General features: G+C 44.0%; 1 protein-coding gene across 1 annotated transcript; it reads left to right on the top strand.

The window, feature by feature from the left end:
* Positions 1 to 41,532: 41,532 nt before the first annotated feature.
* On the top strand, positions 41,533 to 67,088 carry LOC136545040 (nuclear cap-binding protein subunit 1). The gene is made up of 19 exons (XM_066537092.1): positions 41,533 to 41,702; positions 42,836 to 42,895; positions 43,914 to 43,970; positions 46,561 to 46,632; positions 46,717 to 46,779; positions 58,543 to 58,719; positions 59,306 to 59,431; positions 59,643 to 59,709; positions 59,945 to 60,141; positions 61,359 to 61,429; positions 62,314 to 62,398; positions 63,145 to 63,213; positions 63,874 to 63,992; positions 64,258 to 64,396; positions 64,612 to 65,112; positions 65,384 to 65,683; positions 65,840 to 66,021; positions 66,395 to 66,506; positions 66,784 to 67,088. Exons 1-19 carry the CDS (start codon positions 41,616 to 41,618, stop codon positions 66,901 to 66,903), a joined length of 2,604 nt encoding a protein of 867 aa, XP_066393189.1. The 5' UTR covers positions 41,533 to 41,615; the 3' UTR covers positions 66,904 to 67,088.
* The last annotated feature ends 5,001 nt before the right edge of the window (positions 67,089 to 72,089 follow it).

Here is a 72,089-nt window from a genome sequence, read left to right as displayed (position 1 = left end):
AGCCACTTCACCAACAGTACGCTGCGAGTCCTGAGGCCTGATACTTGGTGGCACGATGGAGGGCTAAGAAGAAGTCGACGAAGAAGCGAGAGAAGACGAAGGACTAAAAATTTGATAAAAGAAATCGCCGATGAGAACCAGAAAAAAGGAGAACAGAAGCAAAAGGATGAAGCCAAAATCTACTCACCTGGCCACCTTCTTCCTCGCAAAGCCAAAAGAAGACCTCATAGGGGGGACCACGGTGGCAAAAACATCCCCGCCACTTGGCGACAAGAGCGGTATAGCCAATACCGGAGCCCCGAAAGGAGCCAGGGCTAGAGCCACGGAAGAACTCGGCACCGGAGCTACGGAAGAACTCGATACCAAAGCTACCTAGGAAACCAACATCGGAGCTTTAGAAGAAGCCAGCATAGGAGCCTTAGAAGGACCCATACCCGATGTTCGGTTACTTCAAAAAAGATCAAGACTAAAAGTCAAGACAAGGAGAAGAAATTCAATGGCAAGGGAATATGAAAACAACTCACCGCCGTATGATAAGGGGTACTTCATCATCCTCTTCCCCCTCGGTCTCGACCAAGGCCACCAAGGCACCCACTGAAAAAAAAGAATAAAAGCACTCGGTTCAAGACAAAAACAAGAAAACAAAGGGACAAAGAGTATAAATATGCTCACCTAAGAGCATGCTAGCTACAACTGGAGTACCTGGAGGAGTACTTGGCTTGCGAGACTTCTTGGAAGCAGGCAGGCTAGATGAAGACCCATCCATTTGCCCCCTCTTCGAGACACTACGAGGACCGCATGGGACTAGACGAGGAACATATTCTTCATATACATCAACAAATCCAGAAGAAACTCCAGGAAGCGCTGTGGAGATTGGGGACTTACTGGTTGCGGAAGCCCCGACGAGTTCCCTCCCAGTGTTCGCCACGACAGGGGAACAACAAGAGAAGGAATCGGGTCAACAAAGTTGCGCCCAAATTCCTACGAAAAAGAATAAAACAACAAGACAAGGAAAAGTTAAACAAAGAAAGATACAGCAAGAATACGTAAAGTACCCGAACAAGGAGAAAACAACTTATAGCTGTAGGAGGGTTGTTGGCAGAGAACTCGGAGACGGTAGGTGAGACAACGCTTGCTCCTTTCAGCATCTTCTAAAGACGCTCGAGTACCTCCTCATTGGTCAGCTCAAGAGCTAGGACCATGCGTGAAGGATCCTCAGCCCTAGAGTACTCGAAGCCAAGGTGCTCTTGCTCCTTCAAAGGCTGAACTCAGCGACGAAGAAAACTTGAAACAATGCTGAAGCCAGTTAAACCTTGCTGTTTCAGCATACTAATCCTATCAAGGAATGGCTAGATTGCCTGAACCTCAGTAGATGACACAGGATTCTTATCCCAGCGGTCATTAACCATAGGACCAGATCCAGAGTGGACAGCAAGAGAAGGGATCAGATTGACGGCATAAAACCAGTCGGTATGCTAATCTCTTATAGAATCAACCAGTTCATAGTCAAAGAACTTGCTCTTAAGACCCTAGCAAAATTGAATCCCACAACCACCAAGAACGCTGGTTTCTTCGTGGCGGGGTTGGGGTTTCAGACGAAAGAAGTAACGAAATAGAGAAAGAGAAGGGGGAATTCTAAGGAAAGCTTCACAAAGATGAACAAAGACAGAAAGATGAAGGACTGCATTAGGAGCAAGATGGTTCAAGCAAATCCCAAAATAGCTGAGAAACTGATGAAGAAAAGCAGAGGCAGGAAGGCAAAGTCCAGCATGAATGAAAGAGACAAAAAGGATGATCTCACCAGTACCTAGAGTAGGGACCTGATGCTTGCCTAGAACTCTCCATTCAGCAATGGCCTTGCTCTAGATCAAGACGTCGCTGACAAGCTCATGGAGCTGCTCCTTGGTGGTTGTCGGAGTCGGCCAAGACTTATGGGCGGCTCTCATGGCAACAAACTCTTGATTTTCAATCACGGAGAGTGAAGACTCCTTGTCCACGAAGGAAGATTGGGACTTGCTTGCGGTTTTCTTCTTACCCATATACTAACGAAGGAAAAAAGAGACTAGGGGAAGAGAAAGCTTAGACAGTGGCGCTAAAGATGGCGGCGGCAATGGCGATGCTGGATGACTGAGAGCTAGGGTTTGAAGGCAAGAGAAAGGCAGTAAAGAAAAAGAAGATGAAGGGTCTTTAAATAGATTTTATAGTGTTAAAAACGGCCCACCAGGCTCGTTAAAGCACCGTGTGAAAACGCAACAGTCCATTTACCGACATAGCTAAAATGATGGAGGGCATAAATCCACACAACAGTACAATTCAACGGGCGGATTTCAAACTTATCCATCCAGCACTACTGCAGAGCTATCAGATAATCGCAAGAACAGCCTGTCAACAAAGAAGAAAAGAAAGGCAACTTCACAAGGAATATAAGAACTCGGTTCTTATGAAAAGAACTCAGGAATATCATGAGCAACTAGAACTACAGCAGAAAAGTAAATAACAACTTAGAAGACAAAGATTCTTTCCATTACAAGCGACTTCAAAAATAGAAGATTACAAATCTTACAAGACTCAACGTACTTGGTACCATGAAAAGCAAAGTAGCAGAGAAGAACACAGACATGGCTGGGCTTTGGAATGACTACATGTCCCAAATTGCTACTCGGAAGGACAAACCGCCATCGGCTACACTGTTTTCTTCAAAGGACGGACGCAATGCATCCAACGCGAAAATCAGCAGCATGGCAGGACAACATGGAGTAGAGAAGGCCAGCAGGCATCTGTCTACCCAAGACCAATGTGATGCTAGATATGGTGTTGATCTACACCGGATAGTCTTAAGACAGGCGACGAGGATCAATCCAGAACTGCCAGATGAAGGAACGAAGTCCACATCACAAGACTTCCTCCAACTACCACCACGTACATCCTAGTACATTCTTGCCGCATGATTAGCCTACCTCTAATCCCTATCACAAGACTTCCTCTAACTATGACAAGACACACAGGAACGACGAAACATACCCGGGGGCTACTCTACTTCACAAACTACCATGTTAGTGATCCCAAAGGTTTCAACAGAATGTTCAATGGATGAAAGCAAGCACTCTGGGAGGGTATTTATAGATCAAAGGAGCGATGCACATGGACTAGGAGTACCAACAAAATAAGGCTAACAAAGGACATAGTGAAAAGACATGACTCAATAATGGAAGACTTAGGCGAGAGGGAACAGTACTCGAAGACAGGTATATTCGGAAGAATATACCGACATAGTACAACCTGTGAACAAAAGGCATTCAAACTCAACCACCACCATACAACTACATCTGACAACAGCAAACTACCAGAGAATATGCCAAAACCCATCTTTCGAGTTCTTCCTGAATAAAACAACCCGGATATATGCTCGGGGGCTACAAAAGGAGAGACGGCGTTAGGGCCACAAGACAAAAAGAACCCGGACACAACATCAGAGCTCTTTTCAACAAGGAAGTCGGAGAGCCTTTCAATGAAGAACCAGGAAGATTTCAAGAAAAGACCCTCAAGCTCCTTGTGCCAGACAGCAAGAGGCTAGGGGCTACATCCAAATGGGAGTACTTTTTTCTCCAAAAAAGTACACACCACGCAAAGATCTTACAAAATGCTACATGGTTTTGCTCAAGAAAGCACTCGGACGACGCTTGTTCCTGCTCAATGAGACTTGAAGGAATAAGACGAGGCTTCTAGAACTCAACCATGAAGTGCTCGGGGGCTTGTCGGTATAGAACCCATAGGATACCCCGCAAGGAAGGAAGAAGACCTAGTCTAATTAGGATTCTTCTCCTATAATCTTAGTAGTAGTATTACTCTGTAATCCTACTAGGAACTCTCATTGAAAATCGACTAGGATTCTGGCCTCCTGACTATATAAAGGAGGGTAGGGCACCTTGGATAGGGAGTTCAACAGAATAATTATACAACACAACACTTCATAATCAATTCAACGCAAAGGCTAGCACCGACTAGACGTAGGGTTATTACTCGATCTGCGATCGAGGGCCTGAACTAGGATAAATCGACTCTCTCTTGCGTTAACCATCGAGTTCTACATATGCTGAAGCCTGAACATACTGCCCTAGGTACCCCCGTGGCAGGCTATCGGTGGTCGAACATCGACATTATAGCACTTTGAACTCTGGTATTGTAATAAATAATTTCCAAAAACTCTTATTGTATGAAATGGACTAAGTAATATAAGCTCGTACTCATTATTGGATTCTAGAGGTAAAATATGGATTGATTGTGAGTTCTCCCGTGGGGTGTGCTCAACGGAACTATCCAATGTAGCTAACTTTTAGGGTGCTTAGTGTCCGGTGGAAGATGAGCGCCACCAAAAGCGTGTTATTTTGAGCGGTTCTGCCACAGGCACATTTGAGCAAGGGTGAAGTGTTTGTGCTTGAAAAGGAGGTGAAACAGGGGCGTTAGACCCTACTTCATAGAAGCGTCGGACCGGCCTGGATCCGATGGCCAGGCCTCGGACTTGGTCCGACGGCTCTAGAACCTCTCAGTGTAGAATTGACTGGCATCAGACCGAGGCTTGTGAGGGTGTCGGACCGACCATGCACACTATTTATTTAGTGCCACATGTGTAAGTTAGTGTAGACGTGACATGTGGAGGTGTCAGACTCGCGCCTGGGTCCGACGGTTGGTGTCGGATCAGGGTCCGACTGATTTTGTGCTCTCTAGACCTTATTGGACCGCGTCGGACCCTCCATATGTGGAGTCCGATGATAGGTCCGATGGTTTGGGTTCGACCATGGTTCTTCAGCGCATGGCAAGCGACCGTTGGCGACAATGATCAGTTTCATTTGAACGTGGTTATGTGGCAGCGCATGGTTGGCCATGGAAGGCGTCGGACCCAGGCGTCAGACGGTCCAACCTCTCGTGTCTGCGGGTCCAACAGTCACTTATGTGACCCAACAGCTCTATTTCATGGGGGCTTCTATTTAAACCCCATGGCTGGCTTTAGCTCACTCTCTGGGCCATTTGCATTAACATAGCAATCTTGTGAGCTTAGCCAAAGCCCTCCCACTCATCTCCTTCATAGATTTATCATCTTTGTGAGATTGGGAGTAAATCCAAGTGCATTGCATGAGTGATTACATCTAGAGGCACTTGGTGATTGTGTTTCATTGTGGGATTGGCTTGTTTCTCTTGGTGGTTGCCGCCACCTAGATAGCTTGGTGCAGTGAGGATCATTGAGCAGAGGAAGGTGCTTATCTCTTGCTCTAATCATGGTGATTATGAGGGTTCTTGACCTTTCCCTGGTGGAGAGCCAAAAGGTACTCTAGTGGATTGCTCGTGGCTTGTGTGATCTTCATCTTGTGTTGGTTGTGCAGCACCCGATTATGGGTTAGGCATGTGATGCCTATTAGCGTATAAACCTCCAAGTGAGTGAATTGTCACAACAAGGACTAGCTTGCCGACAAGAAAACAAGTGGGGTTGCATCGAGTGGCACTAGGTGATCGAGTTGCAAGCTGGTGGTGCTTGTTACTCTTGGAGGTTGCCACCTCCTAGATGGCTTGGTGGCTTGTGACTCTGTTGAAGCACGTGAGAAGATTGTGCGGTGCTTCAAAGGAGGATTTGTGAGGGGGATTGTGCTCACCCCATGGAGATCGCGAAGAGCAACTCTAGTTGAGCATGTTATTGAGCTACCCTCACTTTAGGGTATGTTCTTGCGGTGCCCGATGTGTGGGCTTGACGGGTGATGCTAATTAGCTGCCAAACCACCAAGTAAGCGGTCGACACAACAGGGACTAGCATGTTGGCAAGCATGTGAACCTTAGGATAAAAATCACTATGTCATCCTTGTCTTCTCATTAGTTTGCATCCCCATTACACAACCTTATATTTACTTTCATATATATTGTGCTTGTGTAGTTGCTCTAGTAATTAGTTGACTTATGTAGTTGGCTAGTTACCTTCTTGCTTGTGTAGCATAGAAGTGGCTCCCTTGCATGACTAATTTGGTTTGAATAACCTTGTTAGTCATATTGCTTAGTTTGTGTAGCTAAGTAATTTGTGCTCTATAATTTGGCGTGTGTAGCCTTGTTATTGAGCATTGCTAGTGAGCTTAGGAGCTTTGTGCTTTTGCTTACTAGATTATGTAGGAGCTCTCCCAGTTGCTAGAAGTACTAGTGCATAGGTTTGTGTGACCTTGCTCTAGAATTGATTAGGTGAGCTCTACCTAGCTCGGCACCTTTGTTGCCTAATTAGGATCTTTTATAAGGTGCTAGTGAACTTAGATAGAGGGGTGTAGTCTTAGCTAGACCAATAATTTTAATTCCGTATTTGTTTCGGTTAGCTGGTGCGATTAATTTTTAGAAAGGACTATTCACCCCTCTAGTCTTCTATCTCGACCCTACACGTGGTATCAGAGCAAGGTCTCTCAATTGTGGTCTTCATCGACTCGAGAGGATGGCGACTAGTGGGCTAGATGATTATGAGACACATATTTTTTATAGCACAAACTTTGCACCTTGGAAAAATCACATGCATGATCATTTTCAGTGCAAAGGGACCTAAGTTTTGGTGAATTTTTCATTGGTGGTCTCACTCATGTCTTGGACCATAGAAATCTAACCAAAGCTCAATTAGTTCTCTTTGAACTTGATGCACATGCTTGTTGTTATCTAATGGATGCTTTGAGCTTTGATTTAATAAAAAAGATAAACTATGTGGGAACCGCTCGTGAGATATGGAAATCAATCAAACACACCTTCGGTGATTCCTCCACGTGGGATGATGGCAAGTTCAAGATGGAGGAGCCCAAGGAGGAGGTGCATGAGTGTGTTGAGCTTGACCATGATTTGGTGATTGTGGAAGATTGCTTCATCTCATGGTCAAGTGATGATGATGATCGATCCACTACAAGTTCACTTGACAAGATTGATGATGATGTCCTCAAGTGATGCCAATGATGATGCTACTCCATGCACACTTGATGGTAATGATGATGGATCATGCCCAGATGACATTGCTTCTACAAGCTCTCCATCACCACATTGCTTCATGTCACAAGGTGACACAAAGGTACAAAATGCTAATGTGGTTGATCATGTTGATTCATATGATGAGCTTGTTAGTAGACTTGCTAGCAAGACCATGTCTTTAGAAAATGAGAAAGCTAAAACAATGAAATTGGAAAATGAAAACGTCATTTCTAAAGAACTCATGTGAAGAACATAAGCACTTACTTGATGTTCTTAAATCTTCACATAGGTGAGCTAAAATTGACTCATGAGACACTACTTGCATCTCATGAAGAATTATTAGAACAACATGCTTCTCTCATTAAAATGTTTTCAAAGAAACTTGAAAAGAATGAGAGCTAATCACATGAGTTAAGTGATCAATTGCAACATGTGACTATCTCTTGTGATGTAGGAAAGAAGCATGTATCCACCTCTTGTGATGATTTATTAGAAATGACATGTTCTTCACATATAGATGCTTGTTCTACTTCCTTGTCTTGTGAGACTAACCTTTTGAAGGAGAACAATGAGCTCAAGAATGAAGTGAAGAAATTGAACAATAAGTTAGAGAGGTGCTACAACTCAAAAGTCACCTTTGAGCATATGTTGAAGACTCAAAGAAACTTCAGGTGACAAGAGTGACCTTGGCTTCAAAAGGAAGATGACAAAGGGCGAAAGAAAAAGAGCAAAGAAGATGAAGAAACAACTACAATTGACCAGGACGCAGGGGGGTAGAGTCCTGGTCACTGCCAAGGCCGAGTTCGACCCCCCCTACAACTCCTCCTTTTCTCCACCAAGTTGATCATGTTTTGACTCCAACTTCTTCCCCTTTGCAAATGTGCCAACACCACCAAGTGAACACCACCATGTGTATGTGTGTTAGCATTTCACAAACATTTTTCCAAAGGAGTTAGCCTACTCAACTTGCCACGCCACTCGATCCTAGCAAGTGATGTAAAGTTATATCACTCGATTGGAACTAGATGACCGATATGCAAACAAGTTTGCCCCTCTTGATAGTACAACCATCTATGCTAAACCCGGTCATAAACTTCGCTACACACCTATGACCGGTGAAATAAAATGCCCTCCAAATATACCTTTTGCCTTACGCATTCCATTCCATCTCATCCAATGTCGATGCAGCACATGCACCAACATGATCACAAATGATATGATCCACTTCATATCATCATGTGACCAGTATTAGTTCATTGATCTTGACTTCACTTGCTCTTCACCGTTGCTTGGGTCCATCGGCGCCAAGTCATCACTCAACTTGCTCTTCACACTTACAACCGATCCTATCGAGCCAAGCCTTGTATTGATCTTCTCCACCTTAGTCACATGACTCAATGTCATGTCTCATAAGCAATGAGCTCCTTCATCACATGTGTGAGCCTTGCAACAAATCCAAGCCATCTTCACCGTCATGGCATGAGTTGCTCACACAAGTATACATATGGACTAATTACCTGTGTATCTCACATTAAACATAATTAGTCCACCTAGGTTGTCACTCAATTACCAAAACCAAATAAGGACCTTTCACTAGTCTAGCCTTAGGGAAGTGTACCAAACACACCTTATATGGTCATTAGTGTGTGTCTGCACGCTGATAAGAAAATTTGAAAGCAATGTGGGAAAACATCATGTCAGTCTGGATGGCACGATTTGGGCTGTCTAGTATGCGATGCACCTACATGCTGAAATGGAAATGGGGACATAGAGTTTGGTGGCCCATGTGATGTCATGGATGGTAGAATTTGAGAAGCCTTGTCTGTGCTTGCTAATTGAAATGGAAATAAAAAGTTACCAAGCAGCAGTTCACACTTTTGGGCTACACGTGACCCCTCTCACCCAAGAGCAGTGACTTTGTTTGAAAATATTGAAGAAAAGGAATATTTTCCTGTTGTTTAAAGTCCCGGGTGAAATATGTTTGGCTAAAAGGCTTAGATATGGCTAAAGGCCATCTCTTGCACCTTTCTGACCTATCTAAAGGGCCTCGTCACTGACGTAACATGTGTAAAAATTGTATCCACCGAGCAGTGGTCTAGCCTTAGAAGTGTACCAAACACACCTTATATTGTCATTAGTATGTGTCTACACGATGACAAGGAAATTTGGACGCAACATTGGAAAAACCTCATGTCAGGTGTAGATGGTAGAATTTGGGCTATCTAGTATGCGATGTGCCTACATGTTGAAACGTAAATGGGGACCATAGAGTTGGTGACCCTTGTGACGTCGTGGATGGTAGAATTTGAGAAGTCTTATCTACGCTTGCTAACTAAAATGAAAATGAAAAGTTAACATGCCACAGCAGGTTACACTTTTTGGCTACGCATGACCCTCTTATCCATAACCCATGACTTACTTGGTTTGAAAATATTGAGAAAAGGAATATTTTTTTGTTGTTTTGAATTAAAGTCCTAGGTGAAATATTTTTGGCTAAAGGCTCGGATCTGGTGAAAGGTCCTAATGGCTAGAGGGGGGGATAAATAGCCTATTAAAAATTTCTACAACAACACTTAATAAAACGGTTAGACAATTATAAGGTGAAGTAAGTGTTGCGCTAGCCTACTCAAAAGCCAAGCCACCTATCACAATTCTAGTTTAGATAGTGTCTATTCACACAATAGCTATGACACTACTCTATGTTAGTGTGCTCTCAAAGGCTAACTAAAGAGACACACCAACCAAGCATGCAAGCTCTCACAACTAGCTACACTAAAGAGCTTGACAACTAGTTTGCGGTAATGTAAAGAGAGTGATCAAGAAGATTATACCACCGCGTAGATGAAGGAACCAATCAATCACAAGGATGAGTAACAATGAAGACCAATCACCTCGGAATCAATGATGAACACAATGATTTTTTACTGAGGTTCACTTGCTTGCCGGCAAGCTAGTCCTCGTTGTGGCGATTCACTCACTTGGAGGTTCACGCGCTAATTGGCTTCACACGCCAAACCCTCAATAGAGTGCCGCACAACCAACACAAGATGAGGATCACACAAGCCACGAGCAATCCACTAGAGTATCTTTTGGTGCTTCGCCGGAGAAAGGTTAAGAACCCCTCACAATTACCACAATCAGAGCCGGAGACAATCATCACCCTCTGCTCGACGATCCTCGTTGCTCTAAGCTATTGTCGATGCGGGACCCACAGGATACCCTGCAGGGTAGAAAAAAGATCTAGTCCAACTAGGATTCTTCCCATATAATCGTAGTAGTAGAACTATTAGGTAATCCTAATAGAAAATCTCATTATAAACCGACTAGGACTCTGGCCTCCTGACTATATAAAGGAGGGCAGGGCTCCTGAGAGGGAGAGAATAATTGTACAACACAACACAACATATTACAATTAATCCAACGCAAAGGCTAATGTCGACTGGACATAAGGTTATTACTCGATCTACGATCAAGGGCCTGAACCAGGATAAATCGACTGTCTCTTGCGTTAATCATCGAGTTCAGCATACGCCGAAGCCCGAACATACTGCCCCGGGTACCCCCGTGGCAGGCTATCGGTGGTGAAACATCGACAGCTGGCGCGCCAGGTAGGGGATTTCGGCGACTTTGCTTCCGAGAGCTTGATGGACCTCAACAACATGATGTTCCCAACGGGACCAACTTTCATCTTCGGCTCATGGATCTGCGAGGCAGACAACAACGGCAAGCTTCAAAGCCATCTCCTCGAAGATTTAGATCATCTAAAAGAAGTTCCTATTCCAACAACTACAACGGATCGGCTCACCAGAAGATTCGCGCAGCTCATAGTATCCGAATCAAATCGGATTTCACGACCACTCGTATCCGATTCGAATTCAAGCCCCAAAGCGAAGTTTTATCAGAGTGTTTTCCAGAAACCGAGTTCTTTTTTGGCAAGATTCCAGAACACAACCCAAAACAACTCGGATTACCCCTAGAATTCTCTCAAGAAGTCGAGTTCTTCTCCATTTGGGCTCGACAACATGGCAAGATCCTATCAAGGACAGGTCGAAAGATTTTTCAATCCAAGATTTGGGATACCACTGACAGGAGCTCAGGAGGGCCTCGTGCTAACGATAACATCGCGGGACTGTATCATCCACTGGCCGGATTCCGTTCCTGAAGGTAGCGGAACCCAACTAGTCGGCACGACAACAACAGCTATTTTACCTTACCAAGAAGGAGACTCGATCTACGACACCGAGGCATCCACTAAAGTTATCAGCGACTCCGACAGTATGAAAACTAATGCCAATAACAGAACGACTCATGCGCGAGAAGTGTTCATGGTTCGACGACCGCGATCACCATTAAATCCCCCGGAAGCACCCGATGTTAGATCATCAGATGAATTAGAATCCAACATATCACCCTTTGCCCAGGGCTACGACGGAGAAACAGATAGTCAGAAACAAGCTAGAGAAAGAAAAAACAAGTTGAAGCAAGGGCGCCAACACCGTGCTAGGCAGCGCAGGGAAGCTTGGACCAGATACGAGTCAGAATTGGATGAGTACAACAGAAGAAAATCACAACGAGAAGTCGAAGGGAGACGCACGGTGAATACGCCTTACGATAAGATTCGAGAAGCATTAGAAGAACTCGGAGCAACTTCGCATCCTGGTGAGAAGTATGAACAGCTCCAGGACTTGCTCCGATCGACAATCCCGAGAACACATGAAGAGAAAGCTCGATCAAGACTACCTGCCAGATCAACAACCCACCGGCAAGAAGATCAAAATCAAAGGAAATCCGCCTTCGAAAGACTTGGGCCGGGTGGAAGCCATGACGGAGGAAGTAGGAAGGAACATAATCAAGGCCACCGATTTGAACAACTAAGGAAGACTAGGAGCAGGGTTCCTACCCAGACAACCTCGCAAAATTGTTCCCATCAGAACGACAGTTGGCCAGAGGAAGGCGCCGAATCTGAATTCAAAGAAACCAAGGCTCACGACAGGTTCCCCTGTTTCGCGAACAGGCTCACATTGGTGCGATTACCTCACAAATTCAAACCATCTAATCACTCCAAGTATGATGGCAAGACCGAACCAAAGCAATGGCTCAGAATATATTCACAATCGATTGAACTAGCCGGAGGAGACGACGATATCAAAGCCCTCTTCTTCCCCATGGCACTAGAGGCCATGCCCCTCCAATGGTTCGATAAACTAAATCCAGGATCTATTAGAAATTGGGAGGATTTGCAGAAAGCTTTTTGTGAGAATTTCGCAGGAATCATTACACACCCAATCACTCATGCAGAACTAAAAGGACTTAAGCAAAAGGGAGGTGAAAGTCTCAGAAACTATTATCGGCGATTCGACGAACTACGAGCTCAAGTGCATGACATAACCGAACGAGAAGTAATTGAAGCTTTTTCTCACGGAATCATGGCCAGATGGCAATTTCAAGACTTCTACAAAGAAAATCCGAGAAACAATGAAGAATTCAGACGTACAGTAGAAAAGATGATTACTGCAGAAGAAAAAACACGAGAGAGGTTCCCGGACAGAAGCAACCAAGACAACCCGGACAGGCAAAATCAACGAAATAGCAGACATCAAGAAAGAAAACGTAGACCAGACAATACTGTGGCAATGGCCGACAAATCAAAGAAATTTCCCAAACCAAGAAGATATGATGACATTGAAAACATACGTTGCCCATTGCACCCTGGTGGGAGGCACACTATCGGAAATTGCTATACTTTCAATGATCGATACACAAGAAAAAATAGTAAGGAAAACACTAAAGAGGACAATCAGAAGAGAGAAGAAGACAACCACGAGGACAAAGGATTCCAAAAACCTAGGGGAACGGTAGCAGTGATTTTCTCAGGGGCTCCGGATTGCAGAAGCAAACATCAAGAAAAACTAGCACTGCAGACCATTATGACAGCAGAACCGGCTACACCAAGATACCTCAATTGGTCACAGTATCCTATCCAATTTACCAGAGAAGACCAATGGACTAGCGTGGGAAACGCAGGCCATTATCCATTGGTTCTGGATCCGACTATTGCTGGTATAACCGTCACCAAAGTACTAATCGATGGAGGAGCTAGGGTTAACATCATCTTTTCAGAAACTCTAAGGAAAATGGGGCTACAACTCGCCAGGATGATTACGCCAACAAGCACGCCTTTTTACAGAATAGTACCCAGCAAAGCAGCCATGCCACTCGGACAAATTACTTTACCTGTTACCTTTGGAACTCATTCAAACTACCGAACAGAGTTTATCAAATTTGAAGTCGCCAATTTTGATTCATCATATCATGCAATTCTCGGACGTCCAGCACTAGCCAAATTCATGGCAATACCACATTACCCGTACTTACTACTTAAGATGCCAGGACCCAACGGTATCCTTTCCCTTCGAAGCAATTTAAAGCGCGCTTTTGACTACGACGTTCAGGCGATCCAGATCACAGCTAAAGCGCAAGCCAACAATGGAAGAAAAGAAATAGCCGCAATCGCTGCAGAAATAAGCCAAGAAGAATTAGAAATACCAGCTAAAAAGCCCAGCATCATCGCACCGCCAAAAGAAGCCGACGTCAAGCAAATTGACTTAGGCACAGGCGACACCTCCAAGACAGCAACTATCAGTGCTCACCTCTCGGCAAAATAGGAACTCGCGCTCACCAACTTTCTTCGGGACAACAAAGATATCTTCGCTTGGAAGCCAGCCGACATGCCAGGAGTCCCAAAGGAGTTGGCTGAGCGTAGAATCGATGTTAACAAAAGCTCCAAACCTGTAAAACAACGGCTACGACGATTCTCACCCGACAAGAAGGCAGCAATTAAAAAGGAAATAACAAAACTAATAGCAGCCGGATTCATCAAGGAGATCCTACATCCATATTGGCTAGCAAACCCGGTCCTTGTACAAAAGAAAAACACGGACGAGTGGCGTATGTGCGTCGATTACACAGATCTCAACAAATATTGCCCAAAAGATCCATTCGGGCTACCACGCATTGACCAGATAGTTGACTCGACAGCAGGATCTGCGTTATTATCTTTTCTTAATTGCTATTCAGGATATCACCAGATAGCACTAAAAGAAGAAGACCAGAGCAAGACATCTTTCATCACCCCGTTTGGTGCCTACTGCTACAAGACCATGTCGTTTGGACTAAAGAACGCTGGTGCCACGTACCAAAGAGCTATCCAGACTTGCCTCGGGAATCAAATCGGTGAAAATGTGGAGGCATACGCAGACGATGTGGTGGTAAAAACAAAGAACCCAGACACTCTAATTGAAGATTTAAAGCAAACCTTCGAAAACTTGAAGAAATGGAGATGGAAATTGAACCCAAATAAATGTGTATTTGGAGTTCCCTCAGGACAACTACTCGGATTTTTGGTCAGTCAGCGCGAAATCGAAGCCAGCACCAAGCAAATTTGAGCTATAACAGAAATGGGCCCACCTAGAAGTGTCAAAGATGTTCAGAAACTAACAGGATGCATGGCGGCCCTCAACCGTTTCATATCAAGACTCAGCGAAAAAGGGTTACCTTTCTTTAAACTACTAAAGAAAACAGATAAGTTCGAGTGGACAATGGAGGTCGACGAAGCTTTCAAAAAACTTAAAGAATACCTCACTTCATCACCTATCCTGACACCTCCAAAGAAAGATGAAGATATGATGCTATATATTACGGCAACTCCTACCGTAATCAGCATAGCAATAGTCATAGAAAGAGAAGAACAAGGGCACGTGTATAAAGTGCAGTGTCCAGTATACTACATCAGCGAAGTATTGTCAGAATCCAAAACCCGGTACCCGCATGTACAAAAACTACTCTACGCCCTACTCATTACCTCACGGAAACTTCACCACTATTTCAAAAGCCACAAGATTACCGTAGTGACAGATTTTCCACTCGGAGACATCCTACACAATAAAGACGCCACAGGGCGCATATCCAAATGGGCAGTTGAAATTGGAGCTCTTGACATCAATTTCACCCCACGGAAAGCAATCAAATCTCAAGCCCTCGCCAATTTCGTGGCCGAATGGACAGAGATTCAACAGCCCTTATCAGATACAATCCTCGACCACTAGAAGATGTACTTTGACGGATCACTCAAACTAGGCGGGGCCGGTGCAGGCGTTCTCCTCATTTCTCCAGAAGGAAAACAACTCAAGTACGTCCTTCAGATATTATGGCAAGCTACAAATAACGAAGCAGAATATGAAGCTCTCATCCACGGGCTACGAGTCGCGATTACCCTCGGAATAAAAAGACTACTCGTATACGGCGATTCAGTAGTGGTCATCAACCAAGTCAACAAAGATTGGGACTGCACCAAAGAAAACATGGGTGCTTATTGTGCTGAAATACGGAAACTTGAAAAACACTTCCAAGGATTAGAAATTTTACACGTCCTACGCGATTCCAACATTGCAGCAGATGTCCTTGCCAAGCTCGGATCAGACAGAGCAAAGGTTCCACCCGACGTATTCATAGAAGAGCTATCAGTTCCCTCTATCAAACAACCCGGTGAAACAACACATGAAATTCAGGCTAAAGGCGTTCATATCTTGATAATCAACACTTCATGGACCCAAGTTTTCATTAACTATATCAAAGAAAACAAATTACCAGCAGATAAGGTACAATCCACCCAAGTTGCTCGCAAAAGCAAAAACTATGTTCTAGTAGGAGATAAACTTTACAGAAGAGCAGCATCATCAGGAGTACTCCTAAAATGTGTCTCATTTGAAGAAGGTAAAGAGATCCTAGACGAAATACACTCAGGTTGCTGGGAAAATCATGCCGCTTCAAGAACACTAGTTGGCAAAGCATTTCGCACCGGATTCTACTGGCCAACCGCTTTGAAAGACGCAGAAGAACTTGTCAGAAAATGCAAAAGTTGCCAAATGTTTGCAAGACAAGCCCATGTACCAGCTCATAATCTTATCTGCATCCCACCCGCTTGGCCTTTTTCCTGCTGGGGGCTAGATCAAGTAGGACCCCTGAAAAAAGCAAAAGGCGGCTTCGAGTACATCTTTGTAGCAATCGACAAGTTCACCAAGTGGATCGAATACAAACCACTCGCGAAATACAGCGCAACCAAAGTAGTCGAGTTCATCCAAGACATTACGCACCGCTTCGGCATGCCCAATCGAATCATCACAGATCTAGGCTCCCCCTTCACAGCTACAGAATTCAAGAGCTGGGCATAAGACTGTGATTTCAGTACAGACTATGCGTCTGTTGCACATCCAGAGGCCAACGGACAAGTAGAAAGGGCTAATGGACTCATACTAGCTGGATTAAAGCCAAGATTATACGAAGAACTAGTGGACTATGGGTCCAAATGGATTGAAGAATTACTGAAAGTAGTATGGGGACTACGAACTCAAATAAGCAGAGCAACAGGCTACTCACCTTTCTTCCTAGTTTATGGGTCAGAGGCCATACTACCTGCCGACTTGATCTGGACATCCCCAAAGATAGAGCAATACGATGAAAGAGAAGCGGAACACACAAGAGGATTAGAACTCGACAGCTCAGAAGAAATCAGAATAAACGCTACCCTCCAATCAGCCAGATACCTACAAGGTTTAAGACGGCATTACAACAAGAGCACCCAACCTCGATCACTACAAGTCGGAGACTTAGTACTAAGAAGGATACAAAAGACTGATGGACGACATAAGCTACTCAGTCCATGGGAAGGCTCGTTCATCGTCACAAAAGTCACCAGACCAGGCACATACAAGTTAATGACCGAAGATGGAAAAGAAGTCAGCAATACATGGCACATCAGCCAGCTAAGAAGATTCTACGCATAAAAACAACTCAAGAAGAAATAGATATGCAAGCCACAAGGGACCTACTTTCACAATCAACGAAAGACAATACTCTTCAACAACATATGTATTAGTTTATAGTCATGATCAATAAAAGATGATATTCATCCACAGCATGTCTTGTCATGACTTCCAACGAGTTGTTTTTACGAAACAAAAAGCAAAATGGCTGAAAACATGCCTGAGCATTCCGGCCGAGAGCAAAATAGCTGAAAAAACGCTTGAGCCCGCCGATGAGGGTAGCTAAAAGCTAACACCCGAAACAAAAAGCAAAATGGCTGAAAACATGCCTGAGCATTCCGGCCGAGAGCAAAATAGCTGAAAAAACGCTTGAGCCCGCTGATGAGGGTAGCTAAAAGCTAACACCCGAAACAAAAAGCAAAATGGCTGAAAACATGCCTGAGCATTCCGGCCGAGAGCAAAATAGCTGAAAAAATGCTTGAGCCCGCCGATGAGGGTAGCTAAAAGCTAACACCTGAAACAAAAAGCAAAATGGCTGAAAACATGCCTGAGCATCCCGGCCAAGAGCAAAATAGCTGAAAAAACGCTTGAACTCGCCAATGAGGGTAGCTAAAAGCTAACAAAAAGCAAATTGGATGAGTCGACCAAAATTTCAACTTCAAAAGACCCTCCAGCACTTCATTTCGAAAAGTAAGAGGCTCGGGGGCTACATCCAGATAGGAACACTTTTTCCTCAGGAAAGCACAAGCGCCACTCAAGAAAGCACTCGAATGCCGAGTCATAGCACGGACAAAGCACTCGACGGATCACAAAGGAAAGAAGAAAAGAAAAGTACTCGACAAATCAAGGGGCCTCGTCAGAATAACGCACAGAGTTGTCTTACGGAGCAGAGACGGGAACAAGACAAGGTACTCAGCAAGTCAAGTAACTTCAACCGCACCCAAGCAAAGAATACATCGACAAAGATAAAGAATCTTCATTTAAAAAGAAGTGTAATATTACAAGAGGACGCTCAGTCGAGTCAGGCGTTGTCATCAGAAAGGGAAATATCAATATTTAGACAATCTACAACCCTACTGGCTAGATCTTCAACCTCAGGCTCCATCCTTTCAACGGCGTTAAGATATTCTTGGCTTTCAGCTTCTTCTGCTATCTTGGAGAGAGGCGCTTCTGGAGCAAGGACCTAGACCTAGGCCAGCACATTCTTGGTACATACTTGGGCACACCTCTTCGCGAACTCTTGGAAACGAGTCGGAATCCGGGGAATGAACTGCGCCCAAGATTGCCCGTCATCCGCTGGAGTCCGAAGGACATCGGCCACCGAACGAAAAGATTTCCACAAGGCATTCCAATTCTCGGTAGCCGTCGCCAGCTTCCCGGACAAGCCTTCAATGGTTTTTTGGGCCTGCACAAGATCTCTGTCAGCTCCACGCCTAATCAGCCTAGCAAGGGCGAGTTCTTCCTCAGCATGAGTATTTACCTCCTCAGCTCTATTATGACTAGAACGGACAAGGGCCTTCATTTCATCAATTCTCTCCGAGAGCTTCTGCTTCTCAACTCGGAGAGCTAGACAGAACACCAAAGAACAAGTCAGCAGAAAAAGAAGTCAAAATATAAGAAGAAACAGGCAGAACCCGCGGCACCTTTGCATTCATTCTTCGCAGACTCCACCGCAGCATCTCTCTGTTTCTCCGTCTCCACTACCCGGGCGCGAAGGGCTTTCTCCTCCTTTTGGTGCAATTGACGCTCTGTCTCCAACTCAACCCGGAGAAGGTCAAGATCGGCTTTCAGAGCATCCACCTCCGAAGACAACTTCCTCTCATTTTCAGATGAGAAAAAGAAGCCAGAATGATCACGAGAAAAAGACTGGGCAAAAAGAAGCAAAGAGAAACAAAGCGTAAGGATAGAAGAAAAAACAAGCATGCAAAAGAGGAACGACAGTAAAACCTACCTGGAGCTTTTCACCAAAAGAAGTCGCGAGGGTCGACAAGCTCCCCCAGGCTGTGGTCAGCTCCGATAACCGATGAGTGGCATCGAACTGTTGCACCACATCACCGGAAAAGGAGGGGCCGCCGGAGACAAGAGAAGAGGAAGGAGAGGCCGGCTGGGGCGAAGGAGGAACGACCAAAGCGACCTCCAAGGAAGCCGGAGCCAAACCCTCAGAAGAACCCAGCGCGACGGCCACAGTTACCTCCGGAGCGACCAAGTCCGCAACTCCGCCAGGTAGCTCTGAAGCCCCCGCGGTGACTTCATCAACACAATGTTATGAGTCCCGAGGCTCGAAACTCGTTGGCGCAGCGGGAGGCAGAGAAGAAGTCGATGAAGAAATTAGAGAAGACGAAACACTAAAAAGTGATAAAAGGAAGCACCAATAAGAACCAGAAGAAGGAAGATAAAAGCCAAAGAGATAAAGCTAGAATTTACTCAGCCGACTACTTTTTTCTTCGTGAAACCATGAGAAGGCCTCGTAGGGGGAACCACGACGGCGAAGACGTCCCCGCAACCCGGCGACGAGAGCGGGACAGCAGACAATGGAGCCGCGGAAGAAGCCGGGGCTGGAGCCGTGGAAGAAGCCAGGGCTGAAGAAGAAGCTAGGGCTGGGGCCATAGAAGAACTCCGCACTGGAGGAGTGGAACAGCTTGGGATAGAGGCAACCAAAGAACTCGACACCGGAGCTTCAGAAGAAGTCAGCGCGGGAGCCTCGGAAGAACTCACACCCGACCTCCGATTACTTCAAAAAGTCCAAGACTAAAATTCAAAACAAAGAGGAGAAATTCAATGCAACAAGAATATGAAAAACAACTCACCGCCGCATGACGAGGGGGGACTTCATCATCCTCTTCTTCTTCAGCCAACGAAACCAGAGCACCCGCTGAAAAGGAGATGAAAAGTACTCGGTTCAAGAGAGAAACATGAAAATAAAAGAACAAAAGAGTATTAAATGTGCTCACCTAAGAGCATGCTAGCAACAACTGGAGTACCTGAGGGAGTACTTGGTTTGCGAGGCTTCTTGGAGACAGGCAAGCCAGATGAAGACCCGTCCATTCGCCCCCTCTTCGGGACACTGCGAGGACCGCGAGGGACTAGACGAGGAACATACTCTTCATATACATCAACAAATCTGAAAGAAACCCCAGGAAGGGCTGTAAAGGTTTCAGACTTACTAATTGTAGAAGTACCAGCTAGACGATCCCCAGTCTCCGCCACGGCAGGGAGAGCACCAAGGGGGATCGGATCGACAAAATTCCGCCCAAGCTCCTGCGAAAAAAGATAAAACACCAAGACAAAGAAAAGCTAAGCAAGAACGGATGCAGCAAGAGTACATAAAGAACTCAAATAAAAAGATAGACAACTCACAGCTGGGAGCGGGTTGATGGCCGAGAACTCAGAGACGGCAGGAGGAATGATGCTCACTCCTTTCAGCATCTTCTGGAGGCGCTCGAGTACCTCCTCACCGGTCAGCTCAAGAGCTGGGACCATGCGTGAAGGATCCTCGGCCCCAGAATACTCAAAGCCGAGATGTTCCCGCTCTTTTAAGGGCTGAACCCGGCGACGAAGAAAGCTTGAGACAATACCAAAGCCGGTCAATCCCTGCTGTTTCAACGTGCTAATCCTATCAAGGAGTGGCTGGATCGCTTGAATCTCAGCAGGGGACTCAAGCTTCTTGTCCCACCGGTCATTCGCCACAGGACCGGATCCAGGAGTGAACAACAAGAGAAGGGATCAAATTGGCAGCATAAAACCACTCGGCACGCCAATCTTTGACAGAATCAACCAGGTCATAGTCAAAAAACTTAATTTTGAGACCCTGGCGAAACTGAATCTCGCAACCGCCGAGGGCACTGGTTTCTTCAAGGCGGGGTTGGGGTTTCAGGCTGAAAGAAAAAGCGAAAAAGAGATAGAGAAGGAGGGATCCCAAGGAAGGCTTCACAAAGGTGAACAAAAACAGAAAGATGGAGAACGACATTGGGGGTTAGATGGTTCAGACTAACCCCGAAATAACCAAGAAACTGATGAAGGAAGGCGGAAGCAGGAAGACAGAGTCCAGCACGGACAAAGGAAACAAAAAGGACAATCTCACCAGGACCCGGAGCCGGAATCCGATGCTCGCTCGGAACTCTCCATTCAGCGATGACTTTGCTTTGGATCAAGCCATCACTAACGAGCTCGCGCAGCTGGTCTTCACTTGTTGTTGGAGCCGGCCAAACTTTCTGAAGCTGCCCTCATGGCCACGAACTCCTGGTTTTCAATCAAAGACAGGGATGACTCCTCGTCCATGAAGGTCGCCTGAGACTTGCTTGCGGTTTTCTTCTTTCCCATGAACTGGCGGAAGCAAAAAAGGCGCTAAAGGAGATGAAGCTAGAATGATGGTGCTCGGGTGATGGCGACAATGACAGCAGGCGGATTTTTGAGAACTAGGGTTTAAAGGCAAGAGCTGGGCGATAAAGGAAAGGAAGATAAAAGGTCTTTAAATAGATTTCTCAGTAATACAAATGGCCCACAAGGCCCGTTAAAGCACAGTGTGGGAACGCAACGGTCCATTTACCGATGCAGCTAAAACGACGGAGGGCACGAATCCTCACAACGGTAAAAACCAACGGGCAGATTTCAGACTTATCCGTCCAACGCCACGGTAGGATTATCAGATCGATACAAGAACGACCCGTCAAACCAAGAAGAAAGAAAGAAGAAAGAAAGGGCTACCTCACGAGGGACAAAAGAACCCGGTTATGTAAGAAAGAACTCGGTAGTCTCATGAACAACAGGGATCACAACAGAAAAGTCAAAGACAACTCAGAAGACAAGATTCGTTACATTACAAGCGATTTCAAAAATAGAAGATTACAAATCTTACAAGACCCAACGAACTCAGCACCATGAAAAGCAAAGTAGCAAAGAGGAACACGGACACGACTAGGCTCTGGAACGACTACGTGTCCCAAATTGCTACTCGGAAGGACAAACCGCCATCAGTTACACTATTTTCTTCAAAGGACGAACGTAGTGCATCCAAGGCGGAAATCGACAGCACGGTAGGGCAACATGGAGCATAGAAGACCGGCAGGCATCTATCTACCCAAGACCGATGTGATGCTGGATATGGTGTTGATCTGCACCAGACGGTCTCAAAACAGGCGACGAGGATCAACCCAGAACTGCCGGATGAAGGAACGAAGCCCACATCACAAGACTTCCTCCAACTACCACCACGTACATCCTGGCACAATGCTGTCGCGGGATCAACCTACCTCTAATCCCTACCACAAGACTTCCTCCATCTACGACAAGACACACAGAAAGTACAAAACATGCCCGGGGGCTGCTCTACTTCACAAACTACCATGTTCATGACCACCAAGGTTTCAACAGAATATCCAATGAATGAAAACAAGCACTCAGGGACAGTATTTATAGACCAAAGGATCGGCGCACATGGACTAGGAGTACCAACAAAATAGGCCTAACAAAGGACACAGTGAAAAGATAGGATACAATAATGGACGACTCAGGCGAGAGGAAGCGGTACTCGAAGACGGGCATATTCAGAAGAATATACCAGCATAGTACAACCCGTGAACAAAAGGCATTTGCACTCAACCACCACCATACAACTACATCTGACAACAGCAAAACTATCAAAGAATACGCCAAAACCACGCATCCGAGTTCTTCCTGAACAAAACAACACGGATATACGCTCGGGGGCTTGGACGGCATCATAGCTTAAACAACACTGAGCTAGGGAGCTCGGCCTTAATTTTCACCTATTCCTGGAGGCTCGGAACCAAAGACAAAAGACTAAGAATACAAGAAACTCAAGACTACAACGACGACACATCAAGACTCTTCATCCGACTTCTTTTCTAAAAAGAAGAACTCGGAGAAAGCATGGGGCCTACACTTAGTGAGTGCAATTTTTTGACATAAGCTCGGAGGCTGCTTACCGCAAAACTACTCGGATGATGACGTAATCCAAGTCTCGGGGACTACTTTAGAATACAAAGTTTTCAAACAACATAAAGGATCAAGACCCTCCAACTTTTTGTTCCAAATTGCAAGAGGCTCGGGGGCTACACTCAGTGAGTGCACTTTTTCTTCGAAAAAGCGCACGTCACCAATAGGCTTCCTCAACGCAGACCACTTCAAGACATTACGGTAAAAAGAACCCGGAACAAGCCATGTTCGAGCGAGTTCTTTTTGATAAAATTTCAACGAACAATCAGGGCAACTTCAAGACAAGATCCTCCAGCTCCTTGTTCCAAATAGCAAGAGGCTCGGGGGCTACAACCAGATGGATGCACTTTTTCTTCAAAAACACTCACCACCCAAAGATCCCAAGAAGCGCTATAAGGTTTCACTTTAGAAAACGCTCGGATGATATTTTGTTCCTACTCAACAAGACCAGAAGGAGCAGAGCGAGATTTTCAGAGCTCAACCATGAAGTGCTCGGGGGCTTGTCGATGCGGGACCCACAGGATACCCCGTAGGGTAGAAAAAAGATCTAGTCCAACTAGGATTCTTCCCATATAATCGTAGTAGTAGAACTATTAGGTAATCCTACTAGAAAATCTCATTATAAACCGACTAGGACTCTGGCCTCCTGACTATATAAAGGAGGGCAGGGCTCCTGAGAGGGAGAGAACAATTGTACAACACAACACAACACATTATAATCAATCCAACGCAAAGGCTAACGCTGACTGGACGTAAGGTTATTACTCGATCTACGATCAAGGGCCTGAATCAGGATAAATCGACTGTCTCTTGCATTAACCATCGAGTTCAGCATACGCCGAAGCCCGAACATACTGCCCCGGGTACCCCCATGGCAGGCTATCGGTGGTGAAACATCGACAGCTATCTAGGTAGCGGCAACCACCAAGAGTAATAAGCGAAACCCGTAGCGAAACACAAACACCAAATGCCTCTAGATGCAATCACTCACGCAATGCACTTGGATTCTCTCCCAATCTCACAAAGATGATGAATCAATGATGGAAATGAGTGGGAGGGCTTTGGCTAAGCTCACAAGGTTGTTATGTCAATGCAAATGGCCAAGAGTTTTGAGCTTCAATCGGCCATGGGGCTTAAATAGAAGACCCCATGAAATAGAGCCATTGTACCCTTTCACTGGGCACAATGTGGGGTGACCGGACGCTCCGGTCCAATCGACCGGACGCTGGCCTTTAGCGTTCGGTCACGTGATTCACGCCACGTGTCCCCTGCTTTAAATACTATTCGTCAGATTTCAATGGTCATCAGTTGACTGGACACGTCAGTTAGAAAGTGACTAGACACTGGACCCCAGCGTCCGATCGTTTCTAGTAAGGTTCCAAACACGAATTTTCATGACCAGACGCGTCCGGTCATGCCTGATCGGACTCACCCAGCGTCCGGTCATTCAACGTCTCCTCTGTGCACCTCACGTCAGCGTACGTCAGCACTGACCGGACACACTCTGCCAGCGTCTAGTCGCATAGCAACCCAGCGTCCGGTCGTTTGACCGACGCTAGCATCTTCACTGATACATCTGACCGAACGTGCCGGTCCAACCGTGGCCAGCGTCCGGTCACTCCTAGTGACCTCCTTTTTTCCTATCTAGGGCGCCGGTGGAGTTTCTTACCCTTGCTCCCAAACTTCACCACCCTTGATCAAATGTGCCAACCACCAAGCGTATCACCTTGTGCACATGTGTTAGCATATTTTCACAAACATTTTCAAGGGTGTTAGCATTCCACTAGATCCTAAATGCATATGCAATGAGTTAGAGCATCTAGTGGCACTTTGATAACCGCATTCCGATACGAGTTTTACCCCTCTTAATAGTATGGCTATCAATCCTAAATAATATCTCACTCTCTAAGTGTCTTGATCACTAAAATAAAATAGCTCCTATGGTTTATACCTTTGCCTTGAGCTTTTTATTTTTCTCTTTCTTCTTTCCAAGTCCAAGCACTTGATCATCATCATGGTATCATCATCATCATGCTATGATCTTCATTTGCTTCATCACTTGGAGTGTGCTAGCTATCTCATAATCACTTGATAAACTAGGTTAGCACTTAGGGTTTCATTAATTCACCAAAACCAAACTAGAGCTTTCAATTTCCCCATTTTTGGTAATTGATGACAACCCTTTCACAAAGATATGAATTGAAATTCAATTGAATCCATTTTGCTTGTCCAAGCATTTTTACCACGTCTAAAAGGATATGGACAAGTTTCATGAACTCTATATGATAGCAATTGTTCCCCTTATATATGTGCTAAGAGTTTGGATTGTAGCTTGCACATATGCTTAGATAGGAAATATAAAAGACAATGTCTACCAAATGATGTTAAGGTATAAAAGATGGACCTTTGAAGCGTGATACCAATCGAAGTGCACCATTATACCATCCTTAGCACCATGGTTAGTTCTATACCACTTGGAAACATACTTTGAAAAGATACCACTTGTAAAGACTTACTTGGAAATGAAAGTTATCTAGTAATTTCATTTCATCATTCAACCTTACAACTATCATACACCACACAAGCATGGAAGTTGAAATTCAAAACTTATGCCATGCAAGGAAACATATGAAATGCACATTCAAATACACCATACACATTCAAATGATCTAGATTGGACCAAATTTGAGAAAATTATCCTCACCCCATTGATTGACTTTGATAATATTAACCTATCTACTTTTTGAACCTTTGTAGTCATTGATGATAAAGGGGGAGAGAAACAAAGATATAAGTGATAGGGGGAAAGATATATTAGTGTACTAAGATGGTGAAAAGACATCAAAGAGGGAGAGATATGACAAAAGAAAGGAATCAATTAAAATTTTGAGCACACAAGTAGGGGGAGCAAGCTCATGAACTTGTATGGTGCATTTGAATGTGCATTTCATATGTTTGCTTGCATGGAAGTTGAAATTCAAAACTTATGCCATGCAAGCAAACATATGAAATGCACCATACAAGTTCATGAGCTTGCTCCCCCTACTTGTGTGCTCAAAATTTTAATTGATTCCTTTCCTTTGTCATATCTCTCTCCCTTTGATGTCTTTTCACCATCTTAGTACACTAATATAACTTTCCCCCTATCACTTATATCTTTGTTTCTCTCCCCCTTTGTCATCAATGACCACAAAGGTTCAAAAAGTAGATAGGTTAATATTATCAAAGTCAATCAATGGGGTGAGGATAATTTTCTCAAATTTGGTCCAATCTAGATCATTTGCCAAAGATATCTAACACGGTTTGATCCAAGGACACGCTTCTTCACACCTTCAAATAAGGGTTATCTTATACCATATTGAGTTAAACACTTAGAGCGCATTTTCTAGATCAAATACTAGGTTTACAAGCCCACAAACATGTCATATGCTACCACTAGATCAAAATAAGCATATAAGCAATAGTGGTACCATATAATCATCAAATTCATTTGATTTTCATGAATGAGCCTATTAAACATGAAAGATGTCTAGATACACTAAACAAGTCCTTAGCAAGGATGTATGCCATGCCAATCAACTTTTACCTTGGATTGCTCGAAGGAGAGGCATGTCATATATGTGGGGAGGTGCATCAACACATATTTGAGAAATCCAATATGTTCAACTAATTCCTTAGCTTACAAAACCTTTTCTCATCCAATGGCTTGGTGAATATATCGGCAAGTTGATCTTTGGTGCCTACACTCTCAATGCAAATGTCCCCTTTTTGTTGGTGATCTCTTATGAAATGGTGGCTGACATCAATGTGCTTTGTTCTTGCATGTTGAACCGGATTGTTGGTCAACTTGATTGCACTCTTATTGTCACATAGCAATGGCACTTTCTTGAACTTGATTCCAAAGTCACTCAAAGTGGCCTTCATCCAAAGTACTTGTGCACAACAACTACCAGCGGATATGTATTCGACTTCGGTGGTTGATAATGCAACACTATTTTGCTTCTTTGATGACCATGAAATAAGTGATCTTCCCAGCAATTGACATGTGCCCGAGGTGCTCTTCCTTTCGACCTTGCATTCCGCATAGTCTGAGTCGGAGTAACCAACTAGCTCAAACTTTGCTCCTTTGGGATACCACAAACCAACAATTTGTGTATACTTCAAGTACCTCAATATTCTCTTTGTAGCCTTCAAATGACTTTCTCTTGGTGAGGCTTGAAATCTTGCACACATGCATACACTAAATATGACATTCAGCCTTGATGTGGTCACATAAAGTAGGCTTCCAATCATAGACCGATATAATTTTTGATCCACCATATTTCCACTTGCATCATTATCCAAGTTGCCATTGGTTTCCATTGGTGTGCTAATGACTTTGCTATCACTCATGCCAAACTTCTTGATCATGTCCTTGATGTACTTGCCTTGACTCATAAATATACCATTCTTCAATTGCTTGATTTGAAGACCAAAGAAGTAACTCAACTCTCCAATCATGGACATCTCAAACTCATTAGCCATCATCTTTCTAAACTCATCACAAAAATCTTGATTGGTTGATCCAAATATGATATCATCAACATAGATTTACAAAACAAATAGATCTTTTCTAATCTTCTTAATAAAAAGAGTGGTATCAACCTTGTCCATTGTGAACTCTTTAGAGAGTAGGAAATCCCTCAATCTCTCATACCATGCTCTAGGTGCTTGCTTCAAGCCATACAATGCCTTCTTCAACTTATACACATGGTTGGGCTTCTTGTCATCTTCAAAACTGGGAGGTTGCTCAACATATACTTCTTCATTGATGTAGCCATTGAGAAATGCACTCTTAACATCCATTTGATAGAGCTTGATGTTGTGGTCACAAGCATAGGCTAGCAAGATTCTTATTGCTTCCAATCTAGCAGCCGGGGTATATGTTTCTCTAAAGTCAAGACCTTCAACTTGTGTATAGCCTTGTGCTACTAATCTTGCTTTGTTTCTTACTACTATCCCATCTTGATCTTGCTTATTTCTAAAGACCCATTTAGTTCCAATCACATTATGTCCCTTTGGTCTCTCTACTAATTCCCATACTTGATTTCTTGTGAAGTTATTCAATTCTTCATGCATAGCATTCACCCAATCAACATCCTTCAATGCTTCATCTATCTTCTTTGGTTCAATGGATAACACAAATAAGAAGTGTTCATAAAATGATGCCAATCTTGATATTGTTTGTACACATCTTGAAATATCACCAATGATAGTGTCCAATGGATGATTTCTTGCAATATTGGTTGGTTGAAGGATTGAAACTTGATTGCTTGTACTTGCTTGATCATTGGGTTGAGATGATGTACTAGCCACTTGATCTTATTAATTGTCATGAGAGCTACTTGCACTAACTTGATTTGTATCATCTTGCATATTTGAGTTAGAGAGCACTTACACTTGATCATCTTCATCATCATTCACTTGCCTAGGCCTCAATTCATCAACATCCATGTTCTTCATGGTATTTGAAAGTTAAATGCCTCTAACATCTTCCAAGTTCTCATTCTCTACTTATGAACCATTGGTTTCATCAAATTCAACATCGTGAACTTCCTCAAGAGTACCACTATCCAAATTCCAAACTCTATATGCCTTGCTTATAGTAGAATAACCAAGTAGGAATCATTCATCACATTTCTTGTCAAACTTGCCTAATCTAGTGCCTTTCTTCAAGATATAGCATTTGTAACCAAAGACCCGAAAATATGTAATATTGGGCTTTCTACCATTTAAGAGCTCATATGGTGTCTTCTCTTTCAATGGGTGACAATAGAGGCGATTGCTACAATAGCATGCCGTGTTGATAGCTTCGGCCCAAAAAGATTGACTCACATTGTACTCACTAAGTATAGACCTTGCCATATCAATGAGTGTTCTATTCTTCCTCTCAACAAGGCTATTTGATTGTGGAGAGTACTTGGTCGAGAATTGATGTTTAATTCCAAATTTATCACACAACTCATTAATTCTAATGTTCTTGAACTCACTACCATTGTCACTTCTAACTCCCTTGATGGTTGTTTCAAACTCATTATGAATGCCCTTGACAAATGATTTAAATATTGCAAACACATCACTTTTATCCACTAGAAAGAATACCTATGTGTATCTAGTATAATCATCCACTATCACAAAACCATATTTGTTACCACCGATGCTAATGTATTGTGTTGGCCCAAATAAATCCATATGCAATAACTCAAATGATTTACTAGTGCTTATCATGCTTTTCTTAGGATGGGTGTTTCCAACTTGTTTGCCGGCTTGACAAGAGCTATAAAGCTTATCCTTTTTAAACACAACATCTTTTAAGCCTCTAACCAAGTCATGCTTAACCAATCTATTCAATCGTTTTATTCCAACATGACCAAGCCTTCTATGCCATAACCAACCCATGCTAGACTTAGTGAACAAGAATGTAGATAATTTAGCTTCACTAGAATTGAAATCAACCAAGTATAGATTCTCATATCTAAAACCTTTGAAGATCAAATTAGAGTCATATACACTTATGATCTCTACATCATCTACCCGAAATATGTATTTGGATCCAAGATCACACAATTAAGCCACGAATAGCAAATTAAAGTTCAAGCTCTCTACTAGCAACACATTGGATATGCTCATGTCATTGGATATTATAATCTTACCAAGCCCTTTGACCTTGCCTTTGCCATTGTCACCAAATGTGATACTATCATAACCATAATTGCCATTGGTGTTGATTGAGTTGAACATTCTTGCATCACCGGTCATATATTGAGTGCACCCACTATCAAGAACCCAATGCCTTTCTCTGGCTTTGTAATTGACCTACAAAAGAAGATCAATTCTTTTTAGGTACCCAAACTTGCCTGGGTCCTTAAAGGTTAGTCACTAAGCTCTTTGGTACCTAAATGACTTTCTTCTTTGAGCCCATCCCTGGTTTACCAATGAACTTAGCCTTTACACAATTTGTACCCTTAGTAAGCATATAGAAAGAATCAAGCTTAATGGAGGATACATTAGCATTTTTGCTCTTGTTTTTGCACTCTTGCTCTTTATGACCAACTTGCTTGCAACTAATGCAAAATTGACCATTGTTCTTCACAAAACTAGTCTTGTGAGGAGCAAAGGCCGTCTTGCCTTTCTTGGGGGTATAGCCCAATCTCTCTTTATAGAGAGAAGCTCTTTGGCTACCCAAGCACATAAGTAAGCGGTCCTCACCACCATAGGCCTTAGCCAAAGTGTGAGTGAGCTTGTTGACCTCCTTCTTGAGATTCTCATTCTCAACCATTAGTGAGGCATCATAAGTGAAACCATCACTACTAGATGAGGTAGAAGTAGAAGTACTACAAGAAGGGTTAGTGGGAGAAACAATGATAGGCATAGATAATGATTCATCAATTATATCACAAGTTAAACCTATATTGCAAGTTTCAACATGCTTCTTTTTATTTTGCTCATCAAGCAAAGAGGAATGAGCCTTTTCAAGCTTTTTGTGAGCTTTGCTAAGCTTCTTATTGGCTTCCTCTAGCCTCTCATGAGATGCATTGAGCTCATCAAAGGCTTGCTTAAGGGCTTTTAGTTCCTTATGCAAGCTCTTGCATTCCCTTCTCTTGGTATCAAAGTGTTCTCTAGCATCTTCTAGCATGTCAATTAATTCATCCTTAGTAGGTTCATCATCATCACTATCACTAATATTTTCATTTTCATTTTCATTATCATCGTCATGTTCTTCATCACTTTCATCATCGCAAGTTTGTACCTTAGTGGCCTTAGCCATGAAGCATGATGAAGAGTCGAAGAGAGAAGGCTTCTCATTGATAGCAATGCTTGCTAGAACCTTCTTTTTGGTGGTCTTGTCATCATCACTATCATCGTCATCACTTGAGGAAGCATCACTATCCCAAGTGACCACATATGAACCACCTTCTTCTTCTTGAAGGTCATCTTATCCTTCTCTTTCTTTTCCTTTTTGTCCTTCTTGTTCTTCTTCTTATTATCATCATTATCGCTATTGTATGGACATTGAGCAACAAGATGATCTTTGCTTCCATACTTGAAGCACCTTCTTGATTCTTCTTTGTTTTTGGATGAAGACTTATTTCTTCTAGCATGATACCCTTTCTTCATCATGAACTTACCAAATTTCTTGACAAAGAGAGTCATCTTCTCATCATCCATCTCATCAAATGAACTATCATCTTCACTTGATGTTTCTTACTTTGCCTTCCCCTTGGATGATGTGGCCTTGAATGCCACTCTTCTTCTTCTCATCTTTCTTCTCCTTTTCTTCCTTCTCATCATCATCTCTATATGTATTATCGATCATTATGTCTCCCAACACTTGGTTTGGTGTCATGGTGTCCAAACCACTCCTCACTAGAATAGTGACTAATGTACCAAATCTTAAAGGCAAACATCTCAAGAACTTATGGGAGAAGTCATTGTCCTTCACCTCTTCTCCAAGTACTTTGAGATTATTGATAAGCACTTGAAGCCTATGAAACATCTTCGACACACTCTCATCCTCCTTCATCTTGAAGCTTACAAACTTTTCTTTGAGAATGTATGCCTTTGCACCCTTCATGACTTGAGTGCCTTCAAAAGATTCTTTCAACTTCTTCCAAGCCTCATGAGCCATCTCAATATTCTTGATTTGCTCAAATGTTCTCTCATCAATTGCATCATGAATGGCACTTAGAGTAATATCATTATTTTGGAGAAGCACTTCTTCGGCTGTGGTGGGATTTTTCGGATCCTCAATCTCAATTTTGGTTTCTACCACCTTCCACACCTTTCTATTGATTGACTTGATATGTGTGGTCATCTTTGACTTCCAATAAGAATAATTTGTGCCATCAAATTGGGATGGCTTCTTGGTATTGTTGATTTAAGCCATTTTTACACCGAAGGTTGTTAAGCCTCAAATCACGATGACCATAGCTCTGATACTACTTGAAAGGTCCTAATGGCTAGAGGGGGGGTGAATAGCCTATTAAAATTTTCTACAACAACACTTAACAGAACGGTTAGACAATTATGAGGTGAAGCAATTGTTGCGCTAGCCTACTCAAAAGGCAAGCCACCTATCACAATTCTAGTTTAGATAGTGTCTATTCACATAATAGCTATGACACTACTCTATGTTAGTGTGCTTTCAAAGGCTAACTAAAAAGACACACCAACCAAGCATGCAAGCTCTCACAACTAGCTACACTAAAGAGCTTGACAACTAGTTTGCGGCTATGTAAAGAGAGTGATGAAGAAGATTATACCACCACGTAGATGAAGGAACCAATCAATCACAAGGATGAGTAATAATGAAGACCAATCACCTCAGAATCAATAATGAACATAATAATTTTTTATCGAGGTTCACTTGCTTGCCAGCAAGCTAGTCCTCGTTGTGGCAATTCACTCACTTAAAGGTTCACACGCTAATTGGCTTCACACACCAAACCCTCAATAGGGTGCCACATAACCAACACAAGATGAGGATCACACAAGCCATGAGCAATCCACTAGAGTATCTTTTGGTGCTTCACCGGGGAAAGGTTAAGAACCCCTCACAATCACCACGATCGGAGCCAGAGACAATCACCACCCTCCGCTCGACGATCCTCGCTGCTCCAAACCATCTAGGTGGCGGCAACCACCAAGAGTAATAAGCGAAACCCACAGCAAAACACGAACACCAAGTGCCTCTAGATGCAATCACTCACACAATGCACTTGGATTCTCTCCCAATCTCACAAAAATGATGAATTAATGATGGAGATGAGTGGGAGGGCTTTGGCTAAGCTCATAAGGTTGCTATGTCAATGCAAATGGCCAAGAGTTTTGAGCTTCAACCAGCCATGGGGCTTAAATAGAAGCCTCCACGAAATAGAGCCATTGTACCCTTTCACTGGGCACAACGCGGGGTGACCAGACGCTCCGGTCCAATCGACCGGACGCTGGCCTTCAGCGTCCGGTCACGTGATTCACGCCATGTGTCCCCTGCTTCAAATATTGTTCATCAGATTTCAACGGTCATCGGTTGACTAGATGCGTCAGTTAGAAAGTCACTGGACGTTGGACCCTAGCGTCCGGTCGTTTCCAGTAAGGTTCCAAACATGAATTTTCACGACCGGACACGTCCGGTCATGCCCGATCAAACTCACCCAGCGTCCGATCATTCAATGTCTCCTCTATGCGCCTCATGTCAGCGTACGTCAGCATTGACCGGATGCACCCTGCCAGTGTCTGGTCGCATAGCGACCCAGCGTTCGGTCGTTTGACCGACGCCAGCGTCTTCGGTGATACATCTGACTGGACGCGCCGGTCCAACCGTGGCCAACGTCCGGTCACTCCCAGTGACCTCCTTTTTTCCTGTCTAGGGCGCTGGTGGAGTTTCTTACCCTTGCTCCCAAACTTCACCACCCTTGATCAAATGTGACAACCACCAAGTGTATCACCTTGTGCACATATGTTAGCATATTTTCACAAACATTTTCAAGGGTGTTAGCATTCTACTAGATCCTAAATGCGTATGCAATGAGTTAGAGCATTTAGTGGCACTTTGATAACTGTATTCCAATACGAGTTTCACCCCTCTTAATAGTATGGCTATCAATCCTAAATGTGATCACACTCTCTAAGTGTCTTGATCACCAAAATAAAATAGCTCCTATGGTTTATACCTTTGCCTTGAGCTTTTTGTTTTTCTTTTTCTTCTTTCCAAGTCTAAGCACTTGATCATCATCATGGTATCATCATCATCATGATATGATCTTCATTTGCTTCATCACTTGGAGTGTGCTACCTATCTCATGATCACTTGATAAACTAGGTTAGCACTTAGGGTTTCATCAATTCACCAAAACTAAACTAGAGCTTTCATCTGGCTAAAGGCCATCTCTTGCACCTTTCTAACCTATCTAAAGGGCCCTGCAAATGATGTACACATGTGAAAACTATATGAACCGAGTAGTCCAGCCTCAGGGAAGTGTACCAAACACGCATTATATGGTCATTAGTTTGTGTTCGCACGCTAATAAGGAAATTCAGACGCAACGCTGGAAAAACATCGTGTCGATGTGGATGGCATGATTTCGCCTACCTAGTATGCGATGCGCCTACATGTTGAAACAGAAATGGAGATCACAGAGTTTGGTGACCCATGTGACGTTGTGGATGGTGGAAGCTAAGAGTCTTTTTAATGCTTGCTAATTGAAATGGAAATAAAAAAGTTACCACGCAGCAGCGCGTGACCCCTCTCACCCATGATCCCATGACTTGGTTACCGATCTTCCGAGAGGTAGCCGGTAAGTTCGATTTGTGGAGATCTCGACGTTGGCGATCTGGCTTCAAATCAGACACGATTCGAACCCTGCAACAGTTACACCACCACTCTGTTGGTTATCAACCAAGCACAACTTGATTGACCTCGCCAAGAAGGCTTTTCCTGCAAGCGAATCGAAGAGCACAAGCAAGAAGGTAAAACACGCAATCTGAAATTGCAAATATGAATGACGCGAATATCAATAGAGAGTTCAAGAACTCGGTTCCAAAGGACTAATCGACACAGTGGAGGAGATCAAGAACGGGGGCCCTGGATCACTGTAAAAGGATTTGTCACCACAGTTACAATGAATGATTCAGTTTCTCGATGAAAAACTAAACTCTAAACAAAACCCAATTATGTAGCAGTGGCGGCGGCTGTGTTTATAGTCTAAGACTCGACCTAGGGCTGGAGACGGCCAGGGGTTGGGCGCCCACAACTTGGGCTTAAGGCCTGACACGATACATGGCCAAGTTGGCCCAAATAGGTGACGCAGCACCTTACCGTGGTCACACAGAATGATCCATGGACCTTTTGGAGCTGGGACCAGATCCAAAACGATGGCATCGTCGTCCCCTTTCCAACGCATTCAAGAACGGCCCGTTTCGATGTCGTATGAGGAAGTTATGACCGAAACAGTGACAACGTGTCTGCTGAATCCGAGGACGACGTGGCAGCTGAGTTGGAAACGAATTGCAACTTGGGGAAGATCATGGCGTCGGTGTGTCCAGCGTGGCAATGTCCTCATCATCCTCCCCTTCTCGAATTGGAGTCGTCCTCGACTCCATCTTGGCGATGTCCTCATTATCCCCTCCTTGTAGAATTGGAGTCGTCCTCGACTCCATCCCATCATCAGCGAACTCCTGCAAAAGGTTAGTGACAGCAGGTAATGCACCAGACATAAAAGGTTGACAAAACATAGTATAACATGGTGCATCAGGATTATCACATAACTCAGCAGTAGCAGGAGTTGTAGCAAGAAAAGCACCTCCTTTTAACTTAATCCCATTATTTTTAGCAATGTCTGTTGGAGGTTTATTTTTGATCTCATTAGCATGTTTAATAATATCCGTAGGAGACAAAGGCAGCAATGTAATTTTCTTGTCCTTATGTATGATAGTGTATGTATTAGTTCTACCATGGTGTAAAGCATCATTATCAAATTCCCATGGTCGACCTAACAAAATGGAACAAGCTTGCATAGGGACAACATCAAAATCAACAGTATCATGATAAGAGCCTGTGAAAAAACTAATGCGAGCTGATTTAGTTACTCAACACACGCTGCACAAGAAGGCTAGGGTAGTCCGCGGCAGCAGCCACAGAGTCAATGGTGATGGCCTCCTTGTCATGATCGCCCTCGGTGGGATCTGCATCAATGTTAGCAGCAAGGGCTAAATCATCTTCAACATCACTAGCACTTACATATCCATCCTCGGTAGCAATGAAACTCTAACACCGATCACAGCAGTAGGTATTCGCCTAATGATGTAAGGAGGGCTGCGATGCAGGCAAAATAAGAGCGGCTGGCAACCTATCTAGGGTTTGCGCGGCGGCGAGAAGTTACACAAGGCGGCTAGCGGGGCAAGTCGAGTAATGTGGTGGCTTCGACTTGTTGTTTGGGAACGGTGGATGGGATAGCGGCGGAAAACAAAATCACAGCAACGGGCGATTGAACTACGACCACGAACACAATCCTAAACCAGCAACAAGACTCGACCACGGACACAAACTCAACAACACGAATCTGAAACGAAATTGCAAAGGCACAAAGGGCGATAGGACAACGGAAATTGAAATATTTTTGGGCTTTTTGTGGACTCTAGGTAATGAACAAATATGAATCTAAGGCAAACGAGATTATACCTCGCGGTAAACCTGAAATATCTGATACCAATTGATGAGTACAGGCCCGATCTTCCGAGAGGTAGCCGGTAAGTTCGATTTGTGGAGATCTCGACATTGGCGATCTGGCTTCAAATCAGACATGATTCGAACCCTGCAACCGTTACACCACCGCTCTGTTGGTTATCAACCAAGCACAACTTGATTGACCTCGCCAAGAAGGCTTTTCCTGCAAGCGAATCGAAGAGCACAAGCAAGAAGGTAAAACACGCAATCTGAAATTGCAAATATGAATGACGCGAATATCAATAGAGAGTTCAAGAACTCGGTTCCAAAGGACTAATCGACACAGTGGAGGAGATCAAGAACGGGGGCCCTGGATCACTGTAAAAGGATTTGTCACCACAGTTACAATGAACGATTCAGTTTCTTGATGGAAAACTAAACTCTAAACAAAACCCAATTGTGTAGCAGCGGCGGCGGCTGTGTTTATAGTCTAAGACTCGACCTAGGGCTGGGGACGGCCAGGGGTTGGGCGCCCACAACTTGGGCTTAAGGCCCGACACGATACATGGCCAAGTTGGCCCAAATAGGTGACGCAGCACCTTGCCGTGGTCACACAGAATGATCCACGGACCTTTTGGAGCTAGGACCAGATCCAAAACGACGGCATCGTCGTCCCCTTTTCAACGCATCCAAGAACGGCCCGTTTCGATGTCGTATGAGGAAGTTATGACCGAAACAGTGACGACGTGTCTGCTGAATCCGAGGACGACGTGGCAGCTGAGTTGGAAACGAATTGCAACTTGGGGAAGACCATGGCGTCGGTGTGTCCAGCGTGGCGATGTCCTCATCAGTTACTTTTCTAAATTAAATAATATATTAATTCTTTAAATTTTTCTACACTTTGCATTTAATTCTAATTTTTTAAGATGTCATTACGAGAATTTTTGATAACTAAAGGAGACGCATAGATATCATATCATGTAGATAAGCCCGGCTCTTCAAAGAGATCTTACTCTTGAATGACAACAACTATTTGTACTAGTGATATGATAAACAATTGTTCCTTGAAGTAGATCTACGGAACATAATACATCCCAAAAAGGATGCTTTGAGAATATGGCAGTCATACATCTCATCTGTCACACATGCCAGTCATACATCCCATCTATCACACATGCCAGTAGTCATACGTCCTGTGTCGAAAGCTCTTACACGTGAATATCTGTTTCAAAAACACCCTAGGGTCTTATGGGACTCATTGCATTAGCTATTCCTAGATATAACAGATATTGATTCCCCATTGTCAATGCACTTGGGAGAATTTGAATTTCAAAGACTATAAGGCCTTTTAGCGAATATATAATGGCATCCTATATAATATCATGGCATGCCTGAAGTTATGTGTTCTTAAGGAAGACGAGACAATAAACAGGTTGTTGTTTACAATTATTCTAAAATAGTATACCTTGAACTAGAAGATCAAGGGGGGCTAACACATGAAGTGTTTAGATTTATTATTTGATCTTGCTCAATATTAATAAGACACTAGGGTGAATATTAGGACAAGATTAGGAGTGGACTGAGTGATTACCGATGTGTCAAATATGGTCTAGAATCCTAGTAGGTCATATGAAAAATATATGCCATACTCCTAGATGACTTGTTGGTGCACATTGCAACTATCTTGAAAAGCATCAAGCTTGAAAGATTGAGGTGCAAAGCAAGTAGATATGAGCAAATATAGAAAGCCTCATGGAACATCCTAGATATAACATCGTCATAATATCATATGTGATTTTTGCACATATGCATAGGGATATTGAGATATTGCCCAACTTGTATCACCTAGCTAGTATTCTGGTGAACAATTATGTAGTAGTAGTGCATTAAGTATGATTCATGTATGAACTTGTGGTTTGGAGCCAACTCTATAGAGTTGGAGTTAATAGTGAAATTTGAATCTTGGACTCATTTTGTTTAATGCATTTGGGGGTTTATGTTCTTCTATGTTAAGTTTTCTTTTAGGACACATGAGCTATACCAGACTCCTGGAGATTACTTTTGAAACTAAACCCTTAGCTTAGCTCAACTCAACTCAACTCCCAACTAAAGTAGCCTAAACTAAAGAGATTTGACTAGAGTGATTCCTTATTCTTCTTCTATTGGTGTGTGTAACGGACTAGAGTTCAAACAGCTCAGATCCACTCTAGACACCAAGTGAACCACACACTACCACCAACCCACTTATGTTTCTGTCCTTGTTTCACATAATGAGTTAACCTAGAGATAGTGGTGTGGACTCTAGAAGCCTTATATGTTGTTGTTCTTACCCACCCTCAACAACCAAGGCGAGACTAAACCCCCATGATCTCACATAAATATACACACGGGCCATTACGGGACAAATCTAAATTGGGTCAGATATCACATACACACCCCTAAAGGACCTAAATTCCTCATCGGCAAAACACACCAACAATGGGCAAACGATGACCAGAAATGTTCCCTGTTGGCTCATGCGACTGTGTGTCCAGTACCACTAACCCACACGCAATCATGTCCATGAAGATCAGCTCTAATACCACTTGTAGCGCCCCAAAGTACAAACGGCTTAGATCCACCCTGCACGTTGAGTGAACCATACACTACCACCAACCCACTTACACTTTTGTCCTAGCTTCATGTAAAAGGTATCATAGCCTAGTCATGCCAACTTGTTTATCATAAACATCATGAGAATCTTCAAGTCTCTTCCAAACCTCATGTGCCATCTCCAAGTCTTTTATTGACTCGAAGACCTTAGTATCAAGAGCCCCATAGATCACATTGAGAGCTTGATCATTCAATTGCAAGTTCTCCTCCTCTCTTGGGGTGGGATCCTTCCAACACAATGAATGGCTCTTCCACAACTCCCCAAATCTTCTGGTTCCTAGCCCTCAAATGCATACACATTCTTTTCTTCCAATAGTCATAACTGTTCCCATCAAAATGTTGTGGTTGCCGACATGATTAGTAGCCATCTTTCAACACCATAGGTTGTTAGATCTCAAAGTTGACAACGACTTAGCTCTAATACCACTTGAAAGGACCTAGATGGCTAGAGGGATAGTGAATAGCCTATAAAAAACTCTCTACAAATCACAAACACTAGAGCAAGTGGTTAGAACACAATATGATCCTAATATTAACTACAACGCTAGGTCTAGTTCAATCAAGCAAGCCCCTACATAATTCTAGTAACCGTTATTGATTTCTATCCTAGTTACTACTAACAAGAACAACTAGAAAGCTAAACTAGCCACATAGAGAACTAAACTAGAGAGCAACTAACACCTAGTTACTACTAATAAGAACAACTAACTACTCTAGAGAGCTACAACTAGAAAGCTACACAAGCAATAAGCACAACACAAGCAAAGTATGAATATAAATACAAGTGTTGGGCTTATACCGAACCGGGCAAGAGAGATAAACACAATGATTTTTCTCCCAAGGTTTGGTTGCTTGCCGGCAACTTAATCCCCATCGTGGCGAGTCTCTAGGTGAGTGATTCGCACGCTGACTAGCGTTGCAAGCTAGACCCACAACTTGGGTGCTTCAAGAATCAATCCTAAGAGCACTCCAACTAGCCATGAACAATCCACTAGAGTATCCCTTTGCACTCTACGAGGTGGGATAAAAAACCTCTCACAAATCAATCAATCAGAGGCGGAGACAATCACTAACTCCCCTCAACGATGCACTAAAGGCTATACAATCTCTCACAAATGTGTTCCAAGTCAATAGAGAGTGGGGAGGTTTTCTCCGCTCTCGAGGGATGTATGAGGTCCAACAAATGGCTAAGGAGCCCTCAAAACTGAGCAAACAATTGTTTGTAGAGGAGGGGCAAGTTATGGCTGTTGTGGCCTTCCACCAACAAACTGCCAGTTGGCGGTCCGACCACCAGCCCCCAACGGCTAGCTATCAGACCACCCCCAACGCTCACTTGAAAACCCCCGTCATTAGTCTGGTGTTTTTACTAATAGTTCGATCACCTAAATACATGATCAATCTTGTATCATCCATTAAGGTTCCACACCTGCAAAATCATCACCGAATTAGTTTGGTGCTAAGTATTGAATTATACTTTAATGCATTTTGAACACACAATTAAGCTCCCGAGCTTAGCTCGATCGGGCGGTCCAACCACCCCTGACGGCGGTCCAACTACTAGGTGACTGGCAAGTGGCCTCAGAGAAAAATGGTATAGCGCATGTTCCGGTGCCCTATCGCCACATGGCACCGGACTATACGCCACACAAGTTTGAAATCTAGCAAGCCTCTTGTGCGTGCCACTCCCTTGATAGTCTGACCGATGGGACTAGCAGTCAAACCGCTAGGTCAACATAGACTTGGTTTGCCTCTTCTCATGGGCTTTTGCACATAACTTATAATCCAGTGCCAAACCCTAGGGGTCATCGAATCAATCCGGTGGGCACAAAATCAACCCGCAACTTCATTTTCAAAGCCTTTAAATCATCCAAGTGTTCAAACCACTTCGTGCAAGTTGTAAGGTCAAGGTAGGGTTGTCAAGTCGGATTTGGATTAAGTTTACTGACATGTGGAGGACAGACTCGAGTTTCGAGGTGAGTTTTATAGAAGCGACAGAAAAAGAAATTCTATCTCTTTAATATTAGGTAGGTATAGGTATAAAATATAGATTTTATTGGATGATAAATTATTTAAGGTTTCGGTTTATTTATTAGAGAAAATAAAGAGTTCAATGATCTATAATACTATATTTATTATTTATTTTCTATTTATAAGAAAAGTGGGAGACAAAAAAAAAACAAAAAAGGCGCCATGAATCCGTAGGTATATAGATATAGATTAGATTGAATGATAAATTATTTAAGATTGTAGTCACTATTTATTTTTCTATTTATAAGTAAAAATGTGAGATAAAAAAGGAGAAACAAAAAATCACGAAACTATAGGCATAATATAGATATATATTAGTTTGGACGAATTATTAGATTAAAGAAGGACACGCAGATAAAAAGGGAGATTAGAAAAAGAGAAAAAAGACCCATTATACTATATATGTTATTTATATTTTTACAAGGAAAAGGGAGATAAAAAAAAGAAAAAACAAAGTCACGTATAGAAGCTAACGCGGGGAAGGAAAAAAAAAACGAAACGTCGTCCAAACTGATGGCCGAAACATAGACGGAACGTCTTCCGCAGAAAAACTGCCGGTTTCATTTGACGGAGAAAATCGGACGCGGGAAGGACTGATCGCCTAAGCCGATCGCTTTAGAATTAAGTTGGACTAAAAATTGGTAGTGACAGAAATTTTATTTTTTTACTTTTTTATTATTAGGTATAGATATAGATTTATGTGTTGTGAAATTATAATATTTTTAAAAATTGATGGTCAAAATTGAAATATCTGTTTTAGAACAAAGCTAATTCGACACGTGAAAAAAAACGGAGGGATTCACAGAATAACGAAATTTTTATGGCATTTCGAATTTGGTGATCTTTCGATGCTATTTACCCTCCTCGACTCGCGCCGCACCAGAAAAGAAAAACACGCGACACGCGACACGCGACTAGGGCCTCGATCCGCCTCCGCCCCACGCACCCTCTCCTCTCGCTACGCCCACTTCGCCGCCGCGGACGCAATGAGCACGGGCTGGAGGACGCTGCTGCTGCGCATCGGCGACAGGTGCCCCGAGTATGGGGGCTCCGCCGACCACAAGGAGCACATCGTGAGAGCCCCTCCCTCTTCCCACCCACTGTTTTCCCCTTCTGCTCTCCTTGCTCTCGGAACCCTAGGTTATCCGAACGCCGATTTATAGTTGGGAATTTGCTAGTTTAGCTTGGAGCGCTTGGTGTTTTGGTTGCCATTGCTGTTGGTCAGAGTGGGTAGGGAGCTAAAAACCCTAGTTGCTCGCACAAGAGCCTGAGACCTAGGTTTTAGTATTATTGGACTGCTGCAGTTTGAGCTGGTTAAAAAATGTTTGTATGCTTGTACTAAATGCTGCCAGAACAAAAATACTGGTAGATCACTTTACCTTTAGATTCTGAAAGAAACTGGGCTTTGGAATTGCAATGCAGCCATTTTCCTGATTGTTTGTGGTACTTCCACCTTACCTTGGGCTATGCTTATTTCTTCTTTTAAGTATCAGAGCCTCAGTCTTGTGACTTTTTTGTTGGACGTGGTATATGTAATATTGCTGTTTGATCTAACTAGATTTTATCATGTAGACGAAGCATTACATTTTAATGAGAAACGGTTCTGGGCAGGAAGTAAAATTTTTATGCAATATATATATATATATATATATATATATATATATATATATATATATATATATATATATATATTTGCTTACGCAGCTGAAAGTTTGCACATCTGTTAGTGCACTCAGGTGCATACCAAAAAATTGGAAATGGAATAGTCTGTAAATTCTAGATATACAAATCTGCACTTTGTATTTTTCACAGGTTGTGTCTGAACTTTATGGTTTCATGGATTGCTGTGCTTCTGTTGAATTTTTTGTAAGTGAATCAGTGATTGTAGTCGATAAATTTATGGTAAAATGAATGTCCCATGAGGTCTTAACTTTTAAGGGCAACAAGTAGAGTTTGTGATATCATTTTTTTTACAGAGTGCAGTTTGATTAAATGATTTCACCAGCAAAGAACTGACATGATATAACTAGGGTACAAAATAAAGGTGCATAGCAAATTTCTGCACAGCACATAGTTAGAACAGTGTTCCATTTGGTTGCGTATTTACACAATTACACCATCATATAGTTTTTCAATGTATGGATATGAATGATATAATTTGTGTAATTTATCTTAAACATGTTCTTATCAAACATTTGCTTCATAGGAAACTTGTTATGGTGTACTATCCCGAGAATTTGAACACTCCAGAGATGCAATATTTGAGGTCAGTATGCAGCAGTCGAGCCTGTTCATATATTATTGTTCCTATTTTCTAATCTGGACCTTTTTGCTAGTAGTTTATAACGAGTAATTCTAACTGGGCTGCTTCCAGATGTAGTCCATTAGCTAAGCCAATTTTTGAATTTCATAGAGTAACTAAGATCGGGGTTGTCCAGATCACGACAAAGCTGGAACTTTTCCCCTAAACGATCAGATCATATCATAGGATCAAGAATGTGCAACAGACACCTCTTGACACATCGATGATATCAGCGAGCTTCAATTTGTTTTCACATCCATAACTATATACCAAGCCTTTTTGCTACATTTGCAAGCCACACCGGCGTTCTTAAGGCTAGCAACTCAGCATGCCACCTGTAGGTTGGTCTGTTGTACCAGCATGTTGACACCGGTTCCTAACATTCGTGCGAAATAAAACTAAACATGTGAACGCAATCAATGCATTTCTTACACTTAGTGTTTTGTGCAAATGATACCATTTTCCATGGTATATTGTGCAACTTATTCTTAACTGTTGGAATTTGAAAGTAATTCTTTAAATAAATTCAATTAACTAACCACACCAGCTTATTTTATTTGAACTTGTCTCCAATAAAACTCAATTAAATTTATGAAATAAACAATTTAACTGTTCAACATAATAAATGATATTTGGTTATAAAATATTTCATAATTCATAAATGAGCTAAAAAAAGCATATTAGACAAAAAGCGATTATAAATTAATATAACAGTATGAGATCCAGTCCGGTCTTAGAACCGACCCCATGTCATGTCAGCTTTGTGGGATTGTAACACCAATCTGTATCTTGATCATGACAACATTGTGAGTGAGTGCAGACTATTCTTTTCTGCCAGTGAATATAGATACGAAAAAATGTATGCAAAAAAATATTTTCCAGTTGCTGCATGCTTTACTTTTTCTGTGCCTGGGAGGCATGTCTTCGTATAAAACTGAAGTACCTTGAGGTGCTAACTGAAACTTTTTCTTTGCCCGAGCAGTTTCTCCTTCAGTGCGCAGAACAATTGCCTCACAAGATTCCTTTCTTTGGAGTTCTGGTATGCAAGTATATTTACTCTAAAGTTTATAGCATATTGCTTTTATGTTCTCTTTATTTGCTAAAATTATGTATGGAGCAATTATGAATATAACGTTCACTTGTAACTGTACTCATAATTCCCTTTGTGTCCTTAAGATAGGACAACAAATACTAGCGTTATAAAGCAAACTCCAGATGCCATATTTGATCCCTTTATATATCATAAGTGTTAGGGAGTTATTCTATTGTACTTTTTGTTTAGGTCACTAGCATAGTGATACATCATGATCAAGTTGAGATTCTAGAATGGTGGTTTACATATTTTTTTTCATGGATCTTGAGAGGACATCAATGTTCACTGACGTCTCAGTTCATAATTTCCTACACTTCTGACTTCTGAGTTTTGAGATTGGCCTTACTGACCTTGCACGTAAACAAAATGTCATAACCTGTCTTTTTCATTTATGAATACGCTTTCATTGTTGTTTGCTGCTTCTGTATGATTGTTCGTTAACTGTCACATAGCCTCTGTGGAGGTTGCAATGCCACTGCCAAATGTATACATTTTTTGGAGAAACTAATGGCAAACATGTTCTCTTCTCATCCTTTCCAAATGTATGCTGGAATTAGCAAATTTCTGAATGGTGTGTATATTTACATGCAAAAGAGAGTAGCCATGTGTCTCATGATGTCCTCTGGTTGATAATAGGGTTATTTGGATGGGTACCATTACAATTCTCAGAACTTTGAGATGTACCATTAAAATTCATCTATTTTGAGATTTACCATTATAATTCAATGTTTCACTGAGTTTTGCCATTTTTTACGTCTTTCAGCTGCTTGGGCCCACTAGCAGGCGTATGCGTACTGTTCGCTTTTCTGTATGGACGTATTTGCCCCCGTGAAAACACCCGCATCGCTCGTTCTAGCGGAGCCAGGCTTCGCTAGCTCCCGCGCCTCGTCCGCTCAACTCCTCTTCCTCGCGAGCGTCTCTTCCACCGCCAGGCTCACCTCTTCTTCCACGGCCGACAACCACGATAGCGCCGGCGCGCCGCAGCCACCGTGCCAGATCTGCCGACCTCCGCCTGCTCACCTCCTCTTCCACCTCCCGAATCGAGCTCTACCACGCGAGCAGTGCTCGGATCGCCTCCTCTTCCACCACGCGAGCAGCGCCTAAATCACCTCCTCTTCCACCACCGGCGCCCGAATCGAGCTCCACCGCAGCGGCAGGGTGGCCAGAATTGAGCTCGGCAGCGGGCGCTGGTGCCACTCCACCACCGAGGAAGATGGAATCTGCGGCGCTAGGGAAGAAAATGGAGTCCGCCATGGGCTACACGCACCCGGCGCTGGGGAAGAAGATGGAGTCCACCACGGGCTGCACGCACCCGGTGTTAGGAAGAAGATGGAGTCAGCCAGGCTCGTGCCCCGACGGAGCCCCATCGAAGTGCTACCGTCGCCGCCCCAGGCTCCACCCTGCACCTCACCTCCGTAACGCCGGACGCCGCCCCGGGCTCCACCCTCCACTTCGTCGTGCTCCCCCCTATCTCTACATCGGTGAGGTCGCCTCCACCTCCAGATTCGCTATTCACACCGGCGAGGTCGCCTCCACCTCCAGATCCGCCATCCTCCGCGTGTCCTCCTCCTCCCTCCGTGCATGCCGGCCACTTCCCATGGCCGCAGTCGTCGTCCTCCTCCACCTCCATGCATGGTCGTAGCTCACCTTTGCGCCGTCCTCCTCTACCTCCGTGCTCTGCGGCGTCGGTTGGTGGGCGAGCTGTCGGGTGCGGGCGACAGTGGAGTTGGGCGGCGGCGGCAGTTGACTCGGGCGTGGGCTCCAGGACGCCGGCGGCTAGGGTTAGGGTTCTGCCGCCGTCGCCGCGTCGGGAGGACGAGAGAGTGAGAGACAGAGTGAGCGTAGGAGAACAGACTCAGAGATGGGGCCACGGGCGCAGGGCTCTTTCAGCTTCGGGACGGGGGCAAATACGTCCATACAGAAAAGTGAACAGTACGCATACGCCTGTCAGTGAGCCCAAGCAGCTGGAAGACGTAAAAAAATGGCAAAACTCAGTAAAACATTGAATTATAATGGTAAATCTCAAAATAGGTGAATTTTAATGGTACATCTTAAATTTCTGAGAATTGTAATGGTACCAATCCAAATAACCCTCGATAATATTGGTCTGTCCCATTACATGAGCATGACGGTGTTTATAGTGTGTTTTAATCTTTGTTGCATCTTGCATTTTTTTGCGAGGAAAAATGCAAGATGCAACATAGATTAAAACACACTGTGAACACGGTCATGCTCATGTAATAGACAGACCAATATTATCAACCAGAGGACATCATGAGACAGTTATGGGCAAGAAAATTAGCAAATGCTTATAAGTTTTTCTGTTTCCTAACCAAGCTAGTCCATGGTTCATGATGATGTGATTTAACAACACTTTTGGTCCTAATATTATTGATGTATTATATATACAATTAACTTCAGAGTCTATTTTTGGATCCATGGTATATGGTATTTATTGTAAGAACAGGATTATAACCTCATGGATCATGTTTAATAAAGCTAACTCTTTTGGTTGTACTTTTTTTTTTAATCTCAGATTGGTTTGATAAACTTAGAAAACGAAGACTTCACCAAGGCTATTGTAGATACCACACAGGCTAACCTACAGGTACCATTATTTGTACATTACGTAAACACACTGTTAAATTTGTGATTACCATAGCTTTAAGAGTGACTGATGCCTTGATTGCAGGATGCCTTGCACAATGAAAATCGTGATAGAATTAGGATATTGTTGCGATTTCTCAGTGGTCTGGTAAGTAAAATGGCTTGTTTGCTTTGATTTTTTATTTATATCCTTAATTGCTCATTGAAAGCATAAGTCTTGTTGTTATCTATCTAGGATGCTTATCTTAGGAGTAGTTGGTGCATATGTCAGCACCTTATCTTCTTATCTTACTTTATCATCTATTTAGCACCTACTTTGGAATATGCTGTAATCCTTTCTTAAGGACCAGGTATGCTACTCTATATCTACCCCAACCTGCCATAGCCATAGCTGTGGTAAGGCTAATGAAACTGAAATCTAGCCCCAAACCTGTGTTTTGGTTCCAACACTCATTTCCTATATATCCTTAGTTGCATCGCTTGTAATTTCACTGTGTGGCATGCTGTTTTGTTTTGAACTGACAATGATCTGCATGCATAATTGTTCGTTTGTAATAGGTATATTATAATTTGAAAAGGTCTTTAGAGGTATACTGTGACTACCAGTTTCTCTTTACAATATATCATCAGTTGCTACAAAATTAGTCTATTTGAAATACGAATCTATGTGTAACTTTTAGACACTAAGCATGCATATAATTTGACTGTTGGTCTTATGAAGTTTGACCTTTTATGCCTAACTGAATCGGGGGAGTACTGTTTATGAGGGGAAACTCCTACTGTGCCATGGAAGGCTGTTAGTTGTTGCTAATCCTCTTGATGCTCAACTAACTTGGGGGATTGAATGAGCTGAAATTCTGTTCAGTTGCAGTGTAACTTCATGAATAGCATGCTTCTTAAGGCGGTAAGGTGAGGGTGCGGCGATGTAAGACATAATCTGCTGCTGACGTCTCACTCTTTGTTTGCTGCACATCAGATTTGGCAAGTAGGTCATTCTCTGCTGTTCTAGTTGCTGTAGCAGTAGGGCAATAGGCCACCATTGGTACATTAGTTGGTAGCTAATACATCAGCCATGTCTTGGTAGTGGGCTGAGGTAGGAATTGTACTGCTAGTACTAGGAGTAGTTGGGGCTGTACTCAGCCATGCTCATGTGTACCTTATAGTTGGTACATGAGTTGTATATACTCTACCTCTGCAATGAAAACAGGCAGTTCAGTTGCCACAAACCAAAAGAGCAGAGCTCTGGCCAACGATGGTGCTTGTGCTGTGTGTGGGGCCTATGCTCACCTCTTCTTCTACCTCTAGCCATAGTGAGTGAGTGTGTGTGCTGGTAAGCTTACTGCGTACCTGTGCAGGGTAGTGAGGGACCAACAAGTGGCATAGGAGCTGTATAGGTTCGCCTGCATCGTCGGACTAATCGCCGGCGATGGCACCTGGCTCGGAGATGGGCGACAGCAGCGGAGCTGCGGGAGGCGGCAGTGCTTGCTGGGGCTGCCCAGCCACGACAGGAGGTCGTCGTGCGCACGGTGCGGGAGGTCAGCGGCACTACTTTGCCACAGCCGACTAGCACCAACTATGGCGAGTGGGCGGTGACCATGAAGGTCAAGCTCAGAGCCCTGACGGCTCTGGAACGCCATCGACAAGGGCACCGACGTAGAAGAAGATGACATGTCAGCGCTGGAGGCCATCATCGCTGCTGTGCCTGCGGAGTATCGGGAGCCGTTGGTGGCGAAGAAGTCTGCTAAGGAGGCTGTGGGATGCCATTGCAGCGATGCGCGTCGGCTCTGATCGCGCAAAGAAGGCGACGGCCCAGCTGCTGAAGCAGGAGTACGCCAACCTGAAGTTCAAGGATGGTGAGTCGGTGGAGGACTTCTCCCTTCGCCTGGAGTCGCTCATCACCAAGCTGGGGAGCCACGGTGTCACCTATCGACGAAGAAGAGGCGGTCTCCAAGTACCTCCACTTCGTGCCGGTGAAGTACATCCAGATTGCTCTCTCCATAGAGACAATGCTGGACCTGTTCCACCCTCACCATTGAGGATGTGACAGGCCGTCTGCGGGCGGTGGATGAGCGCATGGTGCAGGCCACAGCAACGACGTACAGCGGCAAGATGCTGCTGATAGAGGAGTGGGCTGCCCGGATGAAGGAGAAGTCCGAGGAAGCCTCCTGCAGCCGCGGTGGCGATGACAAGTGCCGCAGCAAGGCTTCTTCGAGAGAAGAAGGTTAGACCCCAACGCCTGCCGGCGCTGCGGGAAGACAGGCCATTGGGCAAAGGAGTGCCCAAATCGCAAGCAGGAGAAGAAGGCTGAGGCTCATTTGGCGCAGGCTGATGATGATGATGAGGCCACTCTTCTGATGGCGACGTTCTGTGCACTGCACGACGTTGAGGCCAAGGAGAAGGGAGAGGTGATGGCGGTGGAGGAGCACGGGAAGGCTCTGAAGGCTGTCAACCTCGACGAACCGCGCGCCCAAGTCCACCTCGGACGTGTGTGCGGCGAGCAGGAGCAGCGGTGGTACCTGGACTCCGGCGCCAGCAACCACATGACGGGCTCCAAGGCAGCCTTCTCTGAGCTCGACGGACAACGTGACCGGCACGGTGAAGTTCGGTGACGGCTCAAGGGTGGCGATCCGAGGGCGCGGCACCATCATCTTCAGGTGCCAGAACGGCGAGCACCGCGCGCTGACGGATGTATATTACATCCCGCAGCTGCGTTCAAGCATCATCAAGCATTGGCCAGCTGGATGAGCGAGCAGGCAGCAGGAGGTGCTGATCAAGGACGGCGTCCTCAGGATCAGGGACCGGGAGCAGCGGCTTCTTGCCTAAGGTGAAGAGGTTCCGGAACCGGCTGTACCTGCTCGACTTGAAGGTGGAGAAGCCCATCTGCTTGACTGCGCAGCGCACGGAGGAGCCGTGGCTGTGGCACGCCCGCTATGGCCATCTCAGCTTCGACGCCCTCGGCAAGCTGGAAAAGATGGTTTGGGGGCTGCCTCACATCGAGCATGCATGCGAGCTGTGTGACAGCCGCCTAGCCGGGAAGCAAAGAAGGCTGCCATTCCTGAAGACGGCGAAGTACCGCGCGGTAGAGGCCCTTGAGCTGGTCCATGGTGACCTCTGCGGGCCGATCACGCCGGCAACGCACGGCGGGCGCAAGTACTTCATCTTGCTGGTGGATGACTGCAGCCGGTTCATGTGGCTGCAACTTCTGACCAGCAAGACCGAGGCAGTGGAAGTGGTCAAGAAGTTCAAGACGCGCGCGGAGGTGGAGAGCGGCAAGAAGCTGCGCGTGTTGCGGACTGATCGCGGCGGCAAATTCACCTCTGTAGAGTTTGCAGCGTACTGCGCGGATCAAGGTGTGGTGCGCCACCACACCGCGCCGTACACGCCCGCAGCAGAATGGCGTGGTGGAGAGGCGTAACCAGACAGTGGTCTGCATGGCGAGGTCGATGATGAAGGCTAAGAAGATGTCGGCGGAGTTCTGGGGAGAGACGGTGACCACGGCGGTGTTCATCCTCAACCGTGAGCCTACCTACGGCCCTGAAGGGCAATACGCCGTTCAAGGCTTGGCATGGATGCAAGCCGAATGTGTCCTTCCTCAGGACATTTGGCTGCGTTGGCCATGTCAAGAACACAAAGCCCCACCTCGGCAAGCTGGAGGACAGAAGCACGCCCATGGTGCTGTTGGGCTATGAGGAGGGCAGCAAGGCCTATCGGCTCTATGATCCCAAGGGAGGCAGGGTGGTGGTCTCTAGGGATGTAGGGTTCGACGAGATGACTGCTTGGGATTGGGAGGATCAAGGCGTTGGGGAAGCTGTTGGTGTCAGCAACACATTTGTTGTCGAGCACTTGGTGATCCAAGGAGGAGATGATGGCGCTGGAGAGCAGGCTGCTGGAGAACAGGCTGCTGCTGGAGAGCACTCTCCACCAGCAGCGGCGCATTCACCTCCACCATAGTCCCCTGCGACGGCAGCACAGGGGACACCCCCACTGGAGTTCGCACCACCACCCACCAACATCGACGAGTTCGTGGATGCTTTCCATGACGGCGAGGAGGTTCAGTTCAGGCGGGTGGACAACCTTGTCGGCGAAGGGGGAGCTCCTGGGCTGTCTAGCCAGCTTCTGGATGACCCAGAACTACTACTTGTCAGCGCAGAGGAGCCGCCGATGTTCACAATGGCTGAACGCGACGCCAATTGGCGCCGGGCGATGTTAGAGGAGATGAGGGCGATCGAGGACAATGGGACATGGTAGCTGGTGGATCCACCGGTGGGCTGCAGGCCGATCGGGTTGAAGTGGGTCTAGAAGGTGAAGCGGGACGAGCGCGGCGCCATTGTCAAGTACAAGGCTCGGCTCGTCGCCCGCGGCTTCGTGCAGCGTGAGGGCATCGACTTCGAGGAAGTCTTTGCTCCGGTGGCGCGAATGGAGTCCGTTCGCTTGCTGTTGGCCATGGCAGCAGCGAAGGATTGGCGCGTCCACCACCTCGACGTCAAGTCTGCGTTCCTCAACGGCGAGCTCGCGGAGACGGTCTTCGTCAAGCAAGCTCCGGGCTTCGCCGTCAAGGGCGCTGAGCACAAGGTGCTCAAGCTGCGCAAGGCGCTCTACGGGCTGTGGCAGGCCCCTCGGGCGTGGAACGCCAAGCTCGACGCCACCTTGGGCGAGCTTGGGTTCACTCGCTGCGCCACAGAGCACGCGCTGTACACGCGGCGACGGGGGAAGGAGGAGCTCGTCGTCGGCGTGTATGTGGACGACTTGATCGTCACTGGAGCGCGGGCGGAGGACATTGACGGCTTCAAGCGCGAGATGGCTGCTCGTTTCAAAATGAGCGATCTCGGCGCGCTCTCCTACTACCTCGGCATTGAGGTGAGGCAGGGGAAGGAGCACATCTCCCTGGGCCAGCGCGCCTATGCGGAGAAGCTGCTGGAGCGCAGCGGCATGGCGGAGTGCAAGCCGTGCGCAACTCCAATGGAGGAGCGGCTGAAGCTGTCCAAGCACAGCATGGCGGCGAAGGTGGACGCGACGCGCTACCGGAGCATCGTCGGCGGGCTGCGCTACCTCACGCATACTCGGCCGGACATCGCGTTCGCGGTCAGGTATGTTAGTCGGTTCATGGAGGAACCGCGTGAGGATCACTGGACGGCGAGTGAAAAGGTTGCTGCGCTACGTCAAGGGGACGCTCGATCAAGCGATCATCTTCCCCAAGAGTGGCGGCAAGGGTGGGCTGCGGCTCACGGTCTTCAGTGAGGCACCCCCCAAGGCAAAGGAAGGTGAGCCGGAGCTCACTGTTTTCAGCGACGCAGACATGGCGGGCGACATCGACGGGCGACGGAGCACCTCTGGTGTGCTTGTCTTCCTTGGAGCAGCCCCCATCGCCTGGCAATCGCTGAAGCAGAAGATTGTGGCGCTGTCGACGTGTGAGGCGGAGTACGTCGCAGCGGCCACGGCGGCATGCCAGGCTGTCTGGTTGCGCTGGCTGCTGGGCGAGCTGACCGGCGAGGAAGCTCACCCGCCAGCTCTGATGGTGGACAATCAGCCCGCCATCGCCCTCGCCAAGAATCCTGTCCTCCACGACCGGAGCAAGCACATCGACATCAAGTTCCACTTCCTCCGGGACTGCGTCGATGGAGGGCAGATCGTCATCGAGTTTGTCGAGACCGGCAGACAGCTCGCTGACATCCTCACCAAGTCACTCGGGCGCCTGCGGTTCATGGAGCTGAGGAAGATGATTGGCATGGATGAGGTCAAGGCTTTGGGTTAGCAGCAGGATTAGGGGAAGAATTGTAAGACATAATCTGCTGCTGACCTCTCACTCTTTGTTTGCTGCACAAGCAGATTTGGCAATAGGTCATTCTCTGTTGTCCTAGTTGCTGTAGCAGTAGGGCAATAGGCCACCACTGGTACATTAGTTGGTAGCTAATACATCAGCCATGTCTTGGTAGTGGGCTGAGGTAGGAATTGTACTGCTAGTACTAGGAGTAGTTGGGGCTGTACTCAGCCATGCTCATGTGTACCTTATAGTTGGTACATGAGTTGTATATACTCCTCTATGCAATGAAAACAGGCAGTTCAGTTGCCACAAACCAAAAGAGCAGAGCTCTGGCCAACGCTGGTGCTTGTGCTTGTGTGTGTGCCTGTGCTCACCCCTTCTTCTACCTCTAGCCATAGTGAGTGAGTGTGTGTGCTGGTAAGCTTACTGCTTACCTGTGCAGGGCAGTGAGGGACCAACAGGCGAGCCACCCCCTTCCAGATGCCTAGGCGTTTAAGGCGTGCGACGAGGCCATACAACGTCTTGATATATAAATAATGCACTAGAATTTAGAAGCAAATTGTACATTAATATTGCCGATTCTTAGCATGTAATAGCATGTAATAGTAATAAGTAATGCTACTAGAGTGCTAGTGCAAAACATAAAGTAGCAAAATGGCAAATCTGAAATCTCTCGGTAGCAACAAATAATAGTCTCTAATGACATAACACCTTTATTACTAGTGCTGTTCAGAGTCTAGTTGACGTGATTAATAGTAGTTCATAATTTCACACTCCACATTACAAAATATAAGACAATAAGTAGTGCACAAGAAAAACCAGTATGCACAACCCATCAAGCTGTAAGATTAAGCAAGCCAAGCCAAGCCAAACACAAACAAGCACCAGAGCAGAGGAAACACAGGTAACATAACAGAGGGAAGGGAAGACCTGGGAACTGGGCGTTGACTTCAGAGAGAAGGGGAGAAGTAGAGTCATGGGCACGCGGAGATCGGTGGAGAGGCACAGGGTCGTGCTGTCCACTCGGCCGCACACAGGTCACCGTGGATCTGGCTCTACTAGTTCTAGGTTCCCTCTTCTCTTCCCTTCTCTCCTCTCTTTCATTCTCCCTCTGACCCTCTCTCAATTGGCGTGAATGGATGGGGGCACCTCCTCATGGGAGGTGTAGGCACAGGGCGCGTGACTTCCCGCACGCGTGCAATTCCCTCGTGTTTGCCACGAGTGCAACTCCCTTGCGTTTCCTGCCTGCTGCTTTTTCCTCCTGCACGTGGCACTTTTCCTCCTGCGCTCCCGCATCGCTTCATGCATGCGGCGTCTGCTTGGAGTCGCCCGATGCCTTGTCGATGACTTGGTGCTGGAGGCGACGCCATATGCAGGAAAGCTGTGGCGAGCCTGGTGCTCCGGTTGAAAAACCGCTCGGACGCCTAAGGCGACGCCTTAATAACCAGGATGGATAGTCAGATGATAACTTTGTTTTAGAATATGCACAATCAATATATTTGGACTTACTAATAAATGATAGTAAGAGCAGAATTGCATCGAAACATACTTTTATATCATTTTATTTTTTTTAGTTATGACATACTACTGCAGATTTTTTTTTTCACCAAAGTTATAAGTACCTATGGTTCACAACACTTCTTTATAGTTGGGCACAAGAATTAAGGAGTTAGGTAAAATGACATCTTATCCTCAATTAATATTCTCTAAAGTGTGAATGCATGCAAAAAGAGGTTATTCATTGTTCCAATTAAGGAGGGGTAAGGCTGCGAACAGCAAGCTGAAGTTGCCTAGGTATTCTAGAACAATATGTATTTTGAAGATTGTGAAGGAGGCTAAAACAAGTTTTTTGAACCGGAGGGAGTATCCATTGTAATAGAAATCAGGAATACCAAATGCTTGTTGTAATCTTTTTGTTTGGCCAATAAAAACCATATCTATGTATCAGCCATCTCATTCTTCTGCCTGCTTGATGTGCTCCAGCGATTCTTTCATGGACCTCAGCCTTTACCAATAAAGCCCCCCTTTACCTTCTCTTTACAACAACAACAACAACAAAGCCTTTAAGTCCCAAACAAGTTGGGGTAGGCTAGAGTTAAAACCCAGCAGAAGCAATCAAGGTTCAGGCACGTGAATAGCTGTCTTCTAAGCACTCCTATCTAAGGTTAAGTCTTTGGGTATATTCCATCCTTTCAAGTCTTCTTTTATTGCCTTTACCTAAGTTAACTTCGGTCTTCCTCTGCCTCTCTTCACGTTACTATCCTGGCTTAGGATTCCACTACGCACCGGTGCCTCTGGAGGTCTCCGTTGGACATGTCCAAACCATCTTAACTGGTGTTGGACAAGTTTTTCTTCAATTGGTGCTACCCCTAATCTATCACGTATATCATCGTTCCGAACTCGATCTCTTCTTGTATGACCGCAAATCCAACGCAACATACGCATTTCCGTGACACTTATCTATTGAACATGTCGTCTTTTCGTAGGCCAATATTCTGCACCAAACAACATAGCAGGTCTAATCGCCGTCCTATAAAATTTGCCTTTTAGCTTCTGTGGTACTCTTTTGTCACATAGGACACCAGATGCTTGCCGCCACTTCATTCACCCTGCTTTGATTCTATGACTAACATCTTCATCAATATCCCCGTCTTTCTGTAGTATTGATCCTAAATATCGAAAGGTATCCTTCCTAGCCACTACTTGACCTTCCAAACTAATATCTTCCTCCTCCCGAGTAGTAGTGCCGAAGTCGCATCTCATATACTCAGTTTTAGTTCTACTGAGTCTAAAACCTTTGGACTTCAAACTCTCCCATCATAACTCCTGTTTCTGATCTACTCCTGTTCGGCTTTCATCAATTAGTACTACATCGTCCACGAAAAGCATACACCAAGGGATGTCCCCTTGTATATCCCTTGTGACCTCATCCATCACTAAGGCAAACAAATAAGGGCTCAAAGCTGACCGTTGATGTAGTCCTATCCTAATTGGGAAGTCATCCGTGTCTCCATCACTTGTTTGAACTCTAGTCACAACATTGTTGTACATGTCCTTAATGAGCCCGACGTACTTCGTTGGGACTTTATGTTTGTCCAAAGCCCACCACATAACATTCATTAGTATTTTATCATAAGCCTTCTCCAAGTCAATAAAAACCATGTATAGGTCCTTCTTCTCCCTATACCGCTCCATAACTTGTCTTATTAAGAAAATGACTTCCATGGTTGACCTTCCGGGCATAAAACCAAATTGGTTCATAGAGACCCGCGTTATTGCTCTCAAGCGATGCTCGATAACTCTCTCTCATAGCTTCATAGTATGGCTCATCAACTTAATTCCCCGGTAATTAGTACAACTTTGAATATCCCCTTTATTCTTGTAGATCGGTACTAATATACTTCTCCACTCATCAGGCATCTTGTTCCATCGAAAAATACGGTTGAATAGCTTGGTTAGCCATACTATAGCTATGTTCCCGAGGCATCTCCACACCTCGATTGGGATACCATCTGGTCCCATCGCCTTATCTCCTTTCATCCTTTTTAGCGCCTCTCTGACCTCAGTTTCTCGGATTCTCCGCACAAAGCGCCTATTGGTGTCATCAAAAGAGTCATTCAACTGAAAGGTTGTGTCCGTATTCTCACCGATGAACAATTTATCAAAATACTCTTGCCATTGATGTCGGATCTCATCCTCCTTCACCAAGAGATGCTCCCTTTCATCCTTAATGCACTTGACTTGGTTGAAGTCCTTTGTCTTTCTCTCACGAACCCTAGCCATCCTATAAATGTCCTTCTCTCCTTCCTTCGTACTCAAATGTTGGTAAAGATCCTTGTATGCTCTACCCTTTGCCACACTTACAGCTCGCTTTGCAGTCTTCTTTGCCACCTTGTACTTCTCTATGTTGTCCACACTCCTGTCATGGTACAAGCGTCTATAGCATTCTTTCTTCTCCTTAATAGCCCTTTGGACTTCCTCGTTCCACCACCCAGTATCTTTAGCCTCGCCTCCACTTCCTTTGGTTACTCCACACACCTCTGAGGCCACCTTTCGAATGTTGGTTGCCATCTTCTCCCACATGTTGTTTATGCCATCTTCTTCCTTCCAAGAGCCTTCTTTGACAACCCTTTCCCTGAATACCTCTGACGTCTCCCCTTTCAGTTTTCACCACTTTGTTCTTTCAATCTTAGCTTGTTTATCCCTACGGGCACGCACCTGAAAACGAAAGTCTGTCACCAAAAGCTTATGTTGAGAAACAACACACTCCCCCGGTATCACCTTGCAACCCAAGCATGCTCGTCTGTCCTTTCTTCTTGCGAGGACAAAGTCAATCTGGCTAGAGTGTTGTCCACTACTGAATGTCACTAGATGAGATTCTCTCTTTCTAAAGAAAGTGTTGGCTATCATCAGGTCAAAAGCTACCGCGAAGTCTAGAACTTCCTCCCCCTCCTGATTCCTACTACCATACCCAAAATCTCCATGAACTGCCTCGAAACCTGCGCTTGTAGTACCTACATGCCCATTAAGATCTCCTATAAAAAGCTCCTCACTACTAGGTACAGCTCTAATCAGGCCATCTAAGTCTTCCCAGAACTATCTCTTAGCACTCTCGTCGAGGCCTACTTACGGGGCATACGCACTAATTACGTTCAAGACCATATCACCAATGACAAGCTTGACTAAGATAATCCTATCTCCTTGCCTTCTCACTCCCACCACACTATTCTTGAGCCTCTTATCAATCAAAACTCCTACTCTATTTCTATTCGCGACTGTCCCTGTGTACCAAAGCTTGAAATCTGTATTGTCCACCTCCTTCGCCTTCTGACCCTTCCATTTAGTCTCTTGAACGCATAATATATTTACATGCCTCCCAGTCGCGGTATCAACTAATTTTCTTAACTTACCTGTAAGCGACCCTACATTCCAACTACCTAAACGGATCCTAGTTGGTTCGACTAGCTTCCTTACCCTTCGCACTCGTCGACTCAGATGCAAAGACCCTTGCTCATTTTTCAGTACACCCGGGCGCCGATGTAGCGCGCCACTAAGGATGCGACGACCCGATCCTTGCTCACTTACATCGTGCCCAGGTCGCGACACGACGCGTCACGGGGGTGACGACCCGGCCCTTGCTCATTTAACACCATATCCGAGTTCCGATATGGCGCGTCGCTAAGAGGGTTACGCCCCAACGGTTTTCTTTCGGGTTTCATCTCCATTAGAATGGCTAGATTTAACGTTGGCTCGCCACGCCTATCACAACCCTCCTCCTTTATCAGGGCTTGGGACCTGCTATGTTGAGACAACATAGGCGCTCTTGTGGACATTTTGATACTAAGGAAGCCATATTTCACAATAGCAGCTCCGAGAAGCTGGGCTTAGGGTGCGACTCCTGTGGTCGTTTCAGTGACTCAATTAGCTGCCCCCCCCCTGTAAAATTTATGTTACATGTATAGAATGCACTCAATGTGTACTAGCTTGCTGGCCATTCCTTTTAATGTATTACATTTACATATAGCTCCCTGAACTTAAGTTTTTTTTTTGTTTTTGTTTTGTTTTTGAGGACCAGGTTCACTCCTGTTTCTATCAGATGGTGTTCTTTGGCGAAAAGATAAAATGGCTTTATATATCGTGGCCATCTTCTATACCTTAGCCATTATTTCACTCATTTTTGGCATCTATATCTTAGATAGAAGTGGAAGCCCTTCTGCTCCAGCTCCTAGGATGTGCTTATTTTCATTACATATTAGATATATTTGTATCTTTTAATTAACGTTGTTTGCCTTTATAACCTTATGTATAGTTTGTCATTGTTCGATTTATGGCCCACTATGCATTGGGTGAGCAGGTTGTTTAGGATAATGCTGCCTTCATATTAGGTTTTGAATTTGCCATCTCCTATTGATACTCTTGTTTGAGTTTAAATCAAATCAAAAATGGGAAACATGCTTTCAAAACCTCTCTCACTCAAAGAATGTAGGGATTTCTTTCTGATCTTTTTATTGCATGTCAGATTTTTTTTCTTATATTGAGACCCTTATGCATATATTGTGGTTATAAACATATTATATTTTTGCTGCTTGTTTACTACTTTACTCTATTAACGGAAATGTAAATCTTATTTTTGTTAATACTTATATGTAGATGTGCAGCAAAGTTGTAGTTCCAAGTTCAATCATCGAGACATTTGAGACCCTATTATCATCTGCTGCAACAATATTAGATGAGGAGACTGGCAATCCTTCGTGGCAACCACGTGCTGACTTCTACGTTTATTGTATTTTGGCTTCACTTCCATGGGGTGGTCCAGAATTGTTTGAGGTAACTTCGATTTACTCCTGTCATTAACTGTTTAGATGAATCTCCGTTGTCCTGTGTTGCGTCTCACACGCAAAAAAGAGAATATCGTGCTTGTGCCACTGTTCCATGCCCCCCCCCCCCCCCCCCCCCCCCCCCCCAAAAAAAAAAAAAAAAAAAAGATGGTATGTACACGTGCTAGATTTTGATGGAATGGCGAGATCTGTCTTGAAGTTTGACATGCACTTGGAATTTTTGAATGGTTCTAAACTTCTAATAGATGAAGTAGCCTATTAGTGTTAGTGTTATCCAATATCCAGTTGTGATTTTGTGACATGTTTGTGCTGGAGCATGACTTGAGCATGCCAACTCTACTTGTTGGCAAATCGAGCAGCTTGTTGACTAATCTTGTTTATTCAAGACTTGCTGTGGCTAGCTGCTTAAGTTGCTTCTCTTTGGCATGTGGCCCAGTAGAGCAACTGTTCTATGTCCCAGCAGAGCAATACAGGGGAGGCGCGTAGAAGAGAATCATGGAACTTCTGTGAAATTATTTACTAGAAGATTTAGTAGATGGTAACTCGTTGATGACATGTACTTATGTACCATGCAGCAAGTTCCGGATGAGTTCGAGAGAGTTTTAGTTGGTATACAGTCTTACATAAGTATCAGGAGGCATTTTGATGATATTGCTTTCTCAGTCTTTGAGACAGATGAAGGCCACTCTCCTAACAAAAAGGTAATGCTAATCTTCCTGAATGAACGAACCAGAAGCTTGTTTATTTCTTGATTCACTTAAAATCTTATGTGATATCGAGGGCGTGTTTGGTTCCCACATTGGGAAACACACCTGGGCCTGGGGTTGGATGTGACTTCCTGGCAGAGCTCCCTAGGCGAGGTCTCGAACTAAACACGCCCTTAGTTCAGTATTAAAGGCTAGTCCTTTGCAGGATTTCATGGAAGATCTATGGGAGCGCATTCAAGTTCTTTCCCGCAATGGATGGAAAGTTAAAAGTGGTATGCAAAGACAACCTTTTACCCTAACCGTCTGTTTGAATGGCAGTTTGTATGCAAGCTGCAAACTGATATTTAGTCATTATTTCATAATATTTCAATTGTGGATAGAACTCTTAAACTTTTTTTTTGAATTTTAAAGTATTTATCTTTTTGTCAAGTCTCAAGTCACACGCTTCACTTTATGTTTGCATTCTTATTATGGCTATGGACTGGAATCCAATTACTTTCCTGGCAGTTCCAAAACCCCACCTGTCATTTGAAGCTCAGCTGGTGGCCGGAAAATCACATCGTCTTTCCCCTATAAGTTGCCCTCCACCCACTCCCTCGCAGTCATCTTCTGAAATGTTAAAAGGTCAGGAGAAACATGAAGCCGATATGAAGTATCCTCAGAGACTTCGTAGACTCCATATCTTTCCAACGAATAAAGCTGAGGTACTTCGCAAATTTATGATTTAGATAGAAACACTTCGATCATTCGATCATTGATCATTTATTTTTTAATGCAATCTGACCTGATGTGGAACTGCTTCTGTTTTTATTTATTTATTTTAATGCTCAGTTCTATGTGCTACCTCCGTTCCAAATTATAAGTCACTTTGGCTTTCTCCTAAGTCAAACTTCTCTAACTTTGACCAAGTTTATAGAAATATATATTGGCACCTACAATACCAAATAAGTGCACTCTCAAGACATAGTGCATGGTGGATGGAATAAAACTAATTTAGTGCTGTAACTGTTGGTATATTTTTTCTGTAGGCTTGGCTAAAGTTAAAGAAGTTTGCCTTAGGACATAGTCAAAGTGACATAATTTGGAACGAAGGGAGTATGATCTAAAGAGGATATGTTTCTTGATATTTTGTGCTGAGATCCTTCTTTCATTTCTTGCCAAATTCTTGCTATGGGTTCAAGCTAGTCTGGTATACTGGTACTAGCTGCTCTACATTCAATATTCAACTAGAAATATAAGTGACACACATGAAATAATTTGATAGGATATTTCCTAATCTGCTCCTTTGGCACCTGAAACTACTATCTTGTGAATTCTTTAATATTATATGGACTTTAGCTATTGGCCTATTGGCCTGATAAGTTGTTCTCTCTTGAAACATAATATTGTGTGAAGTAACTCACTCTGCTTCTTCATCCTGGGGAATTCATTCAAATAATGTGGAAAATATATGTTTTGCAATTATATATATATGTTCCTTCATTTGTGTATACTGGTTTATCACCTGGACTTCAGAGGGGACTATGTGATGGGTGTTTAACAAAAAATGAATCTATGCATATTGGCTTCAATTATACTTCAGTGAAATCCAATCTTATTTTAGTTTCTGTATTAATCATTTGTTGAAGGGCGGGCCTGGTGCAAGCGGTAGAGTCTTACCGCCTGTGACCGGAAGGTCCCAGGTTCGAGTCGCGGTCTCCTCGCATTGCACAGGCGAGGGTAAGGCTTGCCACTGACACTCTTCCCCAGACCCCGCACAGAGCGGGAGCTCTTTGCACTGGGTACGCCCTTTTTTTTATTAATCATTTGTTGTAGCTATATTCTACTACAAATAAGAATATAAGATACTATAACTATACCTTATCATATGACAATTGTTCTTCGTGTTTTGCACATCTAATCAGCTGCTGTTGATTCACAGAACATGCAGCCTGTAGATCGTTTTGTTGTTGAAGAATGCATTTTGGATGTGCTACTTTTCTTCAATGGATGGTCAGTTTGTACCCTTTGATTTTTTTTTTAAAAAACATTGAATGTATTTTATTGTCACACTCTTGTTGAATGTTGATACCAATATATGTGCTTCAGAGGATATTGCATATCTGGTACTTAAGTGTATCCATGGAAGATATGTCTGATATCAATTAGTTGTTAGATTTTGCTTGTCTGTGTAAATATGCATTAGTGGTTTCAATTTGGGTGAATAACATTGAGAGGGCTGGCAATGCTAGCTAAGCAGCTATGTGGTTTATTTTTGTGCTTAGTGTTTGGACCATAATCCCTGTTTTATGTTTACGGTGTATAGGAGATCCTGCATGATCCATTGCTGGCTGTGGTTTCTTTTTGTGCTCAGTGATGGCCATAACTGGTTTTCTTTTTCTAATCATGTATAAGTAAAAGAATTATGTTTTGAGACTGAGACAAATGTACTGGCATACTAATATTCATGGCTGTGGTTTCTTTTTGTGTTCAGTGATGGCCATAACTGGTTTTCTTTTCTAATCATGTATAAGTAAAAGAATTATGTTCTGAGACCGAGACAAATGTACTTGCATACTAATGCTCATTGTTTAGATGTTTGACCTGGTAGATCCCATGGCATTCTATGTTTCATGAATGGGGGATTTTTTTTAATATTTTAGTGTGGGATAATGCTAATTTGTTCATTTTCTGAGTGACTTTTTCATGCTTGAATTTTCTTTATGGCTATAGCTAAAGCTGTTAAATTTTCTGTAGTCTTTAATGTGAAAGGAATCTGATCCTTAATTTAGCATGACATCTCAGGAACATCCATTGAATTTTATGTTTATGATCCATTAATTAAGTGCAGCTTGCTTACTGATTCCATCTTGTCTATGTTTTTCTTTGAAAGTTAGTCGGAAAGAATGTGCATTTTATTTGGTCAGCCTTCCTGTGTCATTTCGCTATGAATACCTGATGGCAGAGACCATATTTTCACAGGTATTATTTTGTCATTTTTAATATTGACTTATTTGGGTTCAAAGTTAATACCTGTTTTTTTATACCTGCGTTCATATGATTCTACTCGTTTGTCTAAACCACTTGTTTTTATCTGCATGCATCCAGAACAATAATGGAGTTAACCAATAAGTTCTGGTTTAATGATTTAATGATTGTATGCCTATCTTTATAATGCTGCTTCCAATAAGCATTTAATAGGGTGTTTCATAGAAAACGCTGCCTTGGGTTGACGTATAGTTGCAACTTGCAAGCACAATTCTCTAAAACATCTGCTTTAGACTGGAGTGACTAGTTGGTACAGAAAGAAAATTTTATCCTCTTGCTATCAGACAATCAGTGTAAGACAGTAGTTAAACCGCAGGGAATTTGTTTCCAAACTTAAACAATGCTTCCCAGGTCCCCGGCCAAAAAAGAAGGGAAAACCCTGAATGAATTATAAGTCTACTGATTTTCAGCTGGTCTTGAAATAATTTGTGGCTCTCTGCAGAGTAGTCATTACTGTGGAAAATAGGTGGCCCTAGGCTACTTTCCAACCTGGATACTTTAATTGCCACGGAGTTAATGGATTTAGAAGCATTTGGTACATTCTGTCTTAGGAGTTATTTGCCTAGGATATTTGTGCATGCTGTGTTGCATTTTGAGGTTCTCTTTACCCTGTACTTGGGATAGTTTTGGTGTTCTTATGGTAAATAGTTTTCTAAATTCTAACGTATATTCTCTTGCAGCTACTATTGTTGCCGAATCCACCATTCAAGCCAATTTACTATACATTGGTTATCATTGATCTTTGCAAGGTAGACCTTTCATATCTCCTTGACAGATGCTGTTTGTCTGTCTGTCTGTCTGTAATGTCTGTTACAGTAGAATGTACGGTTGAACCTGCAATGCTCATTTCGCGAGCTTTTTGAAATTTGGGTTGAGTATTTGAGTTTAAGTTTGACCGTGCAATTATTATTATTATTATTTTTTTGCTGCATCACTACATTATGCTACAGATGTTCTTCGATTGTCACAACTAAGCATAGTTATGAAAATACCACAATAAATTTCACTATCAACGCTCAATGCCCCTCTGTTAATGTTATCTACATATCAGATTCCCATTGCATTGCTTACATCTCAAGAGACATGTTTATATTTTTATGTAAATAAACTTCACTTTTTTGTTGTGAAAAGTGAAAACCATTGTGCTCTAGATGTCTCAATTGGATGGTTCCAGTATTAATGTGAACATGGGATGAGGTGGTCGTCTGAAGAGTTAAATTTATCTACATACATTTTTCATTAGATGCCTTATGTTTGTAGCAATTTTTTGCTCCAGTACCTAAACATGAAAATGAACCTGGCATGTTAGAAAATTTTATCCACCAATGTTTTCTTATCCCTACTGATAGATTTTTTAGCTTCCAAGGATGTATTCAATTTGAGTCTCACCACATTAAGGTTTATTTCAGGCATTACCAGGTGCGTTCCCTTCAGTTGTGGTAGGAGCAGTGCATGCTCTTTTTGACAGAATTAGTAACATGGACATGGAGTGCCGCACCAGACTTATACTATGGTTTTCACACCACTTGTAAGTTGATCGTTATTTAGGATTTCTTCTTTGTGTAATCATTATTTGACTATTTGCATTTGCTTCATGTTGTCTGTTGATTGGTACATTCTTCTTACATGTTCAAAGTATGACTCCCAATAATCAGCACAGGAGCTTGTAATAATTAATAAAACATCATATGCATCGTTAATACAGTTCGCGCAAATGGATCCAGAACATATTGTTTCGTTCAAATAGTTGGTGGTTGTTACTGAATTGTAATGATATTCCTCTGCTTCTACAGGTCAAATTTTCAATTCATTTGGCCTTGGCAGGAGTGGTCTTATGTCAAGGACCTCCCAAAATGGGCTCCACAGCGTGTTTTTGTCCAGGAAGTGTTGGAAAGGGAAGTACGCTTGTCGTACTTTGAAAAAATCAAGCAGGTTAATCTTGTGCTATTAGCCATTACTTACCAAAGAGGGTTTCCTTTTGCACTATGTTGATATGCACGCTTAAAAAAAAACAGAATTAATAGGTATCTTGCGTCACAACAACAACAACAAAGCCTTTAAGTCCCAAACAAGTTGGGGTAGGCTAGAGTTGAAACCCAGCAGAAGCAATCAAGGTATCTTGCATCACCTTTTTTTTTTTTTTGCAGAGTATCGAGGATGCTGCTGAGTTAGAAGAACTGCTACCCCCAAAAGCTGGGCCTAGCTTCAAATTCCATAGCGATGAAAGCAATGAAAACACCAATGGCCAGAAGTTATCCCAGGAACTTGTTGGCTTGATTAGAGGAAAGAAGACTACACATGATATTATTTTATGGGTGGAGGAACAAATAATTCCAACAAATGGTACTGAATTTGCACTTGATGTTGTTAGCCAGACACTTCTTGACATGGGTTCAAAAAGTTTCACCCATCTTATCACTATTTTGGAGAGATATAATAAGATAATCTCTAAGCTATGTCCAAATGAGGAAATGCAGCTACTGTTAATGAATGGAGTCAGTGCTTATTGGAAGAACAGTACCCAGATGACTGCTATAGCTATTGACAGAATGATGGGTTATCGCCTGGTATCCAATTTGGCTATAGTCAAATGGGTTTTTTCTCCTGCCAATGTCGAGCAATTTCATATTTCTGATCGACCATGGGAGGTGCATCCTTTGCCCCTACAATTTTGCATTCATTTATGGTAAAAAAGTAGTACATATATCAACCAAATAAAAACAATATTTAAAGAGGTCAACAAATTTTCATTATAATTGTGAAAGTGATTTTTTTTTTATAAAATGGGAGTTCCGTTTTGTTTGGATGCATATTTATGGTGATTTGCATCCTCTTGATGCTTCTTTTGCCACTGTAGCCCATTATAACTAAATTCCTCATCTTTGGTTTGAATATATCTGATTGAAATTTCTCCATCAGATTCTTAGAAATGCTGTTAGTAAAACATACAATCGGATCAGTGACCTCCGAAAGGAAATTCAATCACTCAAGAAAGGTCTTCAAGTTGCTAAAGAGGCTAGTGCAAAATCCATAAAGGAGCTGGAGGAGGCCAAATCAGTGCTTGAGATTGTAGAGGGGCAACCTGCACCAGCTGAAAGACCAGGTAGGATAAGGCGACTCGAATTACGTGTAAAAAATGCAGAGGACGAGGAAAGAACTATTGAAGAATCTTTAGAAGTGAAGGGAGCTTTCCTTGCTCGGGCTCTTGAAGAAAGCAAGGTGCATTATTTGTTTTTGTTAGATTTTTTATTGATTTGTATGTGCATTGATATATTGATATTAATATTGCTTAATCTCAGTATTTTGTGGAATACTTTACTATCATGGAGTTCTATCCTTTTACCCACTTATTGGTCTGACTATTTGGTTTGACAGGACTTGCTTAAGTTGCTATTTAAGAGCTTTGTTGACGTGCTCACTGAACGTTTGCCGCCTGTCTCTGTTGATGGAGAAATTCCTAATCTGCGCACTGGAGATCAAAGTGTAAATTTTGCACCTCAAGATCCTGAAGCAGCAACAATGGATATTGACAATGAAAATGGAGCAGATAACAACAGGTCAGTCTGATATTCAGGATTGCACCACTCATATAAGTATAAACTGCATTCTCTATCTTGGATTGAAATGTTACACTAATGGGGTTTCATTATGAGTTAGGTTTTGCTGTCTTCCACATAAACAACAATTTTGCAGTTATGTTCTTTCAGATGATAGGGCAAATTTCGTATATTCGGTATAGAGTATCTTAACTTCTCGAGACTAGTCCAAATGTGCATTTTCCTAGATAAAGTAATTTGACTTTCACTGATCACAAGCAATGGTATGCCAGGAGTTGGCGTTAACATCCAGTTATATACAGATTGGATATTTTAGTAACTATATTTGCCATTCTCTTGTTCTGAACTGCTAACTCGTGCACCATCTTTACAGTGAACCGAATGGGCGAAACACAAAAAATGGATACAATGTTGGAGAGCTTGAGCAATGGTGTCTCTGTACACTGGGTTATCTCAAGTCATTTTCCCGCCAATATGCAAGTGAGGTTAGATTGCTATCTCTTATTGGAGGATCTCAATACTTTTATATGAAAATCTTGTAGGCAGCTGCCTAGTGTAATTGGCAAGGGCCAATTCCTTATCTCATATCAAATGATCTCTTGCATGTCCTAGCAATGGTAATGGACAGGATAAGGTGTATCAGAGCCAAATATTGTATACTGAAAAATTGCTCTTGCCTTTACAAAAGCTTTACTTGAGCACATCATTTCATTGGCTTCTGATCTCACACTGATCATTTATCATTTATGATGTCGGGTACAGATTTGGTCAAACATTGCAATGTTGGATGAGGATGTCTTCGTTGGGGATGTTCACCCACTTATCCGAAAAGCTGCTTTCTCTGGTTTGTGCAGATTTACCAATGAAGGGTCTCATCCTTGAATTTTTGACACCCTACCCACTTCCTTTCTAGAACGGAGTGTATTTGACCTGTATGATACAGAAGACAACTTTTAACCTTGTATAACTAATCAGATAGGCATGAAGATTTCTCCTTGATTTCTTATGGGGTTTTCCCCTTTCCCTTGTTTCTGTCTCTTAAGGAAAATTTGTCTTGTAACTTTGGCTTTCTGGTAGTAATATCCGAGTATGCTTGGTTTGATGTTAATTTTACCTGAGGACTGAGGTTGATATATTGATGACTGATCCTATTATCAAGGGGAGTGTCAACGATCTGATAAAACTGTTAAAAGTCACATATACTTTCCTCTCCAAGTTACAAGTCACTTTTTTGTCCTACTATTAGGCCAATGGGAGACATCATATCTCAGTTTCCAAGAGTTTCGGCATGAGTCATGGATATATGGTGCGATGGAACCCTGCCCAATGGATGGGCCGAAAGCTTAAGCCGAGCCTTTGACAAGCATGTTTTATGTTTCATACGCCGATAGGATATAAATAAAAGCTCGTACCTTTAAGAGGCCTAGACAGCCGGAGCCAGAGACGTTTTCTAAGATCAAAGTAACACACTAATAAAAAAAGAGTTGCGTTTGGAAAATGGAGAGGCTAGCGTCAGGACGTTTGGACGGATACCTGTGTCTACTCTGCCTCGTTCGCTTGGATTCACGTGCTGCCGGTGCAGGCACAGTTTTGCGCGTACACATGGGACTGTCACACACTACCCGTATGACTTGCTCCCACCCCCGGCTCAGTCCCTGTGTGGACGCATCGGGCGCCGATCACCTCCATCGCGGGCTCAATCCCCATGTTGACGCATCGGGTGTCGATCACCTCCATCGCGTCGGACTTTGCTGAGGAATCGCGCGGGCCTCTTCCACACCGTCGTCGCGCGGCCTACACCTCCTCACACTGGCTGGCGGCGGCCTGCGCCTCCTCTTGCGTGGGTGGTCGCGGCCTGGCCCTGCCGCCCTTGTCGACACCGACGTAAGTGGTCTGCACTTGCAACGCGAAATACTTGCTTGAAACAGATGAAACATTTGTAATATATGCTTGCAACATGTGTATAACCAGTGCAACATATGCAACATCTAGATAAAACAATTACAACATATGTCTAAAATAGATGAAACATTTTAAATAGACGCTTGCAACATACCTCTGAAACACTTGCAACACATGCAACATTCCGATCTATTTTTGCAACATTCATATGAAACACTTGCAACATATACATCTAAAACATTTGAAACATACATTAGCAACATATGCTTTTAGCGCAACATCTCCTTGCTGAGGTCGTGCGTTGCGGCGGCCACAACCTTCCTAGTAGGGAACTACGGTAGCGAAAGCACCTCAGCACGGCGAGGGACGGGGCACGACGCGCAACGAGGCGGAGTGGGTACGATGTGGGATGGGGGCGTGGCGCGGTGCCGCACGGGATGGGGCGCGCGACGGGGGATGGCAGCAGCAGCGAGGTGGAGTGGGGCGGGCGGCGTCCAAATGGATGAACGCCCACTTCTAAACATTATCGTTTGGAAAACTATTGGCGTTATCTTGCACTCAGTTTGGAAAAAAAACATTCACTATAAGGCGCCGTTCGCTGGTCTGAAACTTGGCTGAAACTGACTGAAAAACACTGTTCCGGCTGAATTGTTGCGAGAGAAAAATACTGTTCCGACTAAAAAAAAAAGCCGAACAAGCCGAATATAGGGTAAGCCGAACATGAGCTAAGCTAGGTAAAAAGGACGGAAAGGGTAAAAACATGCTCCCATCATACTATTTTTTCTCTCTTAGTTGAGAGAAAAAATTAACATTTCTCCATACCCTTTAGAAAGGGGACGCTTCTCTTGTGGATGTTTGGTAGCATGTAATGCTACCTAAGCTCGACTCCGCTCATGCAATATACGGAGTGCGGCATCCACGCATCAATCTCACAGGTCATACAGGTTGTATTTGCTCATGCAAATAACTAAAACTTTCTAGTTTTTTTGGGGGTACTTGCTTATAAAACCTTACCAAACACTTTCTTTTGTTAAATATGGTTGCAACTCAGTCTGCAGAGCTCATTGCGACGCCATTCGGGTACGGCAGGTCGGGCTTCAGCACGGTGACTTGCTTTGTCCTCACGTCGTACTTGCAGCCACTCCGTCGCGTCGGCCTTCATCATGATCTCCGTGTTAAACTAAATCTGCGCGGTTAGGCGGTGCTGCTTTTTGAAGTAGAAGTCGCAAGTGGTCTGGTCTACGTCTTCCGGCACGCCATCTACTTTTTTTTTCAGTCGCCAGCACCTCGGCCTCACCGCCACCATCCGGCCCGACCTTCATTAGTCCCAGATACGATACGCGTCGGCGATGTAGAGGACACCGGTCTTGGTGAAGGACTGCAGGCACGGGCGCTGAGCGGGGCAGCGCAGATGCGGCTGGGCGGATGCTCTCGGTCACCTCAGTACGGACGCCGTGCACAGTAGGATGCGCGGACGTGGTCTAGCTCAGAGCCGACGGCGCTGCCGCCCCACTTGCCTCTGCCCCCTGGCCTCCCGGCTGTCGAAGGCCAGGCTCTCGGCGCCGCTGCCACCGCTGGGCAGCGGAAGGCAGAAGCTCCAGTCTCCAGAACCCAGAGCGTGGGCGTGGTTTTGATCGGCTCGGCGGCGCGAGGAGGGCAAGGGCGACGGCGAGCAGAAGCGACGCTGCCAGGCTAATACGCCCCATCTCGATCATGTTCTTCGTATATGGAGCTTCGTGCTTGTGTTAAACCTAAAGCAGGATTTCTATGCATAGAACTAGTATGTTTACTTGCTTTTGAATAAAATCATGAGTCCTAAAACATATACTAGTACAATAACAGTAGATAGAATGAGAGAAAGAGATGGATGAAGGGTGCAAACCATCGGCCGTCTTAGATGAAGATGGGCTCGCCATCGCAGTGCTTGGCGATAACCCGGTGGCGGTGTCGAGTCGAAGGTCGGCGGTGCAGTAGCAGTCGCAGGGCAGCCCAGCGTCGTAGCAGCCCCTCGGTGTAGATGCAGAGACGGTGACGGCGCTTCCCGTCGCTGGCAGCGTCCCCTCTGTGATCGGTTAGGGTTTAGGACCGTAGGTGGGGTGCTAGGCGGCTCAAGCGAACCTCGTGACTCGAGCGCCCTGGCCCTCACCTCCTATTTATGGCGCTGTACGACGGGGCCCACCAACCATATTAGGGTTGGGCGTCCCTGATCAGGGCGCGGATCCAAGGGCCCAATAGGCCGTTGGGCCTATTGATGGAGATCAACTAACATTCTCCCCCTTGATCTCACCTATAACTTAAACTTAACTTACTTATTTTCTTTTGTTTCATTCCATCACAGATCAGTGCATAGAGCGTGCCTCATCGCCACGGTCTCTTGCCATTAGATTAATCAGCTACAATACACCTCTATGTTTTGAAACAGATTCTTAACTAGGCCCTTATTGTCTAGGAATCATAGGCTTTTCCTTAAACCCATGCCGGCTACGTGTTCTCTGAACACACTAGGTGGTAAGCCTTTTGTAAACGGATCCGTGAGCATCTTTTCTGTTCTTATATGCTCAAGACTAATTATATGATCTTGGACTTTATCTTTCACAACATAATACTTTATGTCAATGTATTTGGCAACACCACTTGACTTATTATTGTGAGCATAACATACTGCTGGATTATTATCGCAGTATAACTTAAGTGGTTTATGTATGCCGTCTATCACTTTCAACCCGGGCATGAATTTCTTTAACCAATTCACCTGCCCTTTGACCTCATAACATGCTACAAACTCGGCATACATTATGGATGATGTAGTGACGGTTTGCTTTTGAGCTTTTCCATGATATAGCTCCTCCTGCAAGAATGAATATGTATCCTGACGTGGACTTTCTTTCATCTCCCGCATAATCAGAATCTGTATACCCCTCTATGTGCAGGGAATCAGATCTTCTGTACGTTAACATGAGACCCTTCGTACCTTGCAGGTAACGTAAAACTTTTTTTACTAATTTTCAGTGTTCTATTCCTGGATTACTCTGATATCTGCCAAGCAACTCGATAACAAATGCTAAGTTAGGACGAGTACACACTTTAGCATACTATAAACTTTCGATAGCTGAACTATATGGAACCGCTTTCATTTGATCGGTCTCATATTGGTTCCTAGGACATTGAAAATCCCCATATCTGTCGTCCTTGACTATGGGAGCAGGTGATGACTTACAATTTTGCATACTGTATTTCTTTAGAACCTTTTCTAAGTATGCCTTTTGTGATAATCCTAAAATCCCCTTTTCTCTATCTCGGTGAATCTCTATTCCTAGGACGAACGAAGCTTCACCGAGATCCTTGATATCAAACTTTGAGGACAAGAACTTCTTTATTTCTATTAGTATACCAACATCACTGCTAGCGAGCAAGATGTCATCCACATATAAGACTAGAAAAATATATTTCCTATTCTTGAACTTTGCGTAAACGCAATTGTCCTCTACGTTTTCTTGAAACCTAAATTTTCTTATTGTACTATCAAACTTCAAATACCACTGTCTTGAAGCTTGTTTTAATCCATAAATGGATTTCTTCAGGCGGCATCCCATGTGTTCTTTTCCTTCCACAACAAAACCTTTTGATTGTGCCATGTAAACGTTTTCCTCCAAATCCCCATTTAGGAACGCCGTCTTTACATCCATCTGATGTAATTCTAAGTCGTAATGTGCTACAAGCGCCATTATGATTCTAAAAGAATCCTTACATGAGACTGGAGAAAATATCTCATTGTAATCTATGCCTTCTCTTTACGTGAAACCTTTCGCCACAAGTCGCGCTTTAAACCTTTCTATATTCCCTTTGGAGTCATGTTTAGTTTTGTAGACCCATTTACACCCTACTGTCTTGGCTCCTTTAGAAATTATTTCTAATTTCCAAACTTCGTTGGTTTTCATTGATTTCATTTTATCTTCCATGGCTTCAAGCCACTTGGATGAATGAGCGCTTCTCATGGCTTCTTCAAATGAGGTGGGAATTCCTCACAATCATAAATTTCATAATCATCAGGAATGGCTGATCTCATGACTCTTTGAGACCTTCTAGGGGCCTCACTAGATGACGCTTGTTCTATTTGAGGCTGTTGTTGCTCTTCCTCGTGTGTGACAACGGGTTCTTGGGGATCC

Source organism: Miscanthus floridulus, chromosome 1 (genome assembly GCF_019320115.1).
Source record: "Miscanthus floridulus cultivar M001 chromosome 1, ASM1932011v1, whole genome shotgun sequence".
NCBI classification, from domain to species: Eukaryota; Viridiplantae; Streptophyta; class Magnoliopsida; order Poales; family Poaceae; genus Miscanthus; species Miscanthus floridulus.
Note: the sequence above shows the minus strand (reverse complement) of the source record. Positions and strands in the feature narration are given on the sequence as shown.

Coding starts and splice junctions, on each gene's coding strand:
- LOC136545040 (XM_066537092.1), top strand. CDS start 41,616: ATGAGCACGGGCTGGAGGACGCTGCTGCTGCGCATCGGCGACAGGTGC. Junction 46,780..58,542: donor TGCGATTTCTCAGTGGTCTG/GTAAGTAAAATG, acceptor ACTTATATGTAG/ATGTGCAGCAAAGTTGTAGT. Junction 61,430..62,313: donor CTACTTTTCTTCAATGGATG/GTCAGTTTGTAC, acceptor TTTGAAAGTTAG/TCGGAAAGAATGTGCATTTT.